Source organism: Leucopleurus acutus (assembly GCF_964270905.1).
Source record: "Leucopleurus acutus genome assembly, chromosome: X".
Taxonomy (NCBI): domain Eukaryota; kingdom Metazoa; phylum Chordata; class Mammalia; order Artiodactyla; family Delphinidae; genus Leucopleurus; species Leucopleurus acutus.
The window spans coordinates 75,344,024-75,416,112 of NC_139148.1; positions in this window are offsets into that span (position 1 = coordinate 75,344,024).

A 72,089-nucleotide genomic window follows, 5' to 3' on the forward strand; every position below is an offset into this window, starting at 1 on the left:
TTTTGTGGTTTGATCATTTTCTTTTGTAGTATGTTTGAGTTCCTTTCTTTTTGGTTTTTGTGAATCTTTTGTATGTTTTTGATTTGTGGTTATGATGGAGTTCAAGTATGTTGGCCCATAATTCTATCTACTTACTTTACACTAGTAGTGATTCAGGTTCAAATACATTCTGAAAGATCTACATTTTTATATTCCTCTCCCTAGCATTTTGTGATTTTGATGTCCTATTTTCCACCTTCATGCTTATCCTTTTACCATTTATTGTAGTCACAAACACTTTTACAGTTTTTGAAATTATTTTTTAATCTATGAAATGGATTATTAAAATGATCTTCATTTCTTTTATACATTTGACTTTCCTATTGTTATTTTCCATTTCCTATAGACTCTTGCCTCTTTTCTATTTAGAGAAGACCCTTCAATATTTCTTTTAGGGTAGGTTTAGTATTGTTGAATTCTTTTAGTTTTTGCTTTTCTGATAAATTCTTTGTCTTTCTTTCTATTCTAAATGATATCTTGCTGAGTAGAGTATCCTAGGTTGCAAATTTTTCTCTTTCAGGATTTTGAATATATCATGCCACTACCTTCTGACCTGCAAAATTTCAGCAGAGAAATCAGCTGATATCTTTATGTGAGTTCCCCTGTAACTTACTCTTTGTTTTTCTCTTGTTGCTTTTAGAATCTTCTCTTTATCTTTAACTCTTGCCATTTTAATTATGATATATCTTGGTGTGGGTCTGTTTGGGTTCACCTTGTTTGGGACCTTCTGTGCTTCCTGTACATGGATATCTGTTTCCTTCTTTAAGTGAGAGCTTTTCTGCTGTAATTTCTTCAAATACATTTTCAATGCCCTCTCTCTTTTCTCCTTCTGGAAATTTTATTATGTGTAGGTTGGTGCATTTTATATTATCTCATAGATCTTCTATGTTCCTTTCATTTTTAAAAAAATTGTCTTTCTGTCTGCTGTTCTGATTGAGTGATTTTCTGTATTCAAACTTCCAGATCACTTATTTGTTTTCCTGTGTCATTTAGTCTGCTATTCATTGCCTCTAGATTGGTTTTTATCTCAACAGTAGAATTGTCTGTTTTTTACTGGTTGTCTTTATAGTTTCTAGTTCCTTGTTACAGTGATCTGCATTTCTATATATAATCAGTTAGCATATTTAATTACCTCCTTTTTGAACTCAGGGTCTAATAGAATGGGAAGCTTTATTTTATTATTTGTTATTTCAGGATATTTCTCTCTCTCTCTCTCTCTCTCTCTCTCTCTCTCTCTCTCTCTCTCTCTCTCTCTCTTTTCTTTTTTAATTGAGTGTAATCCCACTGCCTTTTCATTTAGAAAACTTTCTCTGTCTCTATGAATTTAGGAGAAATCATTATCTACTCTGTGTTGAAGGGCTGTTTTTATGTGAGAGCATCCCTTTGTAGACTGTGTCTAATTTTTTTGGGGGGGGCTGGTTTTGGTATGGATGCCAGCCACATCTTTCCTCAGGGTGTGCAGACCATTATCACCTTGATAGTGGGTGTGGTTGGTATTTTAGTACCTAGGCCTTGTGCAGGATGTGAGGTGGGATTTCCTCCCTGTTCTGTGGCTTTTGCAAGCAAAATAATAACTAGTTTTTATTCACCATATTTAGTATTTGAAATAATAACTGATATAATACGTGTAATATATAAAATATTTAAGATGCATCACTTATGAGTATTTCTTAAGATATTGTATAATTTTAGTTGAGAGTAAAGGCTACCATATGTGTATTTAAAAAAAATAAATAAAGCATACATATTCCCCAGGCAATGCAGGCAATATGGATTTATGTATGTCTTCTTTTGCTCATAGTGAAGTAGTTAATGAACATAAATTGATTAAGATGGTACTTACTCTAGTGGATTCTTATTGCAACAAGCTAAATTAGAGTAAATAAATAAAATACTTTAGAATTAATAATTTTCATAAAGATAAAAGAACAGACATTTGCTCACAAATAGATTTTTAAGGTTACTTAACAACTAAGCAAATGTTTTTTAAAGATCTGAGAACTGTCCATACTATCTTGATATAATTGAATTAAAAGCCTATTTACTCTAATGAGCAGTATGATTAAATCATTTACTTACAGATCAAATATTTTAATTATGTAAACAAGTTATACAGAAACATAAAATATTCCATTAAGCTTCACAATTAATAATGCTATGTTTATAAGTTCAGATTTTTTTGTTTAAAATTGATAGTTACCATTTTTAAAATTTTTATGGATTCACTAATTAAGGAAAAAATATTTAAAGCCATAAAAGTAACAAGCTTGTTAAAGTTTTATTACCTTTTTCTTTTCCTTCTGTTATTATTTAGGATTCCAAATGGATTGTCACCAGATGTTCATTATGTGTATGAAACAAGAAAAATCATTCAAAACAGAGTCATAGCAGAATGTTGCATGCCACTGAGGTCCCTTAATGGAAGGAGATAAAATCCCTGCTTCTATGATGATTCAATAATGCATTTTCAAAATAGACACCAGATTTCTCACTGTTGTACTAGGAGAGAGTTAAACCAGGGGAAGATAATGAAATGATCCTTGTGTTAATGGATTAGAGGTAGAGTCAACAAAATGAATTCACAGTTTGCTTGCTTAATATAGATGCAAATGGTTATATGGAGAAATATTTATAAATATGTGTATATATGCGGGTTATGTGGCCCTGAGTTTTTGGCTAAGAGTGCCTGGAAGCAATAATATCCTAATAGTAATGAACACACCTACAACCATAAACTTGATTTCTAATATATTCCTGCAATAAAAGGACACATGGATTCTTATAAGATGGTTGATTTTAGGACTGGGGATGGGAACATAGATGATGATTGTGGAGCATCTTGTAGTTCCAGAGAGTAAGAAAATGCTCAAAAATTGATGGGTGTATATAAAAGGGATAAAGGAGCTAACTGAAATAGCTTCCATTGGATAAAGCTGGAACCATTTAAGCAACAAAATAAGTAAAGTGGTATTGGATTTTAACCCAAAGTGTGACATAAATAACCATGAGTTCATACTGATATAAATACATGATTGAATAAATAAATTAATTAGAGAGAGTAGATAAATGCCCCATGCAGAAGAATTCCAAATAATTTATTTAGATATCTGCCCTCAAACAGGTGCAACTTAATTCCTTACTCTTTAAGTATGGGATACACATAGTGATTTATTTCCAGATTACAGTATGGAAATGGGGGAAAAAGAGTAACTTTACAGTGGAGAAACCTGCCCAACACTATTTCAAGTTAGGTTATCAAGGTCAATCTCAACAAGGAAACATCATACTGATAGCATGTACTTTTGATATCTTGTGATGAGAACATCACTTTACCTCTAGGGTCTTCCTCCTAAAAATATATTACCTCAGTTTAGTTATAAGGAAAACATCAGACAAGTGCCAATTAAAGAGAATTATAGGATATATCTGAACAGTAATCCTCAAAATTATCAAGATAATCAAAAGTAACGGAAGTCTGAGATATTGTTACAGTCAAAAAGAGTCTAAGGAGACATGACTAATAGATGTAATGTGGTATCTTGGAATAGAAAAGAGACATTGGTTTAAAAAAAGAGAGAAAATATGAATGAAGTATGGACTTTTTAATTTATTAATTTTGGTACAATAATTGTGATAAATATACTTTACCAATGTAACATATTAAAATAAGGAAAATTATTATGGTATATGGGAACCATACTTAGAATAATCTTATAAACCTAGAAACTTCCAGCTCTGGGAAGCATTGGGCCCACCAGCAAAGTGTGCCAGGATCTGATTCTATCAATCAGTGGGCTTACATCAGCTCCAGGGCACCCTGGACCCACAGACAGCCATGTCAGAATGTGACCCCAACCACCATCAGGTTGATGCCAAACCTGGGACCGACCACAGGCCATAGCCTTGACCAACACCAGTATGACACTAGCTCTAGGACACCCAGCCCCACAGCAAGTCAACTTGGGATCCAGCTCCACCCACCAGTGGGCCAGCACTATCCCCAGAACTCTCTGCAGGCAGTCAGCTCATGACAGCTCCCTCCCACCAGTGTGTCAGAATCAGGACTGGGACACCCTAGGCTGTGCAGTCAGCCCTGCCAAGACCTGGACCTTATGGCTGATGACTGGCAGCATTCTCCCTAGGCAGAGCCTGGCAATCAACTGGGAAAGAAGTGAGCCACAACCAATTCAAGACCCAGGCAGCCCACATAGATGACACCTGTAGAAAAATATAGATCTGGTGTCCAGAAGGGAGAGTGCTGCTGAATATTCCCTACATAAGGCCACTTCTCCAAAATCAGGAAACATAAAAAACCTACTAAATACATAGAAATAAAAACAGAAAATTAGGCAAAATGAAGTGACAGAAGAATATGTACCAAATAAAAGAACAAGATAATATCCCAGAAGAAGGACTAAGAGAAGTGGAGATATGCAATAACTCTGATATAGACTACAGAGTAATGATCATAAGGATGCTCAAAGAACTTGAGAGCAGAATGAATGGAGTGAGAAAGAAGTTTCTAACAAAAAGTTAGAATAAATATTAAAATAAAACAGAGTTGAATAATACAATAATTGAAATTAAAAATACATGAGAAGGAATCAACAGTAGATTAGAAGATGAAGAGAAATTTATAAGCAAACTGGATGAAAAAGTAATAGAAACCACTCAAGCTGAAAGGAAAAATGAAAAATGAATGTAAAAATTGAGAACAGGTTAAGAGACCTCTGGGACAACATCAAGCACACTAACATTTGCATTATAGGGCTCCTAGAAAAAGAGAAAGGGAATGAGAATATCCAAAATTGATAGGGAACACATCCTTCACACACACAAGTTTCCTGTTTTCCCTTTGTAATCCCACTCGTTTTATCCTCCCTGGACCTTTCCCCCCTATTCATGGGACTACTCATCTGTTCTTTCTCTATAGATTAATTTACATTTTTTAGAATTTTATATATTGATAAATGGAATCATGCAGTACTTTCTTGAGTCTGGCTTCCATTTTCTCAGCATAATTATTTTGAAATTTATCCATAGTGCTGTCTGTATGAATAATCATTATTTTTATTCCTGAGTAGTATCCCATTATATGGATATACCACTCTTTGTTGATCCATTAACTTGTTGATAGAAATTTGGGTTGTTTCCAGTTTAGGTCTATTAGAGATAAAGCTGCTATGAACAACTATGTACAAGTCATTGTATGGGCATGTTTTTTTTCCTCTTGGGTAAATGCCTATGAATGGAATTAGTTGGTTATATGTTTGATGTGGGTTTGGTTTTTTAAGAAACTGCCAAACTCTAAAAGCAGTTGCTCACTATATAATGTCCAATTCATAAAATGAAAGTGCAAAAGTGATGTTACCATATAACACTCCCTGGTGAAACCAGGAAAATTAGAGAACTGTTTATAAAGCTTTGACTGAAATATGGAATAATGTGAATAATATAAAATACTACTTGTAGTAAAACACTTGATATTGCTGCTGTACCTCCAATTTAGTAGTTTGCTACTCACATGAAAAATATTTGATCTGCTAACTGAAATCTTATGATTGGTAGTCATTTAATGATGAACCAAATTATACCTCAGGGATTACTGTGCTAGTGTTCTTTCGATATCAATGAAAACTTATTGATGAGGACTGTTTTATGAGGCTTTTGCTAAGTACTTTTACTAGTGAAGTGATATTCAACTAAAATTAAACTAACATTTTAATGTTTAACATGCTTTAATATATGTGAAAAGTGAAACTGCCATGCTTAAGGAAAATATTGCAAGAGCTGTATCACAGATCAGAAGTGTGGTACCCGAAAATACATATATTTATTTTATGCAAAATAGAGTGGAATTAGCAGTATGTAAATGTCTAACTCATTAAAAATTATTCTAATCATCATTTATACTATTTTTGGCCATGTCAATTATCAGTATATTTGATCATGTCAAACTAAATCATGTAAAAGTTGATTCCAAGGGAAAAAAAACATTTTTTCTACATAGAGAATAAAGTGACTTTCAAAAGTTTTTGTGCTCTTTCATAATTTTCAGGTTCCACCCATCTGTTGTCCAATGATTTGACACATTTCCCACGGCAGCTTAGACATATGTTTTCTGTAGATTTTTTGTATGAAATTACACATGGTGAATCTGTCAATGAATGGAAGGATGAGGCAAACTTTCTGCCAGTTGATGAAGGTTTATGATTTATAGTGGAAATTTTAATTGGATGCCACATCCTAAGAATAACATATAATTTCTTACATTCAGTGACTTTTTGACTATACTTAATTCCAGAGTAAATAGAGATGTGTATACTACCATTGCACAGCATCTAAGAGATTTGCATTGTATTACAATAATAATAATAATAATTCTTGGCTTCTATATCCATGATCATTGATAGTGAAGTTTCCTTTATAAGACACCAAACTCAAATTGAAACAGGGAGGAGTCAAGATGGCAGAGGAGTAGGACGATGTGGAGTTCATCTCTCCCCCACAAATGCATCAAGAATACATCTACAAATGGAACAATTCTTACAGAGCACTGGCTGAACACTAGCAGAGGACCTCAGACACCTAAAAGGACAAGAAAGATACCTGCATAACTGGGGAAGAAGAAGGGAAAAGGAAGAGGAGAGGAAGCGGGAAGAGACCAGTGACCTGGGGGAACAGAGCTGAAGGAAAGGAGAGGTTCCTGCCTTGGGGAAAGCTCCCTCACTGGTGGGGAGATCAGTTGGGAAAGAAGGGAATATTCAGGGGCTATCAGAGGAGAGCTCAACAATTGGTCTGTGGCAGGCAGGAAAGAGTGAGACCTACACAGATGATCCATACCACACCCATGCGTGCCCCAGCCTGAGACGTGTGTCTACCAGTGCGTACGAGGACTGGGTAATAGAACGTGGGTTTAGAGAGCAAACTTAACAAGAGGACTGCTGTTGGCTGTGAGTAGACAGACAGAGGGGACAGGAGTGAGGAAATTTACAACTGGGAATGCTTGTGAAGGAAATCAGGACTGCCATAAAAGTGAAAAGCCATTGTTGAGTGATGCACAAGGGGTAGGGCCACAATTGCAGCTTCTCTCCACATGTTCTGGCCACTGCCTCCACGGGTTCTAGGCAGGTCACCCTCTGGGGCTGGGTCTCTCGTGCCTGAGGTGGCCAGCTCCCCCTCAAACCCCATCCCTGACAGGTCCTGCTCTATTGTGCCCATGGCTGCTGGCTACCCTGCATGCCCTGTCCCCACTGGGGCTCTTCTGATCCCAGCTGCCACCACCTCCATGCCCATTCCTCACAGGGACAGCATAGGGAGCAGACCTCTGTGGGTGAACAACCTGCAGAGATGGGGCTGAAACCACAGCTGAGCCACAGGGGTCCTGTAACTAAAGAAGAAAACCTGAAATCTCTCCTCACAGCTGTGCAAACCACTAAGTAACAACCCTGTGACTTGCATTGTAAATTCAGCACCTACAGAATATATGAATGGACCATGAGTGCAGCTGTAGACTTTGTGGGCACATACATAAAGGGGTTGGGTGAAGCCAGACTCTGAACTTCCCCCATAGCACCCACAGTGGGACCAGATCCATTATTACTGCAATCCTGGGGCCTGATTTCAATGGATCTACACTGGTGGCCAGATGAAAACAATGTCTGAGAGACACCAGGGCCAACTTCCAGCATGCCCACAGTTAAGGTGGGACTGAGAGCAGTGCCAACAACAGTGTAATCTGAGAGCTTGCACAACGGGTGGAAGGTTAAACAACAGAGCAAACCCACAAGTGAACATCTCCAGAGGAGGAATACACAGTGGCTTCCTACACAGAAGGAGTGCTCCAATCTGGCTTACCTCACACAGCAGATCAAAAACACAGCTAAGAAACAGATCTGGGGGTCTCTACTCCAACAACAAAGGAGTAGGCCCCACGTCTGGCAGAGAAAGGACAACCACAGAGTAAAGGGGAGGCCCTGCTCAATATCTAGTGCAGGCTCTGTTCACCACATCAGTCACACTTCCTATCAAGGGGATAAGGACCAACATACACTGAGGAAAGACATGGCAGGCATCTATACTAAAAACAGCACCTGCACCAAAAAATATTAAGCCCAGGCAGGCTACACAGGGACATTCCCACATTAAAATAGTCCTCCAAGACAGCCTGAGGGTCTGGCAGCAGGAGGCCAAATCCCCAGAGCATTTAGTCTTGAAGACCAATGAGGCTTGAGTGCAGGAGCTCCACATGGCTGGGAGAAAAAGAGACTCCATTTTGGAGGGTTCACACAAGGTCTCACATGCACTGGGACTGAGCACAAAGCAATACCTCCATAGGAACATGGGCTACACTTACCTAGGGTCCTTGGAGGGACTTCTGGGGAGGCAAAGGTAGACTATAGTTCCCTGTGAGGGCAAGGACACTGGTATCAGAAGCCTGAGGGAATATTGATCAGAGAGAGCTCTCCCAGAGGTCCATATTTCGGCACAAAGACCCAACCACACCTAACAACATACAGTTTCCAGTGCTGGAAACCTTCAGTCCTAAAGACCAACAAGATTGGAACATAGCTCCACCCATCAGAAGTAAAGCTGCCTAAATTCATACTAAGCTCACAGCCATGGCAAAACACACCTTTTCATGTGGACCTCTCATCAGAGGGACAAGACTCAGATCCACCCACCAGAGGGCAGACACCAGTACCTCACACCAGGAAACCTGCACAAGCCCTTGGGTCAACCTCACCCACCAGGGGGAAGATACAGAAGCAAAAGGAACAACAATTCTGCAGCCTGTGGAAAGGAGACCACAAACACAGAAAGTTAGACAAAAAGAGATGACAGAGAAATATGTTGCAAATGAAGGAAAAAGATAAAACCCCAGAAAAACTACTAAGTGAAGTGGAGTAAGCAATCTACCTGAAAAAGAATTCAGAGTAATGATAGTAAAGATGATCCAAAATCTCAGAAAAAGAATGGAGGCGCTTATTGAGAAGATACAAGAAATGTTTAACAAAGAGCTAGACAATTTAAAGAACAAACAAACAAAGATGAACAATACAATAACTGAAATTAAAAATACCTTAGAAGGAATTAATAGCAGAATAACTGTGGCGGAAGAATGAATAAGTGAGCTGGAAAATAGAGTGGTGGAAATCATTGCCACAGAACAGAATAAAGAAAAAAGAATGAAAAGAAATGAGGACAGTCTCAGAGACCTCTGGGGCAACATGAAATGCACCAACATTCACATTATAGGGGTCCCAGAAGGAGAAGAGAAAGAGAAACGGCCTGAAAAAATATTTGAAGATATTATAGCTAAAAAATTCCATAACATGAGAAAGGAAACACTCATTCAAGTTCAGAGGGCTCAGAGAATCATATGTAGGATGAAAAGAAGGAGGAACATGCCAAGACACATATTAATGAAACTGACAAAATATAAAAACAAAGAAAGATGTTAAAAACAACAAGGGAAAAGCAGTGACTAATATACAAGGGACTCCCCATAAGGTTATCAGCTGATTTCTCAGCAGAAACTCTGCAGGCCACAATATGTTTCAAGTGATGAAAGGGAAAAACCCAAAACCAAGAAGGCTCTACATAGCAAGGCTCTCATTCAGATCCAACAGAGAAATCAGAACTTTTAGATACAAACAAAAGCTAAGAGAATTCAGCACCACCAAACCAGCTTTACAACAAATGCTAAAGGGACTTATCTAGGCGGGAAAGAGACCAGTAACTTAAAACAACCTTGCACATATATAGAGTGCTGTATTAAAACTTCATGAGAACAGCAAACCCAACAACTACTATAGATACACACACAGAAATAAAAAGCTACCCAAACACAACATAAAATATGGTCATCACACAACAAGAGAAGGGAACAAAATAGAAAGGGAAGAGAAAACCCTACAGAAACAAACCAAAAGCAATTAAGAAAATAGCAATAGGAACATACATATCAATAATTACCTTAAAAGTAAATGGATTAAATGCTCCAACCAAAAGACATAGACTGGCTGAATGGATACAAAAACAAGACCTGTATATATGCTATCTACAAGAGACCCACTTCAGACCTAGAGACACATACAGACTGAAAGTGAGGGGATGGACAAAGTTATTCCATGCAAATGGAAATCAAAAGAAAACTGGAGTGGCAATACACATATCAGACAAAATAAATTTTAAAATGAAGACTGTTACAAGAGACAAGGAAGGACACTACATAAAGATCAAGGGATCAATCCAAGAAGAAACTTTAACAACTGTAAATATTTATGCACACAAAGTAAGAACACCTTGATATGGTAAATGCTAACAGCCATAAAATGGGAAATCTATTGTAACACAAAAATAGTGGGGGAATTTAACACCCCACTTACACCAATGGGCAGATCATCCAAATGGAACATAAATAAGGAAACACAAGCCTTAAATGACACATTAGACCAGATACACTTAACTGATATTCACAGGACATTCCATCCAAAAGCAACATGATACACTTTCTTCTCAAGTACACATGGAACATTCTGCAGGATAGAACACACTTTGGGCCACAAATCAAACCTTGGTAAATTTAAGAAAATTAAAATCATATCAAGCATCTTTTCAGACAACAACACTATGAGATTAGAAAACAATTACAGGAACAACAAACTGTTAAAAAATACCCACAAAAACATGGAAGCTAAACAATATGTTACTAAAACCAAGGGATCACTAAAGAAATCGAAGAGGAAATCAAAAAATACCTAGAGACAAACGACAAATAATGTGAAAATACAAAACCTATAGGACACCAAAAAGGAGTTCTAAAGGGGAGGTTTACAGCAATAAAATCTTATCTCAGGAAACAAGAAAAATCTCAACTAAACAACCTATGTTTACATCTAAAGCAACTAGAGAAGGAAGAACGAACAAAACCAAGTTAATAGAAGGAAAGGAATCATAAAGATCAGAACAGAAAGAAATGAAATACGAAGAAAATAATAGAAAGATCAATAAAACTAAAAGCTAGTTCCTTGAAATTATAAACAAAATTGATAAACTTTTAGCCAAACTCATCAAGATAAAAATGGAGATGATTCAAATCAATAAAATTAGAAATGAGGGCTTCCCTGGTGGTGCAGTGTTTGGGAGTCGGCCTACTGATGCAGGGGACATGGGTTTGTGCCCCGGACCAGGAAGATCCCACATGCCACGGAGTGGCTAGGCCCGTGAGCCATGGCTGCTGAGCCTGCATGTCTGGAGCCTGTGCTCTGCAATGGGAGAGGTCACAGCAGTGAGAGGCCCGCATACTGCAAAAAAAAAAAAAAAATAGAAATGAAAAAGGAGAAGTTACAACTGACACCACAAAAATATAAAGGATCATAAGAGACTACTACGAGAAACTACACACAAATAAAATGGACAACCTAGAAGAAATAGATAAATTCTTAGAAAAGTACAACTTTCCAAGACTGAACCAGGAAGAAGCAGAAAATAAGAATAGAACAATCACAAGTACTGAAACTGAAACTGTGATTTTAAAACTTCCAACAAACAAAAGTCCATGACCAGATGCCTTCACATGTGAATTCCATCAAACATTAAGAGAAAACACCTACCCTTCTCTAAATATTTCAAGAAATTTGAGAAGAAGGAACACTCCCAAGCTCATTCAATGAAGCCACCATCACCCCAAGACCAAAGCCAGACAGAGATGTCACAAAAAAGACAATTACAGGCCAATAACACTGATGAACGTAGATGCAAAAATCATGAAAAAATACTAGCAAACCGAATACAACAACATATTAAAAGGATCAAACATCATGTTCAAGTGAGATTTACCCCCAGGGATGCAAGGATTCTTCAGCATACATAAATAAATCAATGTGATGCACCACATTATGAAAATGAAGAATAAAATCATACGATCATCTCAATAGATGCAGAAAAATCTTTTGTCAAATTTCAACACTTATTTACAATAAAAACTCTCCAGAGACTGGTCATAGAGGAAACCTACTTCAACATAATAAAGGCCACATATGACAAACCCACAGCAAACATTATTCTCAATGGTGAAAAACAGAAAGCATTGCCTCTAAACTAGGGAAGAAGACAAGGATGTCCACTCACACCACTTTTATTCAACATAGTTTTGGAAGTCTTAGCTATGGCAATCAGAAAAGCGAAATGAATAGAAGGAATCCAAATTGGTAAAGAAGAAGTAAAACTGTCACTGTTTGCAGATGACATGACACTATATGTAGAAAATTTATACTAAAGATGCTACCAGAAAAGTACTAGAGCTCATCAGTGAATTTGGTAAAGTTGCAGGATACAATATTAATACACAGAAATCTCTTTCATTCTGATACACTAACAAGAAAACTTCAGAAATAGAAATTAAGGAGACGATCCCATTTACCATCACATCAAAAAGAATAAAATACCTAGGAATAAACAAATGTAAGGAGGCATAAATCCTGTACTCAGAAAACTGTAAGATACTGATGAAGTAAATCATAGATGACAGAAAGAGATGGAGAAATATACCATGTTCTTGGATTGGAAGAAGCAATATTCTCAAATGACTATACTACACAAAGTAATCTACAGATTCAATGCAATTCCTATCAAATTACCAATGGCAATTTTCACAGTATTAGGACAATATGTTTGCAATTTGTGTGGAAATGCAAAAGACCCTGAATAGACAAAGCAATATTGATAAAGAAAATCGAAGCTGGAGGAGTCAGACTCCCTGACTTCAGTCTATACTATAAAGCTACAGTCATCAAAACAGTATCATACTGGTACAAAAACAGAAATATAGCTCAATCGAACAAGATAGAAAGTCCAGAGATAAACCCACACACCTATGGTCACCTAATCTATGACAAAGGAGGAAAGAATACACAATGGAGAAAAGACAGTCTCTTCAATAAGTGGTGCTGGGAAAACTGAAAAGCTACATGTAAAAGAAGAAAATTAGAACATTCTCTAACACCATATACAAAAATAAACTCAAAATGGAATAAAGACCTAAATGTAAGTCCAGACACTATAAAACTCTTAGAGGAAAACATAGGCAGAACACTCTGTGACATAAATTGCAGCATGATCTTTTTTGATTCACCTCCTAGAGTAGTGAAAATAAAAACAATAATAAACACTTGTGACCAAATTAAACTTAAAAGTATTTGCATGCCAAAGGAAACCATAAACAAAATGAAAAGACAACACATAAAATGGGAGGAAATATTGGTAAACCAAGCGACCAACAAGGGATTAATCTCCAAAATATACAAACAGCTCATGCAGCTCAATTAAAAAAAAAATCAAAAAATTGGCAGAAGATCTAAATAGACATTTCTCCAAAGAAGACATGTAGATGGCTAAAAAGCACATGAAAAGATGCTTGACATCACTAAATATTAGGGAAATGAAAATCTAAACTACAATGAGGTATCACATCACCCCATTCAGAATGGCCATCATCAAAAAATCTACAAACAATAAATTCTGGAGAGGGTATGGAGAAAAGGGACAACTCCTACACTGTTCGTGGGAATGTAGATTGGTACAGCCACTATGGAAAGTAATATGGAGGTTCTTAAAATACTAAAAATAGAGCTGACATATGATCCAGAAATCCCACTCCTGGGCATATATCCGGAAAAACCTTAAGTGGAAAAGATACATATATCCAATATTCATTGCAGCACTATTTACAATCACCAGGACAGGGAAGCAACCTGAATGTCCATCAATGGAGGAATGGATAAAGAAGGTGTGGTACATATATACAATGGAATATTACTCCACTATTAAAAAGAATGAAATAATGCCACTTGCAGCAACATGGATGGAGCTAAAGATTGTCATAATGAGTGAAGAAAGTCAGACAAAGAAAAGACAATTATCATATGATATCACTTATATGTGGAATCTAAAAAAAATATTACAGGGCTTCCCTGGTGGTGCAGTGTTTGGGAATCTGCCTGCCAATGCTGGGGACATGGGCTCGAGCCCTGGTCTAGGAAGATCCCACATGCCGTGGAGCAACTTGGCCCATGTGCCACAACTACTGAGCCTGTGCTCTAGAGCCTGCAAGCCACAACTACTGAGCTCACGTGTCACAATTATCAAAGCCCGTGCACCTAGAGCCTGTGCTCCACAACAGGAGAAGCCACCTCAATGAGAAGCCTGAGCACTGCAACAAAGAGTAGCCCCCACTCTATGCAACTAGAGAAAGACTGTGCACAGCAATGAAGACCCAATGCAGCCAAAAAAAAAAAAAAATTACAAACGAACCTGTTTACAGAACAGAAATAACGTCACAGGTATAGAAAAAAATCTTATGGTTACCAAGGGGAAAAGAGGGGGAGAGGGATAAATTGGGAGATTGGTATTGACATATAAACACTACCATGTATAAAATGGGTAACTAATAAGAACCTACTGTATAGCACAGGAACTCTACTCAGTACTCTGTAATGACCTATATGGGAAAATAATCTAAAAATGATTGTATATATGTGTATGTATAACTGATTCCATTTGCTGTACAGCAGAAACTAACACAACATTGTAAATCAATTATACTCCAATAAAAATTAATTTAAAAACAGAAACAAAGCTCTTATAAAACTTTAACTGAAAGATTAGTCTGAATTAGCCTAATTCAAGGAAACATATATTGGAAAATGTGTTTCATGCATTCCTCTCTACTTTGATGAGTATCTGTGTGAAAAATACCATGGAAGTAATAGTAAAGGATAGAATTGATATTTTACCTGCATTGAGGATATTATTCTATTTTCAAGCATAAAAATTGTTTTTAAAGTCAATGTACATTTTATAATTTAAAACAAGAGTATGTCATATTTTATAGTAAGCATTTTAAGAGAATGGAGTCATTTATCTTTATCTATTTGGGGTTAAATGAAACTGTTTTCATTTGTTTTACTTATTTTTGGCTTTTTGTTTCTGAAATAAATTTTCTGAAAACACATAAACTATATTTCAATCATTTCCATCAGCTCTAACTATTTTTGTTTCTATTTCAAGCCAAGCGTACATTATATTTCATGGGCTATTATAAGATTCAACACATTATGATTTAAACAGTGTCCTGTTGAACTAGATCAAGTGTGTGCAGCAGGCTAGTAGGTACTTTTGGGTAATGACTAAAGTACTTGTCATGTTTCCCACTTATAATATATAGAAAAGCTAGCACTAAAAATTTAAAATAAGGGCATTCATGCTCAGGTAAATCTTCAACTCAAAGAATCAGTGAGGGAAAGAGCACCAAACCTGTGTAAGAGGACTCTTTGAATTCGGATTTTAAAAACAATGAACTGTGTTGACTCCCATGATTTTAATCAAATAAAATAATCTAGAAAACTACCCTGAGTCATTTGTAGAACATATATAGTAAGTGGCAGCAGAGGACATGATAGAATCAACAGGTGCCATGGAACACCTCAAGGCAATAATAGTCAAATAAAGTCTTAGTTTAAGATTAGCTTTCTAAGAAGATGCAGTACATATATGCAATGGAATGTTACTCAGCCATAAAAAGGAAAAAACTGTAATTTGCAGAGATGTGGATGGACTTAGAGACTTTTATACAGAGTTAAGTAAGTTAGAAAGAGTAAAACAAATATCGTATAATATTGCTTATATGTGGAATCTAGAAAAATGATACAGATGAACTTATTTGCACAGCAGAAATACAGACACAGGCATAGAGAATGGATGTATGGATACCAAGGGGGGAAGAGGGGGTGGGATGAATTGGGAGATTGGGATTGACATATATACACTACTATGTATAAAATTGATAACTAACAAGAACCTACTGTATAGCACAGGTAGCTCTACTCAATGCTCTTTGGTGACCTAAATGGGAAGGAAATCCAAAAAGGAAGGGATATATGTATGTGTATAGCTCATTCACTTTGCTGTACAGTAGAAATTCACACAACATTGTAAAGCAACTATACACTAATAAAAATTAATTTTAAAAAAGATTAGCTCTCTAATATATCCTTTGATCAAACAAAGTTTCAGAAATACTGCTCTCAGTAAAGGGGGCAGTCATTATTGCATGGAAATAGTGACAGTTTTCTTGAGACCTCCAGACAGACCTAACATGATTAAATCTAGGGAAAAACACAATTTGCCTCAAGCTGGCAACTTTACCACATGAGAAGTATTTAATACCCCTTCTTTATCTATATAAGCTATCAAATTAAAGACTAGCCCCAAGCAGTTAGTAGTGTTTTCAGTAGTGATGTCATTGCTACAACTGTCAAACAATTTATATACAAGTTGACTTATTCCAACAGGAATAAAATTTCCATTTTATTAAGACAAAGTAATAACAACAGATAAATTTAGACATCTCATAGGAGACAGAGTGACCTCCAAGTTTGCTTTTGAGTCTATAATTCCATCAAGAATATACAAAAAGTCTTGCCCTTTGTTAATCTTATTGATTCCAGTAAAGCACACTAAATATATTAGATTGAGAGCCACCAAAACTTGATTCTAATCCTTTAAAATATATTTCATTTTAAAAATAAAAGTAGTTGTTTTGTGTAGAAATTACCTGGATTACAACTCATTTGGGAGGAAAGAATTTAAGGTGTCATTACTATATTCATTATTATGACTGATTTTAAGTACCTTTATTTCTACTCTGTCCTCCCCATTTTCTGAGTTCTGTTCATTCAATCAGGGAGTATAAACTAATTTTGGCTATTTATTTAATTTAGCATGTAACTCTTCCTTTTCAGGATTTTTTAAGCATTCATTTATTTTTGATATAATAATAATATAACTTATCACTTAATCTTATATGACTCATTGATTTTAAGACTCACCAGTTGTCCTTTTATACTACTCTTCTTTTCTTGACTTATTAAGATTTGATCAATTTCTAATTCAGTTGGAATATGTTTTTGAGTAATTATTTTTATAAAGACCATGTGAGTAATATATTCACAAAGCCTTTGCTTATTTGAGAATAGCTTTCTGTTTGTGTTTACACATAAATATTTACTGTTGCAGAGAAACATGAAACTATCTGACTTTGGTTCTTTTGGTTCTGATTTTCAGTTTGCTTTACTGCCTATATACTAGTAGAATTTTAAAATTCACCATTTAAAATAATTTTACAGGAATATATCTGCTTTGGAGATTTATTTTGTTAATTTCTCTTCCCAAATATAATGAGCTCCCTGTTTAAAAAGTAAAAAAAAAAATTTGCAGGTGTCTCTGGTAGATATCAGGGAAGTGATTTGATACTAGTGAATTCTAAAAGAATAAGGAGACTACTTAGAATGCTTAATAAGATTTTCTGTGATTAGCAAGTATGGTAATTATATGTCTTTAGGTGATATGTGTTTTATGTGCCATATGGTACCAAAACCACACCCAATCTTAGGGCAAGGAAAGCTCAAGGGGATGTGGTAATATTTTCTATTTCAAATGTAATATGGTAATCTTTAAGAACAAAGCTGACTGGTTTGATGTTTTAAGGTTGCTTAAAATGTACTAGAGTTCAACAATTGCATCAAAATAACTGCATCAAAATGTCATACTGTTTTACCATCATGCTAACCTCAAAATCAAAATATCTCAAAGAAAAGTATTTCATATTAGGACAGTTATTCAGAATCATAGTATCAAATTCAGCCAATATAAGCTTTTTAAGCTTGTATTTTAAACAGTTACCCACTCTATAAGTTTAAAAAAAATCACCTTGCTTAAAAATACCTAGAATTACTCTGATTTGAAAGAATTAAATACAACATATTCTCCTAATGAAATATGGATTTTTAAATATACAAGGCAGTTTCCATAAGACTGATAATTTTAAAAAAAAGACTGATATTTACATTCAATTGAAGATATTCAGATACAAAAGGTTTATTAAAATGTATATCAAAAGAGGACTGAGGGCCTTCCCTGGTGGCACAGTGGTTGAGAGTCCGCCTGCCGATGCAGGGGACACAGGTTCGTGTCCCGGTCCGGGAAGATCCCACATGCTGCGGAGCGACTGGGCCTGTGAGCCATGGCCGCTGAGCCTGCGCGTCTGGAGCCTGTGCTCCACAACGGGAGAGGCCACAGTAGTGAGAGACCCGCGTACCAAAAAAAAAAAAAAAAAAAAAAGGACTGATATTGTTAGTGGCAGCTATGGTAGCAGAAAAAATAAAGTCTCCAGTATTGGAGGAAGAAGCATAGATAATGAAGAATGGTGTTAATATTTCTACAGATTCTTGATGTTTTCTGTAGAATGTAGAGTTGGAGAATCTATCCTTAATCAAAAAAGAAAAAAAATAAATTGCAGAAATATGTCATACTGAGGTTAGATGCACTTCAAGAGTAACTCACTATTAACCCACAATTAGGATTATGAAGGTTGCAGTAAAGCTATAAATTTATTCATATAGAATATAAGTCCCTTCCATCAACTTATGTGAACTGAGAACCATAACAGAGTAGGATGATGTAAAATTCACCTCCTTCCATGAACACATCAAAAATATATCTACATGTGGAACAATTCTCACTGAAAACTAACTGGAAACCAGCAGGAAGACTCCTGTACAACAAAAGCTATAAGATAGTTCCACACGAAATTGGGTAGGAAGGAAACAGACGCAATCAGGTCAAGGCCTGTGGCCCTGGGAGGGGATTCAGAGGAAATGGGAGATTGTATGGATGGAGATCAGCCCTGGGGAGTGAGCGGTTTGAGCCACATATTGGGTGTCACAGTCTGGGTCCCAACAGAGGGCAGAGGTAAGTCAAGCCCCCTTGACTGATTGGAGGGCTGCTGGGACTAACAGGAGAGCTGTGGAAAGTCTATAGTACACTCACTGGGAGCTCAAGAGCACTGGCTTTCTCCCAAGGCAGGCCAGAGAGCACAGATTAAGGACTGCTCCAGTGGCTGCCTGGATTCCAGCCTGAGAGGAGCAAATGCTTCAGTCCCTGCTTACCTCACATTGCAGCTCTATACTGAACTGACGGCTGGCATAAGTAGAGAGTGAGCTCAACTGTGGGGCCCAGAGTTGACTTAGAACCAGGCAACAACTGAGCTGGGCAGGGGAAGCCACTGCAGACACTTATACAGGCGGAGCATCAGAGGTAGTCCTGATCTCTGACTGAGGCCAGATCACCAAAGCCCACAACCTGAAAAACTTTTAGAGAACATGCAGACCCTGCCTGCCTTATGGCATGGTGCCACAACAGGGTGGGAGTGGCAGAGGCTGAAGGGCGTGATCAGGTGTAAGGGATGAAAGAACTCAGACTCTAAGATGCCTCTGAGCAGAGTGGGGCAGCCATTACTGACACTTGCACAGATGGTGCATCAGAAGCAGTCCAGACACCTGTCTGCTGCTTGCCTGCTGCAGCCCAAACCTCATCACCAGTTAAAAGCCTGCATGGCCTGTCTCACTCCAGCACTGCTCCCCTCTGGGTTAAGTGTGCCAGTGCTGGAAAAGAGAATAGCACACACATAAATGGAACAGAGCCACCTTGGATCTGAATCTCAGGGCTTCTGCTCCAGCAACTTGAGATCTGACACTGCCTGAAATAGGGCAGTGACAGCCACTGAGCAGAGGAGAATCCTCACCTAATACTTGGCTCTGTCCCTAGCTCCTCCATCTCCAGCTTTACCTGCTACCAGAGTGTTACCTGCCAGCACACCTTGCAGAATGATGTGACTTGCATTGACATCAAATCTGGTTCTCCCACCAAAGGCACTGGGCACATGAACAGTGTATGGAGATGCTCCCACATAAGGACACACCTTAAGGACTGCAATGGTTAACTGTTTTACCTAAATTCATAGAAACAGAGAAAGTTAAGGAAAATAAGAAGATGGAGGAACATGTCTCAACTGCAAGAGCAAAAGAAATTGCCTGAAAAATTAAATAATGAAACATAAATAAACAATTTACAGGATGAAGAATTCAAACTATTAGTAATAAGAATGCTCACTGAATTAGGGAAAATAATAGATTAATACAGAATTTTAAGAATGAGGTAGGAAATATAAAAAGAGCTGGTCAAAACTGAAGAATACAATAACAGAAATGAAAAACACACTAGAAGGAATGAATAGCAGACTAAGTGATGCAGAAAAATGCATAAATGATTTGGAAGATAAAATAATGGAAATCAACCAATCAGAACAGCAAGAAGATAAACAAGAAGTTAGAAGAGTTTAAGAGATCTTTCGGATAATATGAAGGATGCCAACATTCCCATTATAGGGACACCAGAAGGAGAAGAGAGAGAGAAGAGGATTGAAAATATATCTGATGCAATTATGGCTGAAAATTTCCAAAAAACTGAAGAAGAAAAGAGATTTCCAGGTATGGGAAGCAAAAAGGCTCCTAAAGAAGATGAACCCAAACAGACCCACACCAAGACATATAATAATTAAAATGACAAATGTTAGATAAAGAAAGAAGTCAAAAAACAACAAGAGAAAAACAAAGAGTCATATACAAGGAAAATCCCATAAGGCTATCAGCTGATTTTTCTGCAGAAACTTTGCAGGTCAGAAGGATGTGGCATGATACATTCAAAGTGCCAAAGGGGGAAAAAAAAATACTTGCAACCTAGGATACTCTACTCAGCAAGTTTATCATTTAGGATTGAAGGAGAGATAAGGAACTTCTCAGACCAGCCAAAACTAAGAGGGTTTGGCAATATTAAGCCTACCCTAAAAGAAATGTTAAAGGTTCATCTCTAAGTGGAAAAGAAAAGACTATAAAAAGAAGTAAGAATCTACAGGAAAGTACAGATCCCATCAGGAACTGGCAAATGTATAGTAAGGGCTGATAATCAACCACTTAAATAGGTAGAATGAAAATTAAAACACAAAAAATTATAAAAGCAACTATAACAACAATAAACAGTGAAGAGATAAAGAGATGTGAAATATGCCATCAAAAACACAGAAGGTGGGGTAGAGGAGTAAAAAAATATAGATCTTTTCAAATGTGATTGAACTTAAATGACTAATAGTTTAGAACAAGTAGATATAGTAGTAAGTCAATGTATATGAGCTGCACAGTAACCATAAATCAAATACCTACCAAAAATACAGAAAAACTAAAAAGAGTGGAAGACAAGCATACTACTAAGGAAAATTATCAAACCATAAAGGAAGAAACAAAAAGAACAAATTAACAGAGAAGACTTACAAAGCAACATGAAAACAAGTAATAAAATGTCAATAAGTAAATGGATAGGAATAATTAATTTAAACGTCAATGGGAAAAATTGCTCTGATCAAAAGACAGAGGGTGGATGATTGGATAAAAAAAAGGACACTTCTATGTGCTGCCTACAAGAGAAGAAAAAGAAAAAAAAACTATCCTTCTCAAACTATTCCAAAAAAGGTGGAACTGATAGATCATTCCCAAATTCATTCAACACGACCACCATTACCCTAACACCAAAACCAGAAAAAGACACACACACACACACACATACAAAAGAAAATTACAGGCCAATATATTTGATGAATATGGATGTAAAAATCTTCAACAAAATAATATCAAACAAAATGCAACAATACATTAAAAGGATCACGCAACTTGATCTAGTTGGATTTATTCCAGTGACATAAGGATGGTTCCGTATTCACAAATCAATCAGTCTAATACACAACATTAACAAGAAGATAGACAAAAATCAGATGATCATCTCAACAGATGCAGAAAAAGAAGTTGACTTAATTCAACATACATTCATGATAAAAACTGTAATCAGGAACAAGATAAGGATGTACACTCTTCACACTTCTATTTAACATAGTATTGGAAGTCCCAGCCATAGCAATGGGACAAGAAAAATACTAATAAAAGGCATCCAAAATGGAAGGGAAGAAGTAAAACTGTCACTATTTGAAGATGACATGATACTATATATAGAAAACCCTAAAGTCTCCACCAGAAGACTATGAGAACTAATAAATGAATTCAGTCAATTTGCAGAATACAAGATTAATATACAGAAATCTGTTGCTTTTCTATACACTAATAAGAGCCATCAGAAAGAGAAAGCAAAAAAAAAACTTGCTTAAATCAGAGCAAAAAGAAAAAAATATATATAACTAGAAATAAACTTCACCAAGGAGGTGAAAGACCTATACTCTGAAAACTATAAAATGTTGATGAAAGAAATTAAAGATGATACAAATAAATCAAAATCAATCCCAATTTCTTAGAATGGAAGAATTAATGTTGTTAAATGTCCATAGTATCCAAAGCAATCTACAGATTTAAGACAATCTCTATCAAAATATCCATGACATTTTTCACAGAAGTGGAACAAATAATCCTAAAATTTATATAGAAACACAAAAGACCCTGACTTATCAAAACAATCTTGAGAAAAAAGAACATAGGTGGAGGTCATGCTCCCTGACTTCATAGTGTAGTATAAAGGTGCTGTAATCATAACTGCATGATATTGGCACAAAAGAAAGACACATAGTTCAATGGAAGAGAGCAGCGAGCCTGGAAATAAACCTACACAATAATGGTCAATTAATGTATGACATAGATAAAAGAATATACAATGGAAAATAGAGTCTCTTCAATAAGTGGTGCTGAGAAAATTGGACAGATATATATAAAAGGATGAGATTAGAACATTTCCTTGCACCATATACAAAAATTAATTAAAAATAGATGAAAGACCTAAATGTAAGGCCCCAAACCATAAAACTCCTAGAAAAGAACATAGAACACTTTTTGACATAAATCAATCATAGCAATATATTTTTGGATCTGTCTCCTAAGATGAAAGAAATAAAAGCAAAAATAAACAAGTGGAACCTAATTAATCTTAAAATCTTTTGAAAAGGAAACCACCAACAAAAAGAAAATACCATCAACAAAAAGGAAACCATCAACAAAAGAAAAGGCAACCTCCTGAATGGGAGAAAATATTTGCAAATGATATGACCATTAAGGGGTGAATATCCAAAATATATAAATAGCTCATATAAGTCAATATAAAATATTGAATAAAATATGGGCCAAAGACCTGAATTGTCATTTTCCAAAGAAGGAATACAGATGACTAACAGGCACATGAAAAGATACTCAACATTGTTAATTACTAGCAAAATGCAAATTGAAACCACAATGAGATATCACCTCACACCTGTCAGAATTGTTATCATCACAAAGTAACAAATGATGGCCAGGATGTGGAGAAGAGGGAACCATTGTACAGTTTGTGGGAATGTAAGTTTTTGCACCATCTATGGAGAAAAGTATGAAATTTCTTCAAAAAATTAAAAATACAACTTCCATATGATACAGCATTTCCACTCTTGGATATATATTTGAAAAAATTGTAAACATTAATTCAAAAAGATACATGCACCCCAAAGTTCAGAGCAGCATCATTTACAAGTCCATGATATGGAAGCATCCCAAATGTCCATCAATAGATGAATGGATAAATAAGATGTGATTATTTATAGATATATCATATATATATATATATATATATATATATATATATATAATGGAATATTACTCAGCCATTAAAAACAATGAAATTCTGCCACATGCAGCAATATGGATTGACCTATAATGTATTATGTTTAGTGAAATAAGTCAGACAGAGCATGACATATAATGTATGCTATCACTTCTATGTGGAATGTAAAACATAAATATGTATATAACAAAACAGAAACAGACCACAGGTATAGAAAAAACTAGTGGTTACCAGTGGGGAGAGGGTAAGGGGGTGGGGCAAGATAGGAATATGGAATTAAGAGATACCAGCTACTGTATAAAATCTAGATAAACAACAAGGATATATTGTCCACCACAGGGAAATATAGACACTATTTTCTGATAACTTTAAATGGAGTACAATATATTAAAATATTGAATCACTATACTGTACACCTGAAACTAATATAATACTGCAAATCAACTGTATTTCAATAAAAAAGAGAAATGCTGGTAGTAGGAAGTTAGTGCATTTTACTTCATTTAACTTTTAATTATTTTGTCTTACCTATTTGTCACAGAAAATAAGCACATGGAACCAAATAAGCTGAACTTGCAAAATGACTAAAGGGCAAGAGTGTATGAAGGGTGCAGGTTAACATTTAGTTGATGGTCATGATAATGATAGCTACAAAAGACTCATTTCTGAACATAAATCATGTTTTCTAAGAACATTAATTATATCCTCAGTACTTACAAGGAAATCACCAGTGCTACCTTTTGCAGTCCATCTCATTTTGATAAGGAGATAATTGAGACCCTGATCTTTAATTTCTGATCTGTGTGTAGAGCAAAATGAAATTCTCCTGCAATGTATTTGTATTTTGCTTTACTTGCACTGATTTTATCTGCGTTTATTATTGTTATTTTATTCTCAAAAAGTTTTCTTTCATTGGAAGATTTTTAAAAACTATTTTATTTTGAAAATCTTAATTATAAATTCACAGGAAGTTGCAAAGATAGTATAAAGTCACCATGTACCTTTCACTCAGTTTCCCCAGTGGTTACATCTTGCATAATTATAGTGTAATATCAAAATCAGGAAGTGGACATTGGACAATATATCTATACAATTCTATGTCAATTTACTACATGTGTAGGTGTGTGTAACTAGCATAGCAATCAAGATACAGTACTTTTATCTCACCACAAAGGTATCTGTCATGTTACTCCTTTATTATTCACCCACCTTCTTCCCCCTACCCCCAAACCCTTACAACTGCTAATCTGTTCACCATATCTATAGCTTTGTTATTTTGAGAAAGTTATATACATGATAACATATATAATGTGACATTATGAGATTGGCCTATTTTATGGTGATCTGTTCCATTGATTTTTATGTTTATCCCTTCACTAGTACCACACAGTTTTGATTATTAGTACCTCCAAAAGAGGCCTTAAAAACCTTTAGAGTTATTCCTCCCAGTTTATTCTTCTTATTTGAAATTGATTAGGATATTCTAAATTACTGTCTTTCCAAATACATTTTAGAATAATTTTGTTTACAAAAATCTTGTTTAGATTTTCATATGAATTACATTAGATCTACTTATAACTTTGAACTGACATCTTTAGATGTTCAGTATTTACATCCATGAATACAGTATATCTCTCTATTTTATAAAAGATGTTTTTTGATTTATTCTTATTCTCTAAAGTGCTATTCTCCTTTATTCTTTAGCCTTGTTAGATTTCCTCATTTTCTCCCTTTCTAATTTACTGAATACCTGAATAGGGGAAATATAATTCTTCTTGACACTTTATCTACAAAATAGACAAAGAAAGAAGACTAAGACTTTATACATACATGCAACAAATAGCTAATCACTTTGAAAAAAATCTTGATTTTGCAACTAGCTAGAGTAACAGACAGTCAAAATTAATCTAGGCAAATAATACCATTAGCCTACAATGTAGCCCAGATATTTCACTATCACCATAGAAATATATACTAAAATATTCAGAGGAACCAGAGAGATCGTTCATTTAAGAAGTTCACAAATGTCAGTTCCTGATCTGGGAAGCTTTCAAATGAAGGTTTTTTTTTTTAGTGTGAGGTTTTTTTTTTTTGCGGTACACGGGCCTCTCACCGCTGTGGCCTCTCCCGCTGCGGAGCGCAGGCTCTGGACGCGCAGGCCCAGTGGCCACGGCTCATGAGCCCAGATGCTCCGTGGCATGTGGAGTCCTCCTGGACCGGGGCACGAACCTGTGCCCCCTGCATCGGCAGGCGGATTCTCAACCACTGTGCCACCAGGGAAGCCCTTAGTGTGAGTTTTTAATTTTACATTTTAATTGTTGTAAAATATACAAAACATAGTATTTATCATTTTAACCATTCATAGTTATACAATTCATAAATTCATTCATAAATATACAATGGCATTAACACATTGTCAATGCTTTGCAGCCATCACCATAGTTTATTCCACAATATTTTTATCATCCTCAACAAAACTCTGTGTCCATTAAATAATACATAACATTATCTGCCTCCAACAACCTCTTGTAAACTCTATTCTACTTTTTGTCTCTATGAATTTGACTTTTCTAGGTACCTCACATAAGTATAATCATACAATATTTGTCATTATATGACTGGGTTATTTCACTTACTGCGATGTTTTAAAGGGTCATACACAGTGTAGCATGTATTAAAATATCATTCCTTTTTATGGCTGAGTTGTATTCTGTTCTGTGAATGTACCACTTTCGTTTATCCATTCATCTATTTATGGACACTTGGGTTCTTTCCATCTTGTGGCTATTGTGAATAATGCTGCTATGTACATGAGTGTACAAGTATCAGTTTAAGCCCTTGCTTTCAATTATTTGTTTTTCTTTTTTCTTTTTTAGAAGATGTTGGGGGTAGGAATTTATTAATTAATTAACTTATTTTTTCTGTGTTGTGTCTTTGTTTCTGTGTGAGGGCTTTCTCTAGTTGTGGCAAGCAGGGGCCATTCTTCATCGCAGTGCGTGGGCCTCTCACTATCGCGGCCTCTTGCTGTGGAGCACAAGCTCCTGAAGCGCAGGCTCAGTAGCTGTGGCTCACGGGCCTAGTTGCTCCGCAGCATGTGGGATCCTCCCAGACCAGGGCTCAAACCCGTGTCCCCTGAATTAGCAGGCAGATTCTCAACCACTGCGCCACCAGGGAAGCCCTCAATTATTTTTGATATATACTCAGGAGAGGAATTTCTGGGTCATATAATGGTACTATGTTTAAACATTTTAAACACTTCCACACTCTTCTTTCCAGTGACCTCACCAACTTACATTTCCACCAGCAATGAACAAGAATTCTGATTTCTCCACATCCTCGTCAATATTTGTCATTTTCTGTTTTTATTATACCCATCCTAGTACGTTTGAAGTGCTATTTCATTGTGGTTTTGATTTGCATTTCCCTTAAAAATAATAATGTTAAGGATCTTTTCATGTCTTTATTGTCCATTTGTATATATTTGGTGTCTGTCTATTCAAGTGTCTATTAAAGTCCTTTGCCCGTTTTTGAATTGGATTGTTTCTTTGTTGTTAAACTGTAAGGATTATTTATATATTGTGGATGTTATTCCTTAATCAGATATATAATTTGACAATAATTTATCCCATTCAGTAGCTTATCCTTTTGTTTCTTGATATAATCTTTTCATACACAAAAGTTCTTAATTGTGAGGAAGATCAATTTATCTTGTTTTTCTTTTTATCCTGTGCTTTTGGTATAGCATTCATAAAGTTAGCCATATCCAATGTCATGAAGATTTTTTGCATTGATTTATTCTAAGAGATTTATAGGTTTAACTCAAGTTTGTCTTTGATTCATTTTGTTAATTTTTGTGTATTGAGTAAGATAAAGTTCTAACTTCATTTTTTGGCATGTGGATATAGTTTTTCCAGTACAGTTTATTGAAAACACTGTCCTTTCACAGTTGAATAGTCTTAAAACCCTTTTCAAAAATTAATTCATCATTTATATGAGAGTTTGTTTCTAGCCTCTCTATTCTATTGGTCTGTATGTTTGTCATTACACCAGTACCATATTGTTTTAATTACTGTAAAATTACAGGAAGTTTTGAAGTTTGGTAGTGTGACTACTCTAACTTTATTCTTCCTTTTTAAGATTTTTTAGGCTATTCAGGGCCTCTTGGTCCAATATGAATTTGAGGATTGTTTTTTTCATTTATGTGAAAAGGCTGTTGAAATTTAACAGGGATTGCATTAAATCTGTAGATTGCTTTGAGTAGTATGGACATTTTAAGTCACTCTATTCATGAAACAAAATATCTTTCCATTTATTTAGGTTTTTTAATTTCTTTCATCAGTGTTTCATAGATATTAAAGCAGCACTCTTTCACCTCATTGACTAGATTTAATGCAAAAAATTTTATTATTTTAGATGCTATTGTAAATAAAACTGATTTCTATTTTTTAATTGAAATATAGTTGATTTATAATATTGTGTTATTTTCAGGTGTACACCAAAGTGATTAAGATAGATATATATATATAAAACAATATATATATTTCAGATTATTTTCCATTATAGGTCATAGCAAGATATTGAATATAGTTCCCTGTGCTATACAGTAAACCTTTATTGCTTACCTATTTTATGTATGGTAGTTTGTATCTATTAATCCCATATTTCTAATTTATCCCTCCCACCCACTTCTTTTCCCCTTTGGCAACCATAAGTTTGCCTTCTATATCTGTGAGTCTGTTTCTGTTTTGCATATAAATTCATTCATATTATTTTTTAGATTCCACATATAAATGATATCATATATTTGTATTTTTCTGTCTGACTTACTTCACTTAGTATAATATGCTCAAGTCCATCCATGTTGCTACAAATGGCAATATTTCATTCTTTTTTAAGGCTGAGTAATATCCAACTGTATATATATATATATATATATATATATATATATATATATATACACACATACACACACCAGATCTTCTTAAGCCAATCATCTGTTGATGGGCTCTTGGGTTGTTTCTATGTCTTGGCTATTGTAAATAGTGTTGCTATGAATATAGGGGTGTATGTAACTTTTTGAATTACAGTTTACTCCAGATATATGCCCAGGAGTGGAATCAGTGGATCATATGGTAACTCTATTTTTAGTTTCTTAAGGAACCTCCTTACTGTCCCCAGTAGTGACTGCAGCAATTTACATTCCCACCAACAGCGTAGGAGATTTCCTCTTCTACACACCTTCTTCAACCTTTATTATTTGTAAACTTTTGGTGATAGCCATTCTGACCAGTGTGAGGTGATACCTCATTATGGTTTTGATTTTCATTTCTCTAGTCATTAGTAATGTTAAGTACCTCTTCATGTGCTTGTTTGCCATCTGTATGGCTTCTTTGGATACATGTCTATTTAGGTCGTCTGCCCATTTTTTGATTGGGCTGTTTGCTTATTCAATATTGAGTTGTATGAGCTGTGAATCTGATTTCTTAATTTATTTTTCAGATTGTTCACTGCTAGTTTGAAGAAACACAACTGATTTTTTTTTTTTTTTGCGGTATGCGGGCTTCTCACTGTTGTGGCCTCTCCCCTTGTGGAGCACAGGCTCCGGGCACGCAGGCTCAGCGGCTATGGCTCACAGGTCCAGCCGTTCCATGGCATGTGGGATCCTCCCAGACTGGGACACGAACCCGCATCCCCCGCATCAGCAGGCAGACTCTCAACCACTGTGCCACCAGGGAAGACCCACAACTGATTTTTGAGTGTGGATCAGGTACACTGCAACTTCATTGCATTCATTTATTAGTGCTACTCTCTTTCTTGTGGATTCTTTGGGAATTTCTTTTTTTTTTTAATTGGAATATAATTGCTTTACAATGTTGTGTTAGTTTCTGTTGTACAATGAAGTGAATCACCTATATGTATACACATATCCCCTCCCTTGTGAACCTCCATTACCCCCCACCCCACCCATCTAGGTCATCACAGAGCGCTAAGCTGAGTTCTCTGTACAATACAGCAGGTTCCCCCTAGCTATCTATTTTACACATGGTAGTGTATTTACGTCAAACCTAATCACCCAGTTCATCCCACCCTCACCTTCCCCCTGTGTCTACACATCCGTTCTCTATGTCTGCCTTTCTATTCCTGCCTTGCAATTAGGTCCATCTGTACCATTTTTCTAGATTCCACACATATGTATTAATATATGATATTTGTTTTTCTCTTTCTGACTTACTTTGCTCTGTATGACAGACTCTAGGTCCATCCAAATCTCTACAAATGATTCAATTTCATTTCTTTCTATGGCTGAATAATATTCCATTATATATACGTACCACATCTTTATCCATCCATCCATTTATGGACATTTAGGTTGTTCCCCTTTCCTGGCTATTGTAAATAGTGCTGCAATGAATATTTTGGTACATAAATCTTTTTAATTATGGTATTCTCAGGGTATATGCTCAGTAGTGGGATTGCTGGGTCATATGGTAGTTCTATTTTTAGTTCTTTTAAGGAATCTCCATAGTGTTCTCCATAGTGACAGTATCAATTTACATTCCCACAAACAGTGCAAGAGGGTTCCCTTTTCTCCACACCCCCTCCAGCATTTATAGCTTGTAGATATTTTGATGATGACCATTCTGACTGGTGTGAGGTGATACTTCACTGTAGTTTTGATTTGCAATTCTCTAGTAATTAGCGATGTTAAGTTCCCTTTCATGTGCTTCTTGGCCATCTATATGGCTTCTTTGGATGAATGTCTATTTAGGTCGTCTGCCCATTGTTTGATTGGGTTGTTTTTTCATTCAGTATTGAGTTGTATGAGCTGTGAAACTGATTTCTTTATTTTTCAGATTGTTCACTGTTAGTTTGTAGAAATACAACTGATTTTTAAGTGTGGATCAGATACCCTGAAACTTCAGTGAACTCATTTTTAGTGCTAATCTCTTGTGGATTCTTTTGGAATTTCTATATATAAGATTATCTCATCTGAGAATAAAGTTATACCAATTCCTTGATAATTTGTATGCATTTCAATTCTTTTTTGTCTAATACCTCTGGTTATAACGTCCAGTATAACGTTGAATGGCAGCAATAAAAACATATATCCTTGTCTTGTTCCTTATTTTAGGGATACTTTTTCAGTCTTACATCATTGAGCATAATATTAACTATGGGGTTTTTTAATGTATAAATTCTTTTATCACATTGATGAATTTTCTTTCAATTCATAGTTTTCTGAGAATTATTTATCATGAAAGAGTGTTGGATTTTGTTGAATATATTTTCTGAATCAATTACGATGATCATATGATTCCCCTGTTTTTCTACTAAATTAATATATTGCATTAATTTTCTTATGTTAAACAAACCTGCATTCCTGGGAAAGGTCCCACTTTGTCAAAGTAATTAATTCTTTTTAATATGCTATTGGATTACATTTGCTAATATTTTGTTGAGGATTTTTGTCTCTATATTCATAAGGGATACTGGCCTGTGGTTTTATTTTCTGTGATTTTTTGTATGGTTTTGGTATCAGACTAATGCTAGCCACCTAGAATGAATTATGAAAAGCTCCCTCCTGCTCATTTTTTGCAAGAAATTGAGAAGATTTTTGTTAATCTTTGTATAATTCCCCAATAAAATCATCTGGTCCAGGACTTTTCCTTACTGGGAATGTTTTGATTATTAATTCAGTATTTTCACTTGTTACAGGTATGATGAAATTTTCTTTGGATTTTTGAGTCAATTTATATGATTTGTGTGTTTTCAGAAATTTGTCTATTTCATCTAGGTTATCTAATTTATTGGCCAAGAATTTTTCATATTATTCTCTTACAAATATTTTTATCTTCATATGGTCATAAGTAATGCTCTGTCTTCCATTTTGTATTTTAGTTATTTGCATTTTCTCCTGTTATCTAGCTAAAGGTTTGTCAATTTTGTTGATCTTTTCAAAGAACAAAATTTTACAATCATTAATTTTTCTCTATTATTTTTCTATTCTCTATTTCATTTTTCTTTATAATAATATTTATTATTACATTCCTTCTAATAGATTTGAGATTAACTTGCTCTACTTTTTGTAGTTCTTTAAGAGGTAAGGTTAGGTTGGTGATTGGAGATCTTTATTCATTCCTAACATAGGCATTTAAAGGCATAAATTTTCCTCTAAGCACTGCTTTCATTGCATACCATAAGTTTTGATATATTTTCATTGCCTTTAAATATTTTCTAATTTCTATTGTGATTTCTTCTAGAACACACTGTTTTATTGAAGAGTATGCTGTTTAATCTTCACAGACTTGTAAATTTTCCACTTTTATTCTATTATGGATTTTTTTGAACATCTTTATTAGAGTATAATTGCTTTACAATGGTATGTTAGTTTCTGCTTTATAACAAAGTGAATCAGTTATACATATACATATGTTTCCATATCTCTTCCCTCTTGAGTCTCCCTCCCTCTCACCCTCCCTATCCCACCCCTCTAGGTGGTCACAAACCACCGAGGTGATCTCCCTGTGCTCTGCAGCTGCTTCCCACTAGCTATCTATTTTAGGTTTGATAGTGTATATATGTCCATGCCATTATCTTACTTTGTCAGAGCTTATCTTTCCCCTTCCCCATATACTCAAGTCCATTCTCTAGTAGGTCTGTGTCTTTATTCTCGTTTTGCCCCAGGTTCTTCATGACTTTTTTTTCCCCCTTAGATTCCATATATATGTGTTAGAATACAGTATTTGTTTTTCTCTTTTTGACTTAATTCACTCTGTATGACAGACTCTAGGTCCATCCACATCCCTATAAGTAATTCAATTTCGTTCCTTTTTATGGCTGAGTAACATTCCATTGTATATATGTGCCGCATCTTCTTTATCCATTCATCTGTTGATGGACACTTAGGTTGCTTCCATGTCCTGGCTATTGTAAATAGAGCTGCAATGAAAATTGTGGCACATCACTCTTTCTGAATTATGGATTTCTCAGGGTATATGCCCAGTAGTGGGATTGCTGGGTCGTATGGTAGTTATAATTTTAGTATTTTAAGGAACCTCCATAGTGTTCCCATAGTGACTGTATCAATTTACATTCACACCAACAATGAAAGAGGGTTCCCTTTCCTCCACACCCTCTCAAGAATTCATTGTTTGTAGACTTCCTGATGATGGCCATTCTGACTGGTGTGAGTTGATACCTCATTGTAATTTTGATTTGCCTTTTTCTAATGGTTAGTGATGTTGAGCATTCTTTCATGTATTTGTTGGCAATCTGTATATCTTCTTTGGAGAGATGTCTATTTAGGTCCTCTGCCCATTTTTGGATTGGGTTGTTTGTTTTTTTTGTTGTTGAGCTGCATGAGCTGCTTGTATATTTTGGAGATTAGTCCTTTTACAGTTGCTTCATTTGCAAATATTTTTTCCCAGTCTGAGCATTGTCTTTTGGTCTTGTTTATGGTTTCCTTTGCTGTGCAAAAGCTTTGAAGTTTCATTAGATTCTATTTGTTTATTTTTATTTCCATTTCTCTATGAGGTGGGTCAAAAAGGATCTTGCTGTGATGTACATCATAGAGTGTTCTTCCTATGTTTTTCTCTAAGAGTTTGGACTTACATTTAGGTCTTTAATGCATTTTGAGTTTATTTCTGCATATGGTGGAAGGGAGCACTCTAATTTCATTCTTTTACATGTAGCTGTCCTATTTTCCCAGTAACACTTATTGAAGAGACTGTCTTCTCTATTTTATATTATTGCCTCCTTTATCAAGTATAAGGTGACCATACATGCATGGGTTTACCTCTGGAGTTTCTATCCTGTTCCATTGATCTATATTTCTTTTTTTGTGCCAGTACCATACTGTCTTGATTACTGTGGCTTTATAGTATAGTCTGAACTCTGGGAGCCTGATTCCTTAAGCTCTGTTTTTCTTTCTCAAGATTGCTTTGCCTATTCAGGGTCTTTTGTGTTTCCATAAAATTTGTGAAAAATTTTTCCTAGTTCTGTGAAAAATGCCATTGGTAGTTTGATAGGGATTGCATTGATTCTGAGATTGCTTTGGGTAGTAGAGTCATTTTCACAATATTGGTTCTTCCATTCCAAGGACATGGTATATCTCTCCATCTGTTTGTATCATCTTTAATTTCTTTCATCAGTGTCTTATAATTTTCTGCATACAGCTTTCTTGTTAACTTAGGTTTGTTCCTACGTATTTTGTTTTTTATGTTGCAGTGGCAAATGGGAGGGTTTTCTTAATTTCTCTTTCAGATATTTCATCATAGGTGTATAGAAATGCAAGTTGTTTCTGTGCATTAATTTTGTATCCTGCTACTTTACCAAATTCATTGATTAGCTCTAGTGGTTTTCTGGTAGCATCTTTAGGATTCTCTATGTATAGTATCATGTCATCTGCAAACAGTGACAGCTTTACTTCTTCTTTTCTGATTTGGATTCTTTTTATTTCCTTTTCTTCTCTGATTGCTGTGGCTAAATCTTCCAAGACTATGTTGAATAAGAGTGGTGAGAGTGGGCAACCTTGTCTTGTTCCTGATCTTAGTGGAAATGCTTTCAGTTTTTCACCATGTTGAAAAACGGTGTTGGTTGTGGGTTTGTCATATATGGCCTTTATTATGTTGAGGAAAGTTCCCTTTATGCCTAATTTTTGGAGCATTTTTATCATAAATTGGTGTTGAACTTTGTCTAAAGCTTTTTCTGCATCTATTGAGATGATCATATTGTTTTTCTCCTTCCATTTGATAGTGTGGTATATCACATTGATTGATTAGTGTATAATGGAGAATCCTTGCATTCCGGGGATAAACTCTACTTGATCATGGTGTACAATCCTTTTAATTTGCTGTTGGATTCTGTTTGCTAGTCTTTGGTTGAGGATTTTTGCATCTATATTCATCAGTGATATTGGCCTTTAGTTTTCTTTTTATGTGACATCTTTGTCTGGTTTAGGTATCTGGGTGATGGTGGCCTCGTAGAATGAGTTTGGGAGTGTTCCTCCTCTTATATTTTGAAGAGTTTTGGAAGGATAGGTGTTAGATCTCTAAATGTCTGATAGTATTCACCCGTGAAGCCGTCTGATCATGGGGTTTTTATTGCTGAAAGATTTTTATTCACAGTTTGAATTTCAGTGCTTGTGATTGCTGTTTTTATATTTTCTCTTTCTTTCTGGTTCAGTCTCAGAAGGTTGTGCTTTTCTAAGAATTCATCCATTTCTTCCAGGTTGTCCTTTTTATTGGCATATACTTGCTTGTAGTAATCTCCCATGATCCTTTGTATTTCTGTACTGTCAGTTCTTACTTCACCTTTTTCACTTCTAATTGTGTTTTAGTCTTTTTCCTTCTTTTCTTGATGAGTCTTGCTAATGGTTTATCAATTTCGTTTATCTTCTCAAAGAACCAGTTTTAGTTTTATTGGTCTTTGCTATTGTTTCCTTCATTTCTTTTTCATTTATTTCTGATCTGAATTTTACGATTTCTTTCCTTCTACTAATTTGGTTTTTTGTTCTTCTCTCTCTAATTGTTTTAGTTTAAGCATAGGTGTGTAGGTGTGTTTTTTTTCTTGTTTATTGATGTAGGATTTTATTGCTATAAACTTCATCTTACAACTTCTTTCACTGAACCCCATAGGTTTTGCATCATCATCTTTTCATTGTCATTTATTTCTAGGTATTTTTGATTTCTTCAGTGATCTCTTCATTATTTTGTAGTGTATTATTTAGCCTCCATATGTTTGTATTTTTTACAGTTTTTTTTTCCTGTAATTGATATGTAGTCTCATAGCATTGTGGTCAGGAAAGTTACTTGATACGATTTCAATTTTCTTAAATTTACTAAGGCTTGATTTGTGACACAAGATGTGATCTATCCTGGAGAATGTTCCTTGAGTGTTTGAAAAGAAAGTGTATTCTATTGTTTTTGGATGGAATGTCCTATAAATATCAATTAAGTCCATCTTGTGTAATGTATCCTTTAAAGCTTGTGTTTCCTTTTTTATTTTCATTTTGGATTATCTGTCCATTGGTGAAAGTGGACAGAGTCCCCTACTATGATAATGTTACTGTCAATTTCCCCTTTTATGGTTGTTATTATTTGCCTTATGTATTGCGGTGTTCCTATGTTGGGTGCATAAATATTTACAATTGTTATATCTTCTTCTTGGATTGATTCATTTGCTGTTATGTACTTTCTTACTTTGTCTCTGTAACAGACTTTATTTTAAAGTCTATTTTGTCTGATATGAGAATTTCTACTCCAACATTCTTTTGATTTCCAGTTGCATGTAATATCTTTATCCATTCCCTCACTTTCAATCTGTATGTGTCCCTATGTCTAAAGTGGGTTTCTTGTAGAGAGTATATATCTGGGTCTTTTTTGGTATCCATTCAGCCAGTCTATGTCTTTTGTTTTGATCATTTAATCCATTTATGTTTAAGGTAATTATCGATATGTATGTTCTATTACTGTTTTCTTAATTGTTTTCTGTTTGTTATTGTAAGTCTTTTCCTTCTCTTGTGTTACCTGCCTAGAGAAGTTCCTTTAGCATTTATTGTAGATCTGGTTTGGTGGTGCTGAATTCTCTGAACTATTGCTTGTCTGTAAAGTTTTGAATTTCTCTGTCAAATCTCAATGAGATCCTTGCTGGGTAGAGTAATCTTGGTTGTAGGTTTTTCCCTTTCATCACTTTAAATATGTCCTGTCACTCCCTTCTGGCTTGCAGATTTCCTGCTAAAAATTCAGCTGTTAACCTTATGGGGATTCCCTTGTGTGTTATTTGTTGCTTTCCCTTGTGACTTTTAATATTTTTTCTTCGTATTTAATTTTTAATAGTTTGATTCATATGTGTCTTTGCATGTTTCTCCTTGGATTCATCCTGCATGGGCATCTATGCTGTCTGGACTTGACTGAGTGTTTCCTTTCCCATGTTAGGGAAGTTTTCAACTATAATCTCTTCAACTATTTTCTCAGACACTTTCTTTTCCTCTTCTTCTTCTGGTACCCCCATAATTCGAATGTTGGTGCATTAAGTGTTGTCCCAGAAGTCTCTGAGACTATCCTTAATTCTTTTCATTCTTTTTTTTTTTATTCTGCTCTGTGGTAGGTATCTCCACTATTTTGTCTTCCAGGTCACTTATCCATTCTTCTGCCTCAGTTATTCTGCTATAGATTCCTTCTAGAGAACTTTTAATTTCATTTATCATGTTGTTAATCATTGTTTGTTTGCTCTTTAGTTCTTCTAGGTCCTTGTTAAGCATTTGTATTATTTTCTCCATTCTTTTTACAAGATTTTGGATCATGTTTACTATCTTTACTCTGAATTATTTTTCAGGGATACTGACTATTTCCTCTTCCTTGTTTTGTTTTGGTGGGCTTTTACTTTGCTCCTTCATCTGCTGTGTATTTCTCTGCCTTCTCATTTTGCTTAACTTACTTTGTTTGGGGTCTCCTTTTTGCAGGCTGCAAGTTCATCATTCCCACTGTTTTTGGTGTCTGCCCCCAGTGGGTAATGTTGGTTCAGTGTGTTGTGTAGGTTTCCTGGTGGAGGGGACTGGTGCCTGTTCCTGGTGGATGAGGCTGGATCTTGGCTTTCTGGTGGTCAGGACCGCATCTGGTGGTGTGTTTTTTGGTGTCTGTGAACTTATTATGATTTTAGGCAGCCTCTCTGCTAATGCGTGATGTTGTTTTCCTGTCTTGCTAGTTGTTTGGCATGGGATGCCAAGCACTGTAGCTTGCTGGTCGTTCAGTGGAGCTGGGACTTAGCTTTGAGAGAGAGAGATCTCTGTGAGAGTTCTTGTCAATTGATATTACTTGTGGCTGGGAGGTCTCTGGTGGTCCAGTGTCCTGGACTTAGCTCTCCTACCTCTGAGGCTCAGGCCTGACACCTGACCAGATCATGAAGACCCTGTCAGCCACACAAGTCAGAAGAAAAGGGAGAACAAAAGAAAGAGACATGAAATAAAATAAAGTTATTAAAATAAAAATAAAAATTTATTAAAATGAAAAAATAAAAATTAATTAAGAAAAGGAATGCTACTAAATCAATATACAAATCCCCTAATGATGACAAGTGCTAAAAACTATGCTAAGATAAACATAAAAATCAGAAACTATTCAGTCACATCCAGGAAACCCCAGGTCTCCATTTACTCCCAAAGTCCACAGATTCAGTTTTGGGATGATTCATTTTCTATTCAGGTATTCCACAGATGCTGTGTACATCAAGTTGATTGTGGACATTTAATCCTCTGCTCCTGAGACTGCAAGGAGAAATTTCACTCTCTCTTCTTTGTTCACACAGCTCCTGGGGTTTAGCTTTTGATTTGGCCCCACCTCGGGATGTAGGTCGCCCTCTAGCGTCTGTTTTTCGCCCAGAGAGGAGAAGGTTAAAGGAGCAGCTTATTAGTGGGCTCTGGCTCACTCAGGAAGGGGAGTGGGAGGGGTTCAGAATGTGGGGCGAGCTTTCAGCAGCAGAGGCCATCATGATGTTGCAACAGCTTGAGGCATGCCATTTGTTCCCCCGGGAAGTTGTCCCTGGGTCACAAGACCCTGGCAGTGGTGGGATGCACAGGCTCCCAGGAGGAGAGGTGTGGATAGTGACCTATGCTTGCACACAGGTTTCTTGGTGGCTGCAGCAGCAGCCTTAGCATTTCATGCCTCTCTCTGGTGTCTGCACTGATAGCTGCAGCTCGCGCCAATCTCTGAAGCTCATTTAGGTGATATTCTTAATCTCCTCTCATTGGTCACCCTGAAACAATGGTATCTTGACTCTTAGGCAGTTCCAAACTTTTTGTCGGACTCCCTCTTCATTAGCTGTGGTGCACTAGCCCATTTAGGCTGTGTTCATGCAGCCAATCTCAGTCCTCTCCCTGAGGTCTGTATTCCGAAGCCAGAGCCTCAGCTCCAAACCCTCACCTGCCCCAGCGGCTGAGCAGAAAATCCTCTCGGGCAGCTGAGTGCTGGTCGACACTGATCCTCTGTGTGAGAATCTCTCTGCTTTTCCCTCTGCACCCTTGTTTCTGTGATCTCCTCCGTGGCTCCAAAGCTTCACAGCCCCCCATTCCTCATTTCCTCCAGTGAAGGGGCTTCCTAGTGTGTGGAATCTTTTCCTCATTCCCAGCTCCCTCCCAGAGGTGCAGGCCTCTTCCCTATTCTTTTGTTTCTGTTTTTTTTTTTTTAATTTTCTGTTGCTCTACCCATGTACGTGGCGAGTAACTTGTCTTTTGGGAAGTCTGACATCTTCTGCCAGCATTCAGTAGGTGTTCTGTAGGAGTTGTTCCACATGTAGATGTATTTTTATATATTTGTGGGGAGGAAGGTGATCTCCACATCTTACTCCTCTGCCATCTTGATGGTCATCCTACAATACTGTGTTAATTACTGTAGCCCTGTAGTATAGTTTGAAGTCAGGGAGCCTGATTCCCTCAGTTCCTTCTTTCTTTCTCAAGATTGCATTGGCTCTTCAGGGTCTTTTGTGTTTCCATACAAATTATAATTTTTTTTGTTCTAATTCTCTGAAAAATGCCTTCGACAATTTGCTAGGGATTGCACTGAATCTGTATATTGCTTTATGTAGTGTAGTCATTTTCAAAATGATTCTTCTTATCCAAGAACATGGTATATATCTCCATCTTTTTGTATCATCTTTGATATTTTCATCATTTTCTTATTGTTTTCTGAACACACTTTTTTGTTTCCTTAGGTAGGTTTATTCCTAGGTATTTTATACTTTTGGTTACAATGGTAAATGGGTTTGTTTCCTTAGTTTATCTTTCTGTTCTTCCATTGTTGCTGTATAGGAATGTAAGAGATATTCATGTATTAATTTTGTATCATGCAACTGTACTAAATTCATTGATGAGTTCTAGCAGATTTCTGCTGGCATCTTTATGATTTTCTATGTGTCGTTTCATGTCATTTGCAAACAGTGACAGGTTTATTTTCATTTTCCAAATTGGAGTACTTTCATTTCTTTTCCTTCTCTGATTGCTGTGACTAGGACTTCCATAACTATGTTGAATAATAGTGGAGAGAGTGGATACCCTTGTCTTGTTCCTGCACTTAGAGGAAGTGCTTTCAGTTTTTCAACATTGATAATGATATTTGCTCTGGGTTTGTATATATGACTTTTTTAGGTTGACGTAGTTTTGCTCTATGCTCACTTTCTACAGAGTTGTTCTCATAAAGGGGTGTAGATTTTTTTTTAACATTTCTATTGCAGTATAATTGCTTTACAATGGTGTGTTAGTTTCTGCTTTATAACAAAGTGAATCAGTTATACATATGTTCCTATATCTCTTCCCTCGTGCATCTCCCTCCCTCCCACACTCCCTATGCCACCCTTCTAGGTGGTCACAAACCGAGCTGATCACCATGTGCTATGCGGCTGCTTCCCACTAGCTATCTAATTTACCTTTGGTAGTGTATATATGTCCATGCCATTCCCTCACTTTGTCACAGCTTACCCTTCCCCCTCTCCATATCCTCAAGTCCTTTCTCTAGTAGGTCTCTGTCTTTATTCCCATCTTCCCCTAGGTTCTTCATGATTTTTTTTCCCATTAGGTTCCATATATATGTCTTAGCATACAGTATTGGTTTTTCATTTTCTGACTTACTTCACTCTGTATGACAGACACTATGTCCATCCACCTCACTACAAATAACTCAATTTCGTCTCTCTTTATGGCTGAGTAATATTCCATTGTATATATGTGTCATATCTTCTTTATCCATTCATCTGTTGATGGGCACTTAGGTTGCTTCCATGTCCTGGCTATTGTAAATAGAGCTGCAATGAACATATTGGTGCATGATTCATTTTGACTTATGGTTTTCCCAGGGTATATGTCTAGTAGTGGGATTGCTGGGGCATATGGCAAGTCTATTTTTAGATTTTTAAGGAACCTCCATACTGTTCTCCATAAAGGCTGTATATGAATTTACATTCCCACCAGCAGTGCAAGAGGGTTCCTTTTTCTCCACACCCTCTCCAGCATTAATTGTTTCTAGATTTTTTTGATGATGGACATTCTCACCTGTGTGAGAGGATATCTCATTGTAGTTTTCATTTGCATTTCTCCAATGATTAATGATGTTGAGCATTCTTTCATGTGTGTATTGGCAATCTGTATATCTTCTTTGGAGAAATATCTATTTAGGTCTTCTGCCCATTTTTGGATTGGGTTCTTTGTTTTTTATTGAGCTGCATGAGCTGCTTGTAAATTTTGGACATTAATACTTTGTCAGTTGCTTCATTTGCAAATATTTTCTCCCATTCTAAGGGTTGTCTTTTGGTCTTGTTTATGGTATCCTTTGCTGTGCAAAAGCTTTAAAGTTTCATTAGGTTTATTTTTGTTTTTATTTCCATTTCTCTAGGAGGTGGGTCAAAAAAGATCTTTCTGTGATTTATGTCATAGAGTGTTCTGCCTATGTTTTCCTCTAAGAGTTTGATGGAGTCTTGTCTCATATTTAGGTCTTTAATCCATTTTGAGTTTATTTTTGTGTATGGTGTTAGGGAGTGTTCTAATTTCATTATTTTACATGTAGCTGTCCAGTTTTCCCAGGACCACCTATTGAAGAGGCTGTCCTTTTTCCACTGTACATTCCTGCCTCCTTTACCAAAGATAAGGTGAACATATGTGTGGGGGTTTATCTCTGGGATTTCTATCCTGTTCCATTGATCTATATTTCTGTTTTTGTGCCAGTACCATACTGTCTTGATTACTGTAGATTTGTAGTATAGTCTGAAGTCAGGGAGTTTGATTCCTCCAGTTCCGTTTTTCACTCTCAACATTGCTTTGGCTATTTGGGGTCTTTTATGCTTCCATACAAATTGTGAAATTTTTTGTTCTAGTTCTGTGAAAAATGCCAGTGGTAGTTTGATAGGGATTGCATTGAATCTATAGATTGCTTTGCATAGTAGAGTCATTTTCACAATGTTGATTCTTCCAATCCAAGAACATCTATTTGTAACATCATTAATTTCCTTCATCAGTGTCTTATAATTTTCCACATACACGTCTTTTGGCTCCTTAGGTAGGTTTATTCCTATATATTTTATTCTTTTTGTTGCAGTGGTAAATGGGAGTGATTTCTTAATTTCACATTCAGATTTTTCATCATTAGTGTATAGGAATGCCAGACATTTGTGTGCATTAATTTTTTATCCCTCTACTTTACCAAATTCATTGATTAGCTCTAGTAGTTTTCTGGTAGCATCTTTAGGATCCTCTATGTATAGTATCATGTCATCTTCAAACAGTGACAGCTTTACTTCTTTTCTGATTTGGATTCCATTTATTTCCTTTTCTTCTCTGATTGCTGTAGCTAAAACGTCCAAAACTGTGTTGAAGAATAGTGGTGAGAGTGGACAACCTTGTCTTTTTCCTGATCTTAGTGGAAAGAGTTTCATTTTTTCAACATTCAGGATGATGTTGGCTGTGGGTGTGTCATATATGGCCTTTATTATGTTGAGGAAAGCTCCTCTATGCCTATATTCAGCAGGGTTTTTTTTTTATCATAAATGGGTGTTGAATTTTGTTGAAAGCTTTCTCTGCATCGACAGAGATGGTCATATGGTTTTTCTCCTTCAATTAGTTAATATGGTGTATCACATTGATTGATTTGCATATATTGAAGAATCCTTTCATTACTGGAATAAACCCAACTTGATCACGGTGTATGAAGCTTTTAATGTGCTGTTGGATTCTGTTTTCTAGTATTTTCTTGAGGATTTTTGTGGCTATGTTGTTCAGTGATATTGGCCTCTAGTTTCCTTTCTTTTTGATATCTTTTTCTGGTTTTGGTATCAGGGTGATGGTGGCCTCATAAAATGAGTTTGGGAGTGTTTGTCCTTCCGCCATATTTTGGAGGAGTTTAAGAAGGATAGGTGTTAGCTCTTCTCTAAATGATTGATAGAATTCGCCTGTGAAGCCATCTAGTCCTGGGTTTTGGTTTGTTGGAAGATTTTTAATCACAGTTTCAATTTCAGTGCTTGTGATTGGTCTGTTCATATTTTGTATTTCTTCCTGATTCAGTCTCAGCAGGTTGTGCATTTCTAAGAATTTGTTCACTTCTTCCAGGTTGTCTATTTTATAGGTGTAGTGATGCTTGTAGAAATCTCTCATGATCCTTTGTATGTCTGCAGTTTCAGTTGTTAGTTCCCCTTTTTCATTTTGAATTCTATTGATTTGAGTCTTCTCCCCTTTTTTCTTGATGAGTCTGGCTAATGGTTTATAAATTTTGTTTATCTTCTCAAAGAACAAACTTTTAGTTTTATTGATGTTTGCTATCGTTTCCTTCATTTCTTTTTCTTTAATTTCTGATCTGATTTTTATGATTTTTTTCCTTCTGCTAATTTTGGGTTTTTTTGTTCTTCTTTCTCTATTTGCTTTATTTGCAAGGTTACGTTGCTTGTTTGAGATGCTTCCTATTTCTTAAGGTAGGTTTGTATTGGAATAAAATTCCTTCTTAGAACTGCTTTTGCTGCATCCCATAAGTTTTGGATTGTCGTGTTTTCATTGTCATTTGTCACTTGTTTTTTTTGTGTGTGTATGTGGTACACGGTCCTCTCACTGTTGTGGCCTCTCCTGTGGTGAAGCACAGGTTCCAGACGTGCAGGCTCAGCGCCCATGGCTCAAGGGCCCAGCTGCTCCGTGGCATGTGAGATCTTCCCGGACGGGGTACGAACCCACGTCCCCTGCATCGGCAGGCGGACTCTCAACCACTGTGCTACCAGGAAAGCCCGTCTCTTGGTATTTTTTGATTTCCACTTTGATTTCTTCAATGATCTCTTCGTTATTAAGTAGTGTATTGTTTTGCCTCCATGAGTTTGTATTTTTTACACATTTTTCTGTAATTGATATCTAGTCTCATAGCGTTGTGGTCGGAAAAGATAGTTGATACAATTTCAATTTTCTTAAATTTACCAAGGCATGATTTGTGACCCAATATATGATCTATCCTGGAGGATGTTCCATGAGAACTTGAGAAAAATATGTATTCTGTTGTTTTGGGGTAGAATATTCTATACATATCAATTAAGTCCATCTTGTTTAATATTTCATTTAAAGGTTGTGTTTCCTTATTTTTTTTCATTTTGGATGATCTGTCCATTGGTGAAATTGGGGTGTTAACGTCTCCTACTATGATTTTGTTACTGTCGATTTCCCCATTTATGGCTCTTAGTATTTGCTTATGTACTGAGGTGCTCCTACGTTGGGTGCATAAATATTTACAATTGTTATATCTTCTTCTTGGATTGATCCCTTGATCGTTATATAGTGTCCTTCTTTGCCTCTTGTAATAGTCTTTATTTAAAGTCTATTTTGTCTGATATGAGAATTGCTACTTCAGCTTTCTTTTGATTTCCATTTGCATTGAATATATTTTTCCAACCCCTCACTTTCACTCAGTATGTTTCCCTAGGTCTGAAGTGGGTCTTTTGTAGACAGCATATATAAGAGTCTTGTTTTTGTATCTGTTGAGCCAGTCTGTGTCTCTTTGTGGGAGCACTTAATCCATTTACTTTTAAGGTAATCATCAATATGCATGTTCCTATTCCCATTTTCTTAATTGTTTTGGGTTCATTATTGTAGGTCTTTTCCTTCTCTTGTGATACTTGCCTAGAGAAGTTCCTTTACCTTTTGTTGTAAAGCTGGTTTGGTGTTGCTGAACTCTCTCAGCTTTTGCTTGTCTGTAAAGGTTTTTGTTTCTCCATCAAATCTGAATGAGACCCTTGCTGGGGAAAGTAATCTTTGTTGTAGGTTTTTCTCCTTCATCACTTTAAATATGTCCTGCCAATCCCTTCTGGCTTGCAGAGTTTCTGCTGAAAGATCAGCTGTTAACCTTATGGGGATTCCCTTGTGTGTTATTTGTTGTTTTTCCCTTCCTGCTTTTAATATGTTTTCTTTGTATATAATTTTTGACAGTTTTATTAATATGTGTCTTGGCATATTTCTCATTGGATTTATCCTGTATGGTACTCTCTGTGCTTCCTGGAATTAATTAACTATTTCCTTTCCAATATTAGGGAAGTTTTCAACTACAATCTCTTCAAATATTTTCTCAATCCCTTTCTTTTTCTCTTCTCCTTCTGGGACCCATATAATTCAAATGTTGGTGTGTTTAATGTTGTCCCAGTGGTCTCTGAGACTGTCCTCAGTTCTTTTTATCCTTTTTTTTAATTCTGCTCTGCAGTAGTTATTTCCACTATTTTATCTTCCAGGTCACTTATCCATTCTTCTGCTTCAGTTATTCTCCTATTCATCTCTCCTAGAGTATTTTAAATTTCATTTATTGTGTTTTTCATCATTGCTTGTTTCCTGTTTAGTTCTTCTAGTTTCTTATTAATGTTTCTTGCATTTTCTCTATTCTATTTCCAAGCTTTTGGATCAACTTTACTATCATTATTCTGAATCCTTTTTTATGTAGGCTGCCTATTCTCTCTTCATTTGTTAGGTGTGGTGAGTTTTTACCTTGCTCCTTCTTCTGCTGTGTGTTTTTCTGTCTTCTCAGTTTGCTTATCTTCCCGTGTTTGGGGTCTCCTTTTCGCAGGCTGCAGGTTCGTACTTCCCATTGTGTTTGGTGTCTGTCCCCAGTGGCAAAGGTTGGGTCAGTGTGTTGTGTAGGTTTCCTGGTGGAGAGGAGTAGTGCTTGTATTCTGCTGAAAGAGGCTGCATCTTCTCTTTCTGGTGAACAGGTCCACATCTGGGTGTCTGTGTTGGTGTGTCTGTGGCCTTATTATGATTTTAAGCAGCCTCTCTGCTAATGGATGGGACTGTGTTCCTGTCTTGCTGGTTATTTGACATACATTGTCCAGCACAGTAGCTTGCTGGTCATTGAATGAAGCTGGGTCTTGATGTTGAGATAGAGATCTCTGGGTGATTTTCACCATTTGATTTTACTTGGAGCTGGGAGGTCTCTGGGTGACCAGTGTCCTGAAGTTGGCTCTCCCTCCTCAGAGGCACAGCACAGACTCTTGGTTGGAGCCCCAGGAGCCTTTCATTCACACGGCTCAGAATAAGAGTGAGAAAAAATAGAGAAAAAGAAAGAAATATGATAAAATAAAATAAAGATAAAAGAAGATAAAGTTATTAACATAAAAATAATTATTGATATATAGGAAGTTGGCGGAAGTGTAAGACGCAGAGATCACCTTCCTCCCCACAGATACACCAGAAATACATTTACACGTGGAATAACTCCTACAGAACACATACTTAACGTTGGCAGAAGACCTCAGATCTCCCAAAAGGCAAGAAAGTCCCCACGTTCCTGGATTGGGCAAAAGAAAAAAGAATAAACAGAGACAAAAGGATAGGAGTGGGACCTGCACAAGTGGGAGGGAGCTGTAAATGAGGAAAGGTTTTCACACACTAGGAAGCCCCTTCGTGTGCAGAGACTGCGGGTGGTGGAGGGGGAAAGCTTCGGAGCCATGGAGGAGAGCACAGCAACAAGGGTGCTGAGGGCAAAGCAGAGAGATTCCCGCACAGAGGATCAGTGCCGACCGGCACTCACCAGCCTGAGAGGCTTCTCTGTTCACCTGCCGGGGTGGGCGGGGCTGGATGCTGAGGCTCGGGCTTCAGTCACAGCTCAGAGAGGGGACTGGCGTTGGCATCATGAACAGAGCCTGCAGGGGGTTAGCACACCGCGGCTACCTGGGAGGGAGTCCAGGGAAAAGTCCCGACCTGCCTAAGGGGCAAAAGACTTTTTCTTCCCTCTTTGTTTCCTGGTGCGCTTGGAGAGGCGATAAAGAGCACTGCTTAAAGGAGCTCCAGAGACGGGCGTGAGCTGCGGCTAAAAGTGCAAACAGCAGAGACGGGCATGAGACGCTAAAGCTGCTGCTGCTACTGCCACCAAGAAGCCTGTATGCGAGCACAGGTCACTATCCACAACCATTTTCTGTGGAGTCTGTGCAATCCACCACTGCCAGGGTCCCGGGATTCAGGGACAACTTACCAGGGGGACACATGGTGCACCTCAGGCTGGTGCAATGTCACGACGGCCTCTGTCACAGAAGGCTCGCCCGGCAACCATGCGCTTCCCTCCCCCCAGGCCTGAGTGAGCCATAGTCCCTGAAGCAGCTCCTCCTTTAACCCCGTACTGTCTGAGCAAAGAACAGACGCCCTCTGGCGACCTACCCGCAGAGGCGGGACCAAATCCAAAGCTGAGACCCAGGAGCTGTGAGAACAAAGAAGAGAAAGGGAAATCTCTCCCAGCAGCCTCAGAAGAAGTGGATTAAATCTCCACAATCAACTTGATGTACCCTACATCTGTGGAATACATGAATAGACAATGAATCATCCCAAATTGTGGAGGTGGATTTTGAGAGCAAGGTTTATGATTTTTTTCCCATTTCCTCCTTTTGTGAGTGTGTATATTTATGCTTCTGTGTGAGATTTTGTCTGTATAGCTTTGCTTCCAACATTTGTCCTAGCGTTCTATCTGTCCATTTTTTTTTGTTTTTTATTTTGTTGTTTTTTTCTTTAAATATTTTTTTCTTAATAATAACTTTTTATTTTAATAACTTTATTTTATTTTATCTTACTTTATTTTATTTTACCTTCTTTCATTCTGTCTTTAATTCCTTCCCTCCTTCCTTCCTTCCTTCCTCCCTCCCTCCCTCCCTCCCTTCTTTCTTTCTTTTGTTCTTTCTTTCATTCTTTCTACTTTTTCTCCATTTTATTCTGAGCCATGTGGATGAAAGGCTCTTGGTGCTGCACCCAGGAGTCAGTGCTGTGCCTCTGAAGTGGGAGAGGCAACTTCAGGACACAGGTTCACAAGAGACGTCCCAACTCCATATAATATCAAATGGCGAAAATCCCCCAGAGCTCTCCATCTCAACCCCAGCACCCAGGTTCACTCAATGACCAGCAAGCTACAGTGCTGGACACCCTATGTCAAATAACTAGCAAGACAGGAACACAAATCCACCCATTTGCAGAGAGACTGCCTAAAATCATAATAAGTCCACAGACACCGCAAAACACATCACCAGTCGTGGACCTGCCCACTAGAAAGACAAGATCCAGCCTCATCCAACAGCACACAGGCACTAGACCCCTCCACCAGGAAGGTGACACAACCCAATGAACCCACTTTAGCCACTGGGGACAGACACCAAAAACAATAGGAACTATGAACCTGCAGCCTGCAAAAAGGAGACCCCAAACACAGTAAGATAAGCAAAATGAGAAGATGGAAAAACACACAGCAGGTGAAGGAGCAAGATAAAAACTCACCAGACCTAACAAATGAAGAGGAAAAAGGAAGTCTATATGAAAAATAATTCAGAATAATGATAGTAAAGTTGATCCAAAATCTTGGAAATAGAATAGACAAAATGCAAGAAACATGTAACAAGGACCGAGAAGAAGTAAAGATGAAAGAAGCAATGATGAACAAAAAAAATAAATGAAATTAAAAATACTCTAGATGGAATCAATAGCAGAATAACTGAGGCAGAAGAACGGATAAGTGACCTGGAAGATAAAATAGTGGAAATAAGTACTGCAGGGCACAATAAAGAAAAAAGAATGAAACGAACTGAGGATAGTCTCAGAGGCCCCTCAGACAACATTAAGCACAACATTATTCAAATAATAGTGGTTCCAGAAGAAGAAGAGAAAAAGAAAGGGACTGAGAAAATATTTGAAGAGATTATAGTTGAAAACTTCCCTAATATGGGAAAGGAAATAGTTAATCAAGTCCAGGAAGCAGAGAGAGTCCCACACAGGATAAATCCAAGGATAAGTATGCCAAGACATATATTAATCAAACTGTCAAAAATTAAATACAAAGAAAATATATTAAAAGCAGCAAGGGAAAAAAAACAAATAACACACAAGGGAATCCTCATAAGGTTAACAGCTGATCTCTCAGCAGAAACTCTGCAAGCCAGAAGGGACTGGCAGAACATATTTAAAGTGATGAAGGAGAAAAACCTGCAACCAAGATTACTCTACTCAGCAAGGATCTCATTCAGATTTGATTTAGAAATTAAAACCTTTACAAAGAAGCAGAAGCTGAGAGAGTTCAGCACCACCTAACCAGCTTTACAACAAAATCTAAAGGAACTTCTCTAGGCAAGAATCACAAGAGAAGGAAAAGATCTACAATAATGAACACAAAACAATTAAGAAAATCAGAATAGGAAAATTCATATCGATAATTACCTTAAATATAAATGGACTAATTGCTCCCACCAAAAGACACAGATTGGCTGAATGGATAAAAAATAAGACCCATATATATGCTGTCTACAAGAGACCCACTTCAGACCTAGAGACACATACAGACTGAAAGTAAGGGGATGGAAAAAGATATTCCATGTGAACAGAAACCAAAAGAAAGCTGGAGTAGCAATTGTCATATCAGACAAAATAGAATTGAAAATAAAGACTATTAGAAGCAACAAAGAAGGACACTGCATAATGATCAAGGGATCGATCCAGGAAGAAGATATAACAATTGTAAATATTTATACACCCAGCATAGGAGCACCTCAATACATAAGGCAAATGCTAACAGCAATAAAAGGGGAAATCAACAGTAACACATTCTTCGTGGGGACTTTAACACCCCCACTTTCACCAATGGACAGAACATCCAAAATGAAAATAATTAAGGAAACACAAGCTTTAAATGATACATTAAGCAAGATGGACTTAATTGATATTTATAGGACATTCCATCCAAAAACATCAGAATACACATTTTTCTCAAGTGCTCATGGAATATTCTCCAGGATAGATCATATCTTGGGTCACAAATCAAGCCTTGGTAAATTTAAGAAAATTGAAATTGTATCAACTATCTTTTCCGACCACAACGCTATGAGACGAGATATCAGTTACAGGAAAAAATCTGTAAAAAATACAAACACATGGAGGCTAAACATTACACTACTTAATAACGAAGTGATCACTGAAGAAATCAAAGAGGAAATAACAAAATTACCTAGAAACAAATGACAATGGAGACGCGATGACCCAAATCATATGGGATGCAGCAAAAGCAGTTCTAAGAGGGAAGTTTGTAGCAATACAATCCTACCTTAAGAAATAGGAAACATCTCGAATAAACAACATAATCTTGCACCTAAAGCAATTAGAGAAAGAAGAACAAAAACCTCCCAAAGTGAGCAGAAGCAAAGAAATCATAAAGATCAGATCAGAAATAAATGAAAAAGAATGAAGAAAATGATAGCAAAGATCAATAAAACTAAAAGCTGGTTCTTTGAGAAGATAAACAAAATTGATAAACCATTAGCCGAACTCATCAAGAAAAAATGGGAGAAGACTCAAATCAATAGAATAAAAATTAAAAAGGAGAAGTAACAACTAACATGGCAGAAATACCAAAGATCATGAGAGATTACTATAAGCAAATCTATGCCAATAAAATGGACAATCTGTAAGAAATGGACAAATTCTTAGAAATGCACAACCTGCCAAGACTGAATCAGGAGGAAATAGAAAATATAAACAGATGAATCACAAGCACTGAAATTGAAACTGTGATTAAAAATCTTCCAACAAACAAAATCCCAGGACCAGATGGCTTCACAGGGGAATTCTATCAAACATTTAAAGAAGAGCTAATAATTATCCTTCTAAAACTCTTCCAAAATATAGCAGAGGGAGGAGCACTCCCAAACTCATACTACGAGGCCAACATCTCCTTGTTAACAATACCAGACAAGGATGTCACAAAGAAAGAAAACTATAGGCCAATATCACTGAGGAGCATAGATGCAAAAATCCTGAAGAAACTCTAGCAAACAGAATCCAACAGCACATCAAAAGGATCATACACCATGATCAAGTGGGGTTTATTCCAGGAATGCAAGGATTCTTCAATATACGCAAATCAATCAACGTGATACACCATATTTACAAATTGAAGCAGAAAAAACATATGATCATCTCAATAGATGCAGAGAAAGCTTTAGACAAAATTCAACACCCATGTATGATTAAAACCCTGCAGAAAGTAGGCATAGATGGAACTTTCCTCAACATAATAAAGGCCATATATGAAAAACCCAGAGCCAACATCGTCCTCAATGGTGAAAAACTGAAAACATTTCCACTAAGATCAGGAACAAGACAAGTTTGCCCAGTCTTCACTCTTGTTCAACATAGTTTTGGAAGTTGTAGCCACAGCAATCAGAGAAGTAAAGGAAATAAAGTGAATCCAAACTGGAAAAGTAGAAGTAAATCTGTCACTGTTTGCAGATGACATGATACCATACATAGAGAATCCTAACGATGCTACCAGAAAACTACTAGAGCTAATCAATGAATTTGGTAAAGTAGCAGGATACAAAATTAATGCACAGAAATGTCTGGCATTCCTATATGCTAATGATGAAAAATCTGAAGGCAAAATCAAGAAATCATTCCCATTTACCATTGCAACAAAAATAATAAAATATCTAGGAATAAGCCTACCAAAGGAGACAAAAGACCTGTATGCAAAAATTATAAGACACTGATGAAAGTAATTAAAGATGATACAAATAGATGGAGAGATATAACATGTACTTGGATTGGAAGAATCAACATTGTGAAAATGACTCTACTACCCAAAGCAATCTACAGATTCAATGCAATCCCTATCAAAGCACCACTGGCATTTTTCACAGAACTAGAACAAAAAATTTCACAATTTGTATGGAAACACAAAAGACCCCGAATAGCCAAAGCAATCTTGAGAACGAAAATTGGAGCTGGAGGAATCAAGCTCCCTGACTTCAGACTATACTAATAAGTTACATTAATCAAGACTGTATTGTACTGGCACAAGAACAGAAAGGTAGATAAATAGAGCATGATAGAAAGCCCAGAGATATACCCATGCACATATGGTCACCTTATCTTTGATTAAGTAGGCAGGAATGTACTGTGGAGAAAGGACAGACTCTTCAAGAAGTGGTGCTGGAGAAACTGGACGGGTACATGTAAAAGTATGAGATTAGATCACTCCCTAACACCATACACAAAAATAAGCTCAAAATGGATTAAAGACCTAAATGTAAGGCCAGAAACTATCAAACTCAGAGGAAAACATAGGCAGAACACTCTATGACATATATCACAGCAAGATCCTTTTTGACACACCTCCTACAGAAATGGAAATAAAAACAAAAATAAACAAATGGGACCTAATGAAACTTAAAAGCTTTTGCACAGCAAAGGAAACCATAAACAACACCAAAAGACAACCCTCAGAATGGGAGAAAATATTTGCAAATGAAGCAACTGACAAAGGATTAATCTCCAAACTTTACAAGCAGCTCATGCAGCTCAATAACAAAATATCAAACAATCCAATCCAAAAATGGGCAGAAAACCTAAATAAACATTTCTCCAAAGAAGATATACACACTGCCCACAAACACATGAAATAATGCTCAACCTCATTAATCATTAGAGAAATGCAAATCAAAACTACAATGAGATATCATCTCACACCAGTCAGAATGGCCATCATCAAAAAATCTAGAAACAGTGAATGCTGGAGAGTGTGGGGAGAAAAGGGAACCCTCTTGCACTACTGGTGGGAATGTGAATTGGTACAGCCACTATGGAGAACAGTATGGATGTTCCTTAAAATACTACAAATAGAACTACCGTATGACCCAGCAATCCCACTACTGGGCATATACCCTGAGAAAACCAAAATTCAAAAAGAGTCATGTACCAAAATGTTCATTGCAGCTCTATTTACAATAGCCCAGAGACGGAAACAACCTAAGTGTCCATCATCAGATGAATGGATAAAGAAGATGTGGCACATATATTCAATGGAATATTACTCAGCCATAAAAAGAAACAAAATGGAGCTATTTGTAATGAGGTGGATGGACCTAGAGTCTCTCATACAGAGTGAAGTATGTCAGAATGAGAAAGCCAAATACCGTATGCTAACACATATATATGGAATTTAAGAAAAAAAAGTCATGAAGAACCTAGGGGTAAGCCAGGAATCAAACACAGACCTACTGGAGGATGGACTTGAGGATATGGAGAGGGGGAAGGGTAAGCTGTGACAAAGCACAAGAGTGGCATGGACATATATACACTACCAAATGTAAAATAGATAGCTAGTGGGAAGCAGCCGCATAGCACAGGGAGATCAGCTCGGTGCTTTGTCACCACCTATAGGGGTGGAATAGGGAGGATGGGAGGGAGGGGGATGCAAGAGGGAAGAGATATGGGAACATATGTATATGTATAACTGATTCACTTTGTTATAAAGCAGAAACTAACACACCATTGTAAAGCAATTATACTCCAATAAAGATGTAAAAAAGAAATTGGTATCTAGTTCACCAATAAAAGCAAATGTATTATTATGGGAAAAAAAAGAAGAATAAGGCAAATCAATATAAAGGTGTGATTTCCAAGCTATACTGTTAAGTGAAAACAATTTAAGACAAAACAAACAAACAAACAAAAAATAAATTCTTTGGGAATGATCATATAATAATGGATTCTTTTTTAACATTTGTTCAGTCTCTTCTTACCCATACCACCCCGGAAGATCTGGTGTCAGTTCCTGAAGTAAAGACATTAAAAGTTGATTAGTGAGAAGACACTAGTATCCTTAAAATAATTTATGGTGCTTGTAATTTGTAGATTCAAGTTAATGGTGATGGTTGCTGCAATTAAATTTTTTTCCCTGATTTTGATGGGATTCAGGAGATATAGAGGCAAAATGGCAGTAATTAACCATCAGAAAAAAAATCTTGGTGCAATTATCACAATAAACGACAGAAAGAAACTCTTAAAAATAATTATTATGAAAAAAAATTTTAAAGTAAAAAGAAAAAATGAATGGATCGACAGAATCCTAGGACAAATGATGAAAAGAAAGCAACACAGACAATATCTCACACAGAAGCATACATATACACACTCACAAAAACAGGAAAAGCAGAAAAAATAATATATTTTGCTCCCAAAGTCCACCTCCTCAATTTGGGATGATTCGTTGTCTATTCAGGTATTCCACAGATGCAGGTACATCAAGTTGATCGTGGAAATTTAATCTACTGCTCCTGAGGCTGCTAGGCGAAATTTCCTTTTCTCTTCTTTGTTCACACAGCTCCTGGGGTTCAGCTTTGGATTTGGCCCCACCTCTGCGTGTAGGTCACCTAAGGGCGTCTGTTTTTTGCTCAGACAGGACGGGGTTAAAGGAGCAGCTGATTCGGGGGCTTGGGCTCACTCAGGCCGTGGGGAAGGAGGGGTACAAATGAAGTGTGAGTCTGCGGCAGCAGAGGCCAGTGCGACTTTGCACCAGCCTGATGCACACCATGCGTTCTCCCGGGGAAGTTGTCCCTGGATCACAGGACCCTAGCAGTGGTGGGCTGCACAGGCTCCCGGGAGTGGAGTTGTGGATATTGACCTGTGCTCACACACAGGCTTCTTGGTGGTGGCAGCAGCAGCCTTAGCATCTCATGGCCATCTCTGTGGTCTGCGCTGATAGCTGTGGCTAGCACCCGTCTCTGGATCTCCCTTAAGCAGCACTCTTAATGCCCTCTCCTCACACACCAGGATTCAAAGAGGGAAGAAAAAGTGTCTTGCCTCTTTGGCAGGTCCAGACATTTTCCTGGACGCCCTTCTGGGTAGCCGTGGTGCATTAACCCCCTTCAGGCTGTGTTCACACCACCAACCCCATTCCTGTCCCTTCGATCCAACCAAAGCCCGATCCTCAGCTCTCAGCCCCCGCCCGCCCCGACAGGTGAGCAGATAAGCCTCTCGGGCTGGTGAGTGCTGGTCGACACTGACCCTCTGTGCGGGAATCTCTCTGCTTTGCCCTCCGCACCTCTGTTGCTGCACTCTCCTCGGCAGCTCTGTAGCTCACCCCTCTGCCACCCACAGTCTCCGCCCACGAAGGGGCTTCCTAGTGTGTGGAAACCTTTCCTCCTTCACAGCTCCCTCCCACTGGTGTAGGTCCCGTCCCTATTGTTTTGTCTCTGCTTTTCTTTTTTCTTTTGCCCTACCCAGGTACGTGGGGAGTTTCTTTCCTTTTGGGAGGTCTGCGGTCTTCTGCCAGTGTTCAGTAGGTGTTCTATAGGAGCAATTCCACGTGTAGATGTATTTCTGATATATCAATGGGGAGGAAGGTGATCTCTGCATCTTACTCTTCCACCATCTTCTCCTGGTCCATGGGTTAGAATTTTGTCAAAAGTTTCTTCTGCACCTATTAAGATGATCATATGGTCTTTATTATTCATCTTGATAATATGATTTATCACATTAATTGATTTGCATATATTGAAGAATCCTTGCATCCCTGGGATAAATCCCACTTGAACATGGTTTATGATGCTTTTAATGTGTTTTTGGGTTCTGTTTGCTGTTATTTTTTTGAGGATTTTGCATCTATGTTCATCAGTGATGTTGGCCTGTAATTGTCTTTCTTTGTGATACCTTTGTCTGTCTTGGTATCAGGGTGATGGTGGCCTCATAGAATGAATTTGGGAGTGCTCCTCACTGTACAATTTTTTGAAAGAGTTTTAGAATGATAGGTGTTAGCTCTTTAAGTATTTTATAGAATTTGCTTGTGAAGTCATCTGGTCTTGGATTTTTGTTTGTTGGAAGATTTTTAAACTCAATTTCAGTGCTTGTGATTGGTCTTTCATAATTTCTATTTCTTCCTGGTTCAGTCTTGGAAGGTTATACCTTTCTAAGAATTTGTCTATTTCTTCCAGGTTTTCCATTTTATTGGCAATAGTTGCTTGTAGTAGTCTCTTATGATCATTTGTATTTCTGTAGTGTCATTTGTAATTTTTTTTCATTTTTAATTTTATTGATTTGAGTAATCTCCCCCCCATATTTTTTTCTTAATGAGTCTGCCTAAAGGTTTATCAATTTAAAGAATCAGCTATTAATTTCATTGATGTTTGCTATTGTTTTCTTCTCTTCTCTTTCATTTATTTCTGCTATAATCTTTATGATTTCTTTCCTTGTATTAACTTTGTGTTTTGTTTCTTCTTTTTTCTCTAATTGCTTTAGATGTAAAGTTAGGCTGTTTATTTGAGATTTTTCTTGTTTCTTGAGGTAGGATTTTATTGCTCTAAACTTCCCTTCTAGAAATGTTTTTACTGCATGCTATAGGTTTTGGGTCATAGTGGTTTTGTTGTTATTTGCCTGTAGGTATTTTCTAATTTCCTCAGTGATCTCTTTGTTATTTAGAAGTATATTGTTTAGTCTCCATATGTTTGTGGTTTTTTTCAGTTTTTTTCTGTAAATTATTTCTAATCTCATGGTATTTTGCTCAGAAAAAAGATTCTTGATATGATTTTAATTTTCTTAAATTTTCCAAGGCTTGAATTGTGACCCATGGTGTGATCTATCTTGGAGAATGTTCTCTGTGCACTTGAGAAGAAAGTGTATTCTGCTGCTTTTGGATGGAATGTCCTATAAATATCAATTAAGTCTACCTTATCTAATGTGTCATTTACGGTTTTTCTTTCCTTATTAATTTTCATTCTGGTTGCTTTGTCCATTGGTGTAATTGGGTGTTAAAGTCCTCCACTTTTATTGTGTTGCTGTTTATTACCCCTTTTCTGGCTAATAGCATTTGTCTTATATATTGAGGTGCTCCTTTGTTTGGTGCACAAATAATTACAATTATTATATCTTCTTCTTGAATTGATCCCTTGATTATTATGTATTATCCTTCCATGTCTCTTGTTACAGTCTTTAATTTAAAGTCTATTTTGTCTGAAATTTGTATTGCTACTCCAGATTTCCCTTGATTTCCATTTACATGGAATATCTTTTTCCATCCCCTCACTTTCAGTCTGTATGTGTCCCTAGGTCTGAATTGGTTCTCTTGTAGACAGCATATATACAGTTCTTGTTTTGGTATTCATTTATCCAGTCTGTGTCTTTTGCTTGGAGCTTTTAATTCATTTACATTTAAGGTAATTACCAATATGTATGTTCCTATTGCCATTTTTGTAATTGTTTTTGGTTTGTTTTTGTAGGTCTTTTTCTTCTCTTGTGTTACCCACCTAGAGTATTTCCTTTAGCATTTGTTGTAAGGCTTGTTTGATGGTGCTGAATTCTCTTAGTTTCTGCTTGTCCGTAAAGGTTTTGATCTTTCCATCAAATCTGAATGATATCCTTGCTGGATAGAGTAATCTTGGTTGTGCATTTTTCCCTTTCATCACTTTAAATATATCTTTCCACTCCCTTCTGTCCTCCAGAGTTTCTGCTGAAAACTCAGGTGATAAACTTATGAGGATTCCCTTATATGTTATTTGTTGCTTTTCCCTTGCTGCTTTTAATATTTTTTCTTCATCTTTGATTTTTTTTTTTCAATTTGATTGCTATGTGTCTCATCATCTTCCTCCTTGTGTTTATCCTGCCTGGGACTTTCTGAGTTTCCTGGAGTTGGGCGACTGTTTCCTTTCCCATGATAGTGAAGTTTTCAACTATAATGTCTTCAAATATTTTCTCAGACCCTTTACATTTCTCTTCTTCTTCAGGTACCCCATAATCTGTATGTTGTTGTATTTAATGTTGTCCCAGACGTCTCTGAGACTGTTCACTTTTCTTTCCATTCTTTTTTTTCTTTATTCTGCTCTGAAGCAGTGATTTCCACCGTTTTATCTTCTAGCTCACTTATCCATTCTTCTGCCTCAGTTATTCTGCTATTGATTCCTTGTAGTGTATTTTTTTTATTTCAGTTATTGTGTTGTTCATCACTGTTTGTTCTTTAAATCTTCTATCTTCTTGTTAAACATTTCTTGTATCTTCTTGATCCATGCTTACATTCTATTTCCAAAATCTTGGATTATATTTACTCTCATTACTCTCAATTATTTTAGGTAGATTTCCCATTTCCTCTTCATTTTTTTTTGTCTTCTGGGTTTTTACCTTGCTCTTTCCTATGTAACATATTTCTCTGTTGTCACATTTTGTGCGACTTACTGTGTTTGTGGTCTCCTTTCTACAGTCTGAGGGGTTGTAGTTCTTCTTGCTTCTGTTGTCTGCCCCCTCATGTGTGAGGTTGGTCCAGTGGCTTGTGTTGGCTTCATGGTGGGTGGGACTGGTGCCTGTTCTCTAGTGGGTGGAGATTAGTCTTTTCCCTCTAATGGGAAGGGCTGCAACGTTTGTGTGTTTTGAGGTTTCTGTGAGCTTAGTAAGACTTTAGTCAGCCTGTCTGCTCATGGGTTTGGCTGGGTTCCTGCCTTTCTTGTTTGGCCTGAGGCATTCAGCACTGGAGTCTGCAAACAGTTGGGTGGAGCCACGTCTTTGTGTCGAGATGGAGACATCCAGGGGAGCTCATTCCAGTTAATATTCCCTGTGGCCAGACATTCTCTGGCAAACAAGTGTCCTGGAATCTCACCCTGGGAGCTCAGGCTCAATCTATGTCTGGGAAACCAAAAACCTGCAAAATTTGCAATGTGGCTGAAAAAAAAACAATGAAAAGAAAAACAAACAAAACCCAAGACAGGTAGCAAAAGCACACAACAAAAACAACAGAAAAAAAGAAAGGAAAGAAACAAACAGCATCCAAGACAAGTGATAAAAAAACAAATAAACAAAGAAAACAACAAAAAATCCCCAAATCAAAAACAACCAATAAAAACAAAACTAACAAAAACAAAAAACAATACAAAAACATAAAACAAACTAAAAGAATGCAAAGAATACAAAACAGAGAAATGATCCAAAGATTTAAAAAGGTAAAAACCAAACAAAACACAGAAATAAAAGCACAAAACAACAATAAGGTACAATAAAATAGAAAAAATATATATATTTAATTTTTTAATTAAAAAAATAAATAAAATATTAAAATTAAAATAATTTAAAAAGTAAAACAACAGCGGAACAAAATAAAACCAAAAAAAATATTTTCCATGGTCCTCTGCTCTCAGTGTCCTTGCCTGCACATTGATCCACAGCCAACCCCCGCCTCCCCAAGATAACCTCCAATAACTCGAGGTAGGTCCCTTGACACACTGTGGGCACTGTGGAGGCAGCTCAGATGCTGACCTGGCCCATCTCCCATGTGTACTTGCCCTCAAAATCCCCAGTTGCTAAAGCTAGATTTCTATCAGTTGTGTTAGCAATTATTGTCCATTCAGATATTCCACAAATGCAGGGTTTACCAAGCCAATCATGGAGATTTTATCCACAGCTTGTGCAGTTGCACAGAGAGATTTCTGTTCATCTTCTTTAGTAGCATAGCCCCTGGGGCTCAGCTTTGGTTTTGACCCCATGTCTGTGTGTGGTCCACCCTCAGGTATCTGTTCCCTGCCTTTTTGAGAGGGGCTGAAAGCAGTGGCTGACTGTGGCACACTTTCTCACTCAGGTTGGGTAGGGATAAGGTGGTCACAACTGGGGCATGCACACTTGCTGCAATGGGTTCCCCCTCTAGTGCCTGTGGTGGCAGAGACTGGCAGGAAGATGCAAAAGACTGGGGCTCACTAAGCTCTGGTTAGATTCCCTCCCAGTGCCTGTGGAATCAGGGCCTGGCATGTGGGAAGAGAGTCCATAATGGTGGCCCCGCCCATTGTGCACCACTCAACAACAGTGCCTCATTTCCAAGGCAGACCATGCTTCCTCCAGGAGCATTCCCAGCCACAGAGCCCCTCACTCCCATACCCTCAGTTTGTCTCCATACAGCCAAAAGCAGTCCTCCTCCTGGGTCTGCTCTCCTAACCCCACGCTTTAGCATTCAGCCTACACCAGCACTGGCAAATTCCCATCTCAGGCTGGGATACCCAGGGATGATTCCCAAGGAGGTGTTGGCAGGGGTGACACTCAGGACCCTGGAGCCTGCACAGTCAGATGAGACCTTGGCTTGAGGGGGCGGGCAAACCTACTCAGATGGGTGCTGCTCTCAGTGCCCAGAGGCAGGGGCTGGTGGGTGGGGAAGGGGGTTGCAACGGCAGCCCTGTCCCTTGCATTCCACTCAACAATGGTACCTTGTTTCCACCAGAAGACTGGTGGCCCAATCTTCTACCACAAACTTTCCCATTTGTGGATCTCCTTTCTCCTGTACCTTCAGGCTGTCTCTTCACAGCCAACAGTTGTCCCCTGCCTTGGTCCACTCTCCAAACCCCGCTTTGCAGCTCCCAGATCCCCTCTGCAACAGGAGACACACCTCTCATCCTGGGGTGCACAGGGATGTGGCACGTACCATGTGTGCAGATCTTACTCTTTCCTTCCTTCCACAGACCGGTTGCTGCATCCAATACCCTGAAGATCCTTCTCTGCCCCTGTTTTCCCCTCTGTGGATGGGCTTCTCTGAGTGTGGGAACCTCTTCTCACCTTCAGTTCCCTGCCAAGGGTGCTGGTCCCTTCCCATTTCTTCTTTTCTTTCTTTCTTTCTTTCATTCTACCCTGTTGCATGGGAATTTTTCTTGACCTTTTAGGTGTCTGAGATCTTCCACTAGTGTTCAGCACATGCTCTGTGACAATTGTTCTGATTGTAGATGTATTCTTGATACACTTGTGAGGAGAGGTGAATTCCACATCCTCCTATTCCGTCATCTTGACTCCTCCCCTTTGTTATTGATTTCTAACTATGTCATGTTAGAGTTGAAGAGGATACTTTGCATCATATCTATCTTTCAAATATCTATTGAGACTTGTTTTGTGGCCTAATATATAGTCTATCTTGGAGAACGTCCCGTGTGCACTTGAGAAGAATGTGTATTCTGCTGTTGTTGGGTGGGATGTTTGACATAGTTCTGTTAGGTCCAGTTGTTTTACTCTGTTGTTCATGAACTCTATTTCCTTACTTACCTTTTGTATGGTTAATATACTTATCAATCTTTCCTGTCTAAGGCCTCACCAGAATTGCCTTTAATGTCCATATTGTTGCCAACAGCCTGTTCAATTCTATCTAGGCTTTTTCTACCATACATTTAAAATTCTTGAATTCTCTACCTATTACCCAGGACCAAAGCCACTTCCACATTTTAAAGTATTTTTAAAATAGTGCACCTCTTTCTGGTACCAAAATGTGCATTATTTTACTAAGACTGCTATAAGAAGTTATTACAGACTGGGTGGCTTAAATGACAGAAATATATTTTCTCATATTTCTGAAGACTAGAAGTTCAGCACTACATGTTGTCAGGGTTGGTGTCTTCTGAGGCCTCTCTTCTTGGTTTGTAAATTACCATCTTGTCCCTGTGTCTTCATATGGTCTTCCCTCTGTATATGTCTCTGTCCAAATTTCCTCTAGTTCTTTGGACACCAGTCATATTGAGATTAGAACACTCCCTAACATCATACACAAAAATAAACTCAAAATGGATTAAAGACCTAAATGTAAGGCCAGACACTATAAAACTCTTAGAGGAAAACATATGCAGAATACTCTTTGACTTAAATTGCAGCAAGATCTTTTTGACCCATCTCTTAGAATAATGGAAAAAAACAAAAAATAAACAAATGGGACCCAATCAAACTTAAAATTCGTTTGCACAGCCAAGGAAACAATACATAAGACAAAAAGACAACCCTAAGAATGGGATAAAATATTTGCAAATGAAGCAACGGACAAGGAATTAATCTCCAAAATATACAAACAGCTCATGCAGCTTACTATCAAAAAACAAGCAACCCAATCAATAAATGGGTTTAAGACCTAAATAGACATTTCTCCAAAGAAGACATACAGATGGCCAAGAGGCACATGAAAAGCTGTTCAGCATCACTAATTATTATAGAAATGCAAATGAAAACTACAATGAGGTATCACCTCTCACCGTTTATAATGGGCATAGTCAGAAAACCTACAAACAAAAAATGCTGGAGAGGGTGTGGAGAAAAGGGAACCCTCTTGCACTGTTGGTGGAAATGTAAATTGATACAGCTACTATGGAGAACAGTATGGAGTTTCCTTAAAAAACTAAAAATATAATTACCATATGACCCAGCAATCCCACTACTGAGCATATACCCTGAGAAAACCATAATTCAAAAAGATTCATGTACCCCAATGTTCATTGCAGCACTATTTACAATATCCAGGACATAGAAGCAACCTAAGTGTCCATTGACAGATGAATTGATAAAACGTTGGTACATATATACAATGGAATATTACTCAGCCATAAAAAGGAACAAAATGCTGTCTTTTGAAGAGATGTGGATGAACCTAGAGATTGTCATACAGAGTGAAGTAAGTCCAAAAAAGAAAAACAAATATGGTATAATATCATTTATATGTGGAATCTAGAAAATTGGTACAGATTAACCTATTTGCAAAGCATAAATAGAGACACAGACATAGAGAACAAACGTATGGGCACCAACGGGGAAAGGAGGGGTAGGATGAATTTGGAGACAGGATCAAAATATATACACTACTATGTATAAAAGAGTTAACTGATGGGAACCTACTGTATAACACAAGGAACTCTACTAAATGCTCTGTGGTGACCTAAAGGGGAAGGAAATCCAAAATGGAAGGGATATATGTGTACATATAGCTGATTCACTTTGCTGTGCAGCAGAAACTAACACAACATTGAAAAGCAACTACACTCCAATAAAAGAAAATGAATGAATTAATGCCATTTACAGTAGCATGGATGGACCTGGAGATTATCATACTAAGTGAAGTAAGACAGAGAAAGACAAATATCATATGATAATTGCTTATATTCAGAATCTAAAAATAATGATACAAATGAACTTATTTACGAATTAGAAGCAGACTCACAGACTTAGAAAATGAACTTATGGTTACCAGGGGGAAGAGTTTTGGGGGAGGGATAGATTGGGAGTTTGGGATTGACATGTACACAGTGGTATATTTAAAATAGATAACCAACAAGGAACTACTGTATAGCATAGGGAATGCTGCTCAGTATTCTGTAATAACCTAAATGGATACATAATTTGGTAAAGAATATATACATGTATATGCATTACTGAATCATTTTTCTGTACACCTGAAACTAACACAACATTGTTAATCAACTATGCTCCACATAAAGGCTGATTTTTATGCAGTGGAAATATTGAATTAAAACCAGTATATTCTTTCCTATCATTAAGTGTAAATACTTACTGATGCCAATGGACTTCAGTTGCTCTGTAAGACTCTGGAGGTAGATCACAAGATGGACTCAAAATATGTGTCATTTGAGAAAGAAAGATCCAAGAAGTAACCCAAGCTAATTAGGAAGTCTCTGGTCCAAGTGTTGGTTTACATCAGAAATTGAAATATTTCTTTACTCTATACCTTGAACAAATGCCTGCTCATTTTTATATGGCCCATGGGATGCAAACCTTGTCCTAGGGCTTGGGGATACATGTTAGGAGAGATACTGTGAAATAAAGTACCTCCAGAACTTATTATAGTCATATAATGTTTTCCAGATCTATTGATTCTTATACAGAAGCTTGTTGCCCAGCTGGTATATTTTATGATCATTTTATCTTTATTATCAAACAAAGAGAGTCAACAAATAGCATCAGAAATTTAACCTAGGTTATATGAAATATGCACATAGAATATGACTTTTAAAATTCATAAAGTTTTTACATATATGCTTAGTTGTTTTTCCTAAATTCTTTTTAGCAGATACTATAATAGGTCACAAAACAATGGTAGCAACAAAGTTACACAGTATTCTTGAGAAAGTTTAATAAGAAACATAGATTATGGGTTTGTCTCTGTAAACCAAGGGTGCATTTAATACTACACAGATGCAAGGCTTCTGGCAAGATGTTCAGTTGCCATAAGAGCCTGAAACCCTGAGGCTGTATAATAGCAGGCATTCAGGAGCCCACTGAAAAAATTCAATTAACTGGATATGTTGTCAAATAGCTGGGATTTTGGAAACATCCAGATGATTGTTTTTTTTTCCATTTTTCATCAGTATGTTTAGGCCCAATCTTAATTTCCTTAACAATTTATACATATTTTAAAGTTCATTGCTTTTATGTAAAAGAACCATTTCTATTCTTTCACTCCTCTTCATCGTAAAAGACTTAAACAATAAATGATTACACTGAAAACAAATCACTAGCATCATCAAGGCACAGAAAAACACACTAAAACCATAATGAATTTCTTTTACCTCATAATTTCAGTAAGATTCATTAAATCCCAGTTAAATTTTGTTTAAGCTTTATGCTGAAGTCTTTTCACAGTATCTTAAAATTTGCTTAGACCAATACTCAGGATGAACTCTATGCTACCTGATCAGAAAGCCCTGTATTTTTAGGTTCTTCCATGTAACCAGTCTTGATGGTTGAGCCATAGCATGAAGGTTAAGTTGATTCTAGGTTATTTAATTTGGTTTTGGCCCTACAGAAAAAATCCTCAGTTTTTGATTCTCAGCAGTATTCAGTTCAATAACTGATTTCTAAAGTAGGTCCAGATGTTGGTCTCAGGGGACTTGTTAGAATAACTGTTGTATTCTAAGACCAAATTTTTGCACTTTTCAAGTGACTGATACTTAAGTCTATTGTTTTCTTTAAACATTGGCTGACACACAGCATAGTCATTTTTCATTCCGGGCTCTGAATGAATACTATGAAGTATGGGCAAGGACAGCAGAAAGAGAACTCCAGGCCTGTAGAGTATTGCTTAATAATTCATGCAAGTGGAATGAGATTGCTAATTCAAAGAGTGGTAATTTTTAAATATAGCAGGTATTAGATTTTCTTATGCAAATTAACTTTGAGTTGTACAAATCTTTTTTTTTCCCCTCTAAACATCCTTACTTAATAAACACTCCTTGAAAGTGACCAATAAAAATGCTGACACATCTCATTATGGGGCATTACTATTGCTTGAATATCATCTGTCACTTTGTATTACTTTGATGTAACACAGGATTTTGATGCAGTTTGTTATGACAGCCACTGAAAAATGTCATCTACAAAAATTCTGAGTTAAAGCTGTTCAGCTTAAACCTACTTTTGCATAATATAACATCAAAACTTTAACAATATTATTTAAAAATAAAATTATGTATTCCTCACTTACTGGAATACTTAAAATGGCAGAGCATATGTTCCATGAAACAGGATGGGTGGTTGACAAGGACATGGATGTGTGGCTATATCAATAGATTATAGTTACAATATTTTACAGCTGCTTCATCTCTATTCAGAATATTCAAAGGTTCCTGGGTCAACCGCTTCCTATTTACTCAAATTTATATTGACTAGCTTCAGAAAGCAAATCTGACAAAATGATTAATTAGACTTTATAGCTCATTGGCAGGCTGTAGTTTAATAGAATTAACAGAGCTCAAGTTCATCTTTAAATACCATTATGGTCTTCATATTAAAAATGTCAAATTATATTTTCCCATTGTTACAAAATCCAAGATGACTTATTACAAACTTACATCAATGACAATGAAAAGCTCAACAGGACACCTTATTTAATACAAAACTTTCACAGCAATAAGAATATTTCCAGAAAATTTATTCAGTGGCTAGTGATGTATAAATTTGCATTTTAAATATAAAATGTTTCTGAATACTCTATGATAATACAAAAAAATTATCTATTCAATATATTTATCTCCACCAAATTGGAAAAAAAGTAATATAATGAGCCAATATTTCAAACTACTTATGTCTGACCTTGCTTATTGTACTAGATGTGGCCTGAAGCCTAAAGTAATATATATTATATTATATTCATAATAACATCTGAGTTAATTTCAGTTAGGAATTCCTATAGGAAAATAAGTTGGATTAAACATATGCTAATGAAGTGATTCCTTATATAAGAGTAATAAAATCAATAGATTTTATGTTTAATAGGCATCTCAAATTAAACATGTTTAAAACTGAATCCTTGATCTTTTTTACCTCATAACTTACTTCTCCCACAACCTTCCACATCTCATTTTATGATGACTCTATCCTTCCCATTGCTCAGGCTAAGCACCTTTGAGTTGTCTTTGACTCTTTTGTTTTCTTTCACATTCACACATTGCAATAGAAATATTTTTCATTATACATTCAAAATATATCTTGAATTAAAATATTTCCCACTACCTCCATTTTTCTTTTTTTTTACTTTGGTCTAAACCACCATCATCCTTCTCCTGAAACCTGTGATAGCCTTCCTGCTTCTTTCTTTATTCCCCTATAGTGTGCTCCACACAGTAGTTAGAGTAATCCTTTTAGTAAGTCAGATTGTGTCATTTCTTTCCTCAAAATCCATTTTACTCAGAGGAAAATTCTAAGTCCGTGCAATGGCCTACAATATCCCTCATGATCTGCTCATCTTTACTTATCCCATCTCTTTTTGATTTCATCTGTTACTACTTTTCCCCACATTCACTCTGTTCCAGTCACACTACTCTAATAGGCCAATAATGCCCTCACATTAAGACATTCATACTAGCTTTTTGTTCTGCCTGAAATGCTCTTCCTCTGGGTATTTGCTTGATAACACCCTATATTATTTATTTTTATTGTTTCATATTTTTCCCCTTGCTAAAATATAAGTTCCATGCAGGGTAGCCTCATTGATTATGTCATTCACTGATATAGCTCAACCACCAAGAATAGTAACCACACCCTATAAAAATTTACTGAATTGAAAGTATGTGGGTGTAAAACAAGTTAGTAAGCTCAAATAGAGTTATTGCGTAGGACAGGAACTTGTAACAAATTAAACCTGCTAGGATCTGAGCAGTCTAGTTTTAAACACTTTTGTCTCTTGAATGTCCTAGAAATGAAAGATGTTGGCACTGTTGTGACTGTAATTGAGACCTTCAAATCTCATTTTGAGGGAACAATATCTTCTTTATTATTTCCCAGTGACCTATCTGCTCCCAGTGGATTTTCCAAAGAATTTTAGGCAGTCTATTAGTTCAAACACCCAAGGTCCAGAACTGTAAACCAGGAAAATAGTTACTCAGATACTCTGATTCATATTCTAAGCCTTCCTAACTAACAGGTCATCCCCAATGAATTGCCTAATAATATCCATATTCATACAGTGACTCACATCAGGAAACATATATGATATGGATACTGATATATATATGTGTGTGTGTGTGTATATATTTATATATTTATATACATACTAGTATATGTAAAATATGTAAAATATATATTTATATTCATATAGTGGTATATATTTTTATAAATTTATTTGTCCTGAAAGGAGAGATTATGACTATTTCAGTCCCTTTATCCCTGAAGAAAACCACAATTACGTGAAGCTTTTTATTTATTTATTTAATTTATGTATTTATTTTTTGGTGAAATGTATAATGCAATTGGAGGCAATATTCCAGAGCTATGATTTGAAATTTAAAATTAAGCCATATTCTTTTCTTACACTCACAGAAAGCCAAGAGTCAAATGCATTAACACAGTAGTTTTTCTTTCTAATTGGTACACATTTGTGTCATAACTTGACACTATACTTACATGTGCAATAGAAAAAATGTCAAGTTCATTTGCTACCTACAAGCACTTTTAAAATCTTATTTGTCTTTATTCCTCTTGAGGGAAAAGTGCCTATTTTACACACTGACCTTTCAAAGCTCCTACAAGGGAAGGACATTTCATGTTATAATAATTTACAAATGATACAAAATATTAAAACTTGTCAGATTCTCCACTTTGATATTTGGACTTCTCTTTTGGAACTCCAATAATGCTATAAAACATATTATTCAGATGAAAGTGACCTTTTGCACCATTTTCCAACTTTGCCTATTTATGTGCATACTTATTATCTTCCAGTTTCCAAAATAAAATATTAGTTTTGAAATGTAAATGATGATCTCTTTCTGGTTAATATGCTACATATGCATTACCCTGTTTTAATTTTCAACAATGAAATCCATAGAATCTACTTGCAATTAATCCCAATAATTTTAAAATTTTACTTAACTTTGTCACATGGGCAAGTAAAAAGCTGACAGAAAGTAGAGAAATAGAGCAGTTCTTATTGTGGAAGGCATAGGCAAATGTGTGCATGTTAGAACACAGAATTCCAGAGAGAGAGGGGCAAATCATGGGGAATAACGGGGCTCCAAATGCACACTTTTGCATGCTTGGCTTAACTGTAGGAAGACCTTGTGAGATATCTTTGTCTTTCAATCTCCCTTAGGTAAATAGTTTGAATTAAGAATTTTATAATGAGTCTATAAATTTCTGCCTCAAACAGGGTCATCCAGGTGGCTGTTATTTATAGGTGTATCAGAGTAACCTTTCCTAAACCATCATCCCTGGTACAGTGTTATGATGGTAAGCTCAAAATCCATGTGGTAGAAGCCTTACTTTATGATACATTAAGATACATTATGATACATTTGGTCTAGTAACCCAAAAAGTTACTAAAAGCAAATGAAAAGTATATAGTATACTCGTTATACTTTGGTGTTTTACTTAGTAAAATGCCTAAATATCCATTCACTCACTAGTTTTTGATATACAGAAGATATATATATATATATATATATATATATTATTTTTTTTTTTCGGTACATGGGCCTCTCACTGTTGTGGCCTCTCCCATTGCGGAGCACAGGCTCTGGATGCTCAGGCTCAGTGGCCATGGCTCACAGGCCCAGCCGCTCCACGGCATGTGGGATCTTCCCGGACCAGGTCATGAATCTGTGTCCCCTGCATCAGCAGATGGACTCCTAACCACTGCGCCACCAGGGAAGCCCCAGAAGACATTTTTGAATGTGAGTCTGCTGACAGAATTTTTTTCACATATCATATCCATTACCCATTATACTACAAATTTAAATTTCTTTAAAGAGGAACAGGAAGTTAAAGGACACTTTCAGATCTATCTGAACACAAAATGCTTCTAGAATTTTATAGATTTACAATTTTTCTCTTTATTGCATTACAACTGATTTTGAGTCAAAGTTTTAAATGACATACTTTTACTGAATCTTTCCAAAGCATCATTTTTTATAAAAATGCTTTGTGCCCACCTAGAGCAGTGGGATAGGGAGTGTGGGAGGGAGGGAGATGCAAGAGTGAAGAGATATGGGGACATAAGTATATGTATAACTGATTCACTTTGTTATAAAACAGAAACTAACACACCATTGTAAAGCAATTATACTCCAGTAAAGATGTTAAAAAAAAAAAGAACTTAAGATCTTAAAAGAAAAAAAAAAGTAATGTCATAAATGCTCAAATTAAACAAAATGGAAGTTTGAGACATATTGTCATCTATTATGTAATTATATTTGTAGCAAGTTGATATCAAAATATTTTATATACTATGATTATAAAATTTGGCAGTGCTAGATAAAAGAAAAATAATATATTCCTTTTCACATTCATATGTTTATTATTTTACATAAAAGTCAAATATGTACTTACATTAATACATACAAATGCTATAACAGGATTTGAGGAAAGATAGAATAAATTCTAGGTAAGCATATAACTCATCTGCTGGGAAAAGAAATGAATAAGCATATTATACAGAGTAGTCTGCTGCTCACGTCAATGTACAGTAATTATTGTTAGATTTTAAAGAAGGAAAGAAAAATATTGGTAAATACAGTAAGTTAGTTAAGTAGATACAGGTTAAGTGACTTTTATTATATACCTGTATGTTCCCAATTGGGACAAGAGAGGTGGTTATTACTCTGTACCTTATTTTTTTTATTTATTTGGCAATTTTTAAATTAGCAGATAAACAAAACAATACAAATATGCATAAAACTAAAGACAAAAGTCCACCCACGCCCCAATTGTGTTCATTTGAGTTTAACCGCTTAATATATCTCATTCTATATATATCCTTGTTCATACAAGCATTCATAAGCATATATACACATATATTATTTTATTTGTACTGAAATAGAAACTGTATCATGAACAGTACTCTGGGATGTTTTAAACTTAATTTATCATTTTTAAGTCGTCAGGACAGTAGAAAAACTAGGAACAGGGAACATTTTTTTACTAATTCACTTACATAATTTCCTTTAAAGAATGAGTCCACTATTAAAATCAAGAGGACTAGCAATGCTGAACTTAGATCATGTAATAGGAGAATTTATGGAGCTCTAATTATGTGGCATAATCTGTGTAAAAACTTTACATATATTACTACTTTATTACTCAAAACAATTTTGTGAGGAAGGTGTTATTAGGCCCTTTATAAATGAGAACATTTAGGCCAGAAGTGGTTAAATAATTTAACCAGGGTTACACACCTACTAAATATCAGAGTCATGGCTATAATCCATAGAGAAATGTCTGACTACAGTGCCCAAGTGATTAAACACTATACCTCAGTAACTTCATGTCTAATGGCATCAATAATACAATTTTTATTTATTGCATGTGTTTCTTAATTTGACAGAACTCTTTAGAAAATAATCTTGAAGATGTAAACCCTAAACAAAAATTTGTTTTAATGAATAAAAGGGAAAAAAAGCCAAGTTTGATTTTGGTTTAATGAAAGTTTGTGATAGAAATCAACAACAGTTTCTATCATAAAAAGGTAATATGCAACTAAAATTGGGCTTTCTTCCATGAGAGAAGTTAGTAGGAATTAGAACTATTATGTAAATGTAGTTACTGTAAATCATATTTGCTTATTATTAAATGACATATACCATGGAACCATTTGAAGTTGTAATTATAACTATTAAAACTGTGAGAAGTGACTCATCCCTAAATGTGTCATCCAAAAGATGTTCATTATGTCAGTTGTTTGGTCGATATTTTAAGAGAAGGAGAAGGTCAATCTGTTGGTACAATCTATACTGGATTATTAAACCATCTCTATCTAGGGGTCTGGCTTTACTGGGCCAAGTCATATAAAATCATTTTGCTAAATCTTTTAATAATGTTTAATTTGTCCCAGATCAAATACATGGCCCTTACAGAGTATGAGCAGAAACATTTTCCTTGTTTATTTTGAAATTTGGTAACATACTACCTATCTTCCTCCTCTCAAATCCTAATGGAAAAACTGAGATTGATGTTATTCTTTCAGAAGGCCCCTTAAAAGTTAATTTTAAAAAAATCTGGGTCTTTTAAAAAAATTTTGGCAAGTATACATCTCATTAAATAAGAAAAGGTGACACTAACTATCAGATTTTTTTATAATGCTGTGTCTTGTACCTCAGTAATTTGCCAGTGCTTTAGTTCAAAAGTAGTTATCATATATTTCAATCAGAAAATCTGTACAAATTATCATGCATATTATTACATTAAGTAATTTCCCTCATATTTTTCTAAATTTATGAGTGTGAAATGTGCCTGAATAGCTGCCAGTTTGAATTCTGAGGAGGAAAATATTTTAATGGATAGCTAAGAGACAAGTATAAAAAGAGAGGTGAGTCAAAGAGAGGAAAAGCATACCTCTAGCTAAAATCAACAGCTTGGATTACTCCAGAACTCACAGGTTGCAAATGAAAAAGTCTATAGGCCAGGCAGGAAAAGTCAAAGAGTCTGTAAGAGTTGAAATGCAATAGGGAGCTGTGTGCTCTGAGGGGAAGTGGAGAATTCATGTCTTTTTAATGGGGACATAGGCTTCTCACCTCGACCTGAGCTTTGCCATGAGGGAATGTTGCAAGAGCTGCCTAACCTGAAATTTTTTCATGAGAAGCCAAAAATCTAGATTTTTATGGGAAATTTCCTGATATTTATATATTGGTTACCAGTAAAATTAAGGAATAAAACAGGGTGGGCTAGAAATAAACACAATCATAGGATCAATTTGTACCATTAGTCTTAAATTTCTGACCTCTAGAGTAGAAACATGAAATTCCATGATTCTTCAATGAAATCAAGCAATGCAACCTTCTGCTTGCCTCTTAGAGTGCGCTTAACAACTGCCCCTCACACAGATATTAAGGAACACCTCCCCAGAATTCATATGCCGCCCTTTTCCTATCCTCTAGGAGACAATGAGGATAGGTAGCCTCATTAACTCTGCTGTCAAACTCTGCAGTCTGATCACCCTTGCATTTGGGAAACAAAACTGGCAATTTGGCAATATATGCAGAGTCTTTAGCCCAGTGTTTGTCTCATTGTAGTTTTTCTCTAAATGTTAGTTTGATTTCCATTCTAGGTTGTGATGAAGTGTTAACTACCACACTCTATAAGACTGTTTATTACACAATGAAACCCATGTTAATTTATTTCTTCAGTTGGATAATTAACACTCTTTCATAAAGACAGTGACATAATCAATGATCAAAATGCACACCATCAGGCTCCTAGATTTGGAGTGTGTGTACAGTCATTCGACTTTGGGAAATGGGCTATACATTTGCTGAGCACTTTATCGCATTCTAGCTCTTTTACTATTTATATCCTACATATCTACAGGAGCAGAGAAAAAAAGGACAAAGTAGAAGGATGAAGGGTCATTGTTCTCTAGTATTGCCCTCTGATCTTCCACGCCACAGAAAGTGGAAGAGTTAAGAGTAGAAAGGCTTTGGTACCATTATCTAATGAAAAAGAAAAAAAGGTCTAAGAGTTAGGGGATCCAAGTTCTAGTTAAATGGTGGGCCCTTAAACAAATAAC